The sequence below is a fragment of the Amaranthus tricolor genome, chromosome 7 (assembly GCF_026212465.1).
Source record: "Amaranthus tricolor cultivar Red isolate AtriRed21 chromosome 7, ASM2621246v1, whole genome shotgun sequence".
In the NCBI taxonomy this organism is placed as follows: domain Eukaryota; kingdom Viridiplantae; phylum Streptophyta; class Magnoliopsida; order Caryophyllales; family Amaranthaceae; genus Amaranthus; species Amaranthus tricolor.
The window spans coordinates 25,467,059-25,539,147 of record NC_080053.1 but is presented as its reverse complement, the minus strand read 5'-3'; the positions used below and the strand labels follow the sequence as shown (position 1 = coordinate 25,539,147).

At 32.6% G+C, this 72,089-nt stretch overlaps 5 protein-coding genes and 1 pseudogene across 6 annotated transcripts; 1 reads left to right on the top strand and 5 right to left on the bottom strand.

Annotated features, from left to right (window-relative positions):
* Window positions 1–1,177: 1,177 nt before the first annotated feature.
* On the bottom strand, window positions 1,178–4,452 carry LOC130817417 (ADP,ATP carrier protein, mitochondrial-like). The gene is made up of 4 exons (XM_057683108.1): window positions 4,297–4,452; window positions 2,738–3,249; window positions 2,282–2,656; window positions 1,178–1,808 (listed from the first exon to the last, which is right to left on the bottom strand). The coding sequence occupies exons 2-4, from the start codon at window positions 3,230–3,232 to the stop codon at window positions 1,512–1,514; spliced, it is 1,167 nt and encodes a 388-aa protein (XP_057539091.1). The 5' UTR covers window positions 3,233–3,249; window positions 4,297–4,452; the 3' UTR covers window positions 1,178–1,511.
* Window positions 4,453–7,399: 2,947 nt separating this feature from the next.
* LOC130817416 (copper-transporting ATPase HMA4-like) lies at window positions 7,400–17,562 on the bottom strand. Its single transcript, XM_057683107.1, has 9 exons — window positions 17,363–17,562; window positions 13,516–13,803; window positions 12,543–13,288; window positions 11,963–12,434; window positions 11,697–11,864; window positions 10,809–11,063; window positions 9,500–9,622; window positions 8,859–9,344; window positions 7,400–7,980 (listed from the first exon to the last, which is right to left on the bottom strand). Exons 2-9 carry the CDS (start codon window positions 13,771–13,773, stop codon window positions 7,588–7,590), a joined length of 2,901 nt encoding a protein of 966 aa, XP_057539090.1. The 5' UTR covers window positions 13,774–13,803; window positions 17,363–17,562; the 3' UTR covers window positions 7,400–7,587.
* A 2,174-nt stretch (window positions 17,563–19,736) lies between these two features.
* On the bottom strand, window positions 19,737–28,579 carry LOC130817415 (mechanosensitive ion channel protein 10-like). Its single transcript, XM_057683106.1, has 7 exons — window positions 27,651–28,579; window positions 26,113–26,732; window positions 24,842–25,088; window positions 24,092–24,385; window positions 22,263–22,465; window positions 21,236–21,480; window positions 19,737–20,086 (listed from the first exon to the last, which is right to left on the bottom strand). Exons 1-7 carry the CDS (start codon window positions 28,329–28,331, stop codon window positions 19,953–19,955), a joined length of 2,424 nt encoding a protein of 807 aa, XP_057539089.1. The 5' UTR covers window positions 28,332–28,579; the 3' UTR covers window positions 19,737–19,952.
* Window positions 28,580–36,168: 7,589 nt separating this feature from the next.
* LOC130817414 (uncharacterized) lies at window positions 36,169–41,898 on the bottom strand. Of its 2 annotated transcripts, XM_057683105.1 has the most exons (3): window positions 41,710–41,898; window positions 39,887–40,737; window positions 36,169–37,139 (listed from the first exon to the last, which is right to left on the bottom strand). In XM_057683105.1, the coding sequence occupies exon 3, from the start codon at window positions 37,130–37,132 to the stop codon at window positions 36,575–36,577; it is 558 nt and encodes a 185-aa protein (XP_057539088.1). In that variant the 5' UTR covers window positions 37,133–37,139; window positions 39,887–40,737; window positions 41,710–41,898; the 3' UTR covers window positions 36,169–36,574. The 2 variants fall into 2 exon arrangements, with proteins under 2 accessions (XP_057539088.1, XP_057539087.1); XM_057683104.1 differs by lacking the exon at window positions 39,887–40,737.
* Window positions 41,899–56,695: 14,797 nt separating this feature from the next.
* Window positions 56,696–58,220, top strand: LOC130817413 (zinc finger A20 and AN1 domain-containing stress-associated protein 5-like). The gene has a single exon (XM_057683103.1). It carries the CDS (start codon window positions 56,969–56,971, stop codon window positions 57,425–57,427), a length of 459 nt encoding a protein of 152 aa, XP_057539086.1. The 5' UTR covers window positions 56,696–56,968; the 3' UTR covers window positions 57,428–58,220.
* Window positions 58,221–64,467: 6,247 nt separating this feature from the next.
* Window positions 64,468–72,089, bottom strand: part of LOC130818647 (CLP protease regulatory subunit CLPX1, mitochondrial-like) — a 12,869-nt pseudogene continuing 5,247 nt past the window's right edge.

Below are 72,089 nucleotides of genomic sequence, written 5' to 3'. Positions count from 1 at the left end.
TTACCTGATGAAACATTCAATATATATCGATGTACCACTTAATGTATATTCCAACTTCAATTGCTCCCAACAAACTGATGATAAGCAACCAAGGCATAAAATTACATCGAAATAGAACTCGACTCTCTTAATTACGTCATTCCAAGTGACCACATCTTTATCAAGCATTGTATCACAAAGCTTCCTCGCCCCTTCAGCTAATCCCAACCATCATGCTGCCGCCTTAGTTTTTTCAAATTTAACATACATTACAAAGTGAAGTCGTTAACAATGTTATAAGATAATAACATACATTACTCCTCGACTCAAATCCTCTTATTTTGCGTATAATGAAAGCATCTCAAATATTGTTACCTCATTCGACTTGACACTTTCCTTTCTCATCTCCTCTGAAGACTTGACGGTTCCCAACCCAGCCCACAATGTATGATGTTTCATTGGTCAAGAAATTCCATATAACCAAATCTCTCACAACTTTTATCGAACACCTTCTGCGCACCATCTTATTTAAAACAAACCCAATAATGTCATAACCAAAACTGTATTTCAACCTCAAACAAGCACTAACTTTAAAATCATAAAAAAGTAAACTTCATTGAAAAATATGTCCATTTTTAAACGTTGCTTTATACTCACGGGATTACAGCTTTGATGAGATCTAAACTCTCTCTACATACCCTCAGATCGGTAAATTCCAAGTAAACACTTGAGCAGTGAAAAGAAAAGGGAAGGGGGGACGAACGGAAAGGAAGAGGAAGAGGGAATTTCCTTTTATGTTTAGCCAAGGACAGAAAAGGAAACAAATACTATTCGGAAGTTAGGGTGATCGACATTTTGAATTATTGATGAGAAAAGTAGGGGTAGGAGTCAAACTGTTGTGTGCTGAATAAACTGAAGTCCAAGGGCACCAAGCATTCAAAATTGGCATGGGCCCAATTCAGACCATATACAGGAAAATAGCAATCTGCATGAAGTCCAAAACATTACCAAATAAAGGATTTAAGTGAACCAAAGTTCAAAAATCAAAACCATATCAATCTCAGGCAGCGCAGCATACCTGCGATAGTAATGCAAATACAAAACTGTGCAGCCAAGATATTCAAAGCAGGTAGGCGAGCTAATTGAATAAAACTTTTGGAAAACAGAAGGGAAGTTGCAAATGAATGAGTAAGACAGATTATTAACAAGACTGAGCTCTTTCCTTTCCATCAAATGAAAGGCAACAATTGTTTTTGAATTTTGATAACAAAAACTGACCTTATGTAACTAAATTATAAATAAAACTTTAAAGAGCACCAAAATTGCAACCAGTGCTCTACAGAACAAATCATGAATCCGAGCAAAAATTCTCAGGAAAAATTGCGGGGTTAGTCCCTCTAAAAGTCTTTAAACCCTACCTTATTCAAACTTTAGTATAGAAAATTGTCTGCCACAAAATCCAGACCAATCCTTTTCCACCCAAAAAATTAATTTTCATCAACATCTACCCACCGAAGTTGAGGCTTCTGAATTTAAGCACCACCTGAACCGTACTTCTTTCCAAAGACGAGGACCTGGAGCTTGTCGTAACCAGCCAACACACCAGCACCAGCAACAGCACGGAGGATGTTGGCACCAGCTCCCTTGAAAAGGGACTTAGCACCCTCGTTCTTGAGGATCTGAGCAAAGCAGTCAAATGATCCCTTGTACTTGACGGCCTCACCGGAGGTCATCATCATTCTTCTACGGACAGTATCGATTGGGTAGGAAGCAAGACCAGCACCATTGGTGATAAGCCAACCGAGTGCAAAGCTAGCGAAGAAACTGTCCTGCAATCATCAAACCATAACATTCCTATGTTAAAGCCAAATTTCAACTATTCATGGATCTACAGATCCTTGTCTATGGATATGGATCTAACAATGCTTGTCTATGGGTATGGATCGACTGATCCGTGTGACCGTGTCTATGGATATGGATCTAAAGGTCTGAACAGGCCTATAGATCAAGGTCTACGGATATGGGATCTACAGATCAAGGTCTACGGATATGGGATCTACAGATCAAGGTCTACGGATATGGGATCTACAGATCAAGGTCTACGGATATGGATCTACAGATCAAGGTCTATGGATATCAGATCTACAGATCCAAGTTTTATGGATCCGTGCCTTTGTATAGGGATCTACAGATCCAAGACCTGTGGATTTGATCCGGATCAGTGGACAGACGCAGGTCAAATAAACAACTGACAAAATAAGCAAAAGCAGTAGTTATAGAAGTTCAATACAGTATATTTTACCTGCAAACTTCCCGTCAAAACAACAGGTTTCACTGAATCGTAAAGACCAAAGTACAGTCCACGGTATACAATGATACCAACACAAGAGATGTTAAATCCACGGTAGAGACCAGCAAGACCATCAGAAGCCCATGTCTTGCGGTAAACATCAACAAGACCGTTGAATTGCCTCTCTCCTCCACCTTTCTTGGCAGCCTTGGAGTCATTAGCAAGACGGGTACGGGCATAATCCAAGGAGTACACAAAGAACAAGGAGGAGGCACCAGCAGCACCACCAGACGCCAAGTTACCAGCAAACCACTTCCAGTAACCATCCCTGTCCTTCTTGAAGTTGAACATTCTCTTGAAGTAATCCTTGAAAGCAAAGTTTAAGGCCTGCCAAAAGAGTACACTAATACTGTTAGATTAGTGAAAACAGGCAAAAGCTCACCAAGGTATAAAAGCAAAAATAAGCACCTGAGTAGGGAAATAACGAATCACATTAGCGGTGTTCCCTCTCCACAAGGACATAATACCCTCATCTTTAATTGTTCTCTTGAAACAGTCACCAATACCCTTGTAGGGTTCCGAAAGACGACCAGCTTTAATCATTTCATCTTGGTTCTGGATCAAAAGCTTAACACGCTCAATTGGAGCAGCAGCAGTCTTAGAGACAGCAGCTGAAACTCCTCCCATGAGAAAATCAATGGCAAAAGCAGCAGGTCCTTTCTCAGCAGGAGCGTATGCAACAACAGGGGAAGCCATGTTGGAGGTAAAAGATAAGTCTTGGGTAGTACGGCACTGCAATGCAGCATTCGTGTAGTTTCCATAGGCAAAACGTCTCTGAACCAAGGCAGGGTTTTGCATGCCACCATAACGAGGTTGAGTGATCTGTGAAAGACTGCTGGTGAGGTGGAGTTGGCCAGCTCCAATCTTCTGCATAACTGAAGGTTGTTGCTTCATCTCAGCCATCTCGTCTGTTAGATTTTCTAAAAATGCCAATTTACCATATTAGCACATACTACAGAGTAATAGTTACCCAATTCACATTACAAATTCACAATTCACCTAATTAAGACCTAATTTTCACTTGTTTCAATTAGCAATTTGCAAGAGAATCGAAAAATTTTACACTGTTGCTGTGGAGTAAGACAGCATTAAATAAACAAATAACCAATAACAACAAAATCAAAAAAAAAAAAATGAAACACAGAACACTTGGACATACTACTCAAAATCGTCAAGTTCGAATATTAACTAGCGTGGCTGTATGCAAGAGCAAGGAGCTAGGATTTGTTGATTGCAATTCTTCAAAAGACATTATAGCAAAATCAAGAGTTGGGACGAAAAGTATAGCAACGTCGTAATATTCATGGACCAGGGTTAACCAATTGTATTTTTCAGCGCAAGAATAATAAAAAAAAATCAAATCATAGTAAAACAATCTCCAGTATCAATAAAATCCATCAAATAGGATCATCAAATCGATCACTTTATAAAAGTCAGAGGCGTCCATTTCTTAAAAGACACTAATAATGAAAATTATACAACAAAATAACTAAAAAAAACTTATTTTACACAATCAGAATATCAACTAGACTATACTACTGTATATCAAGTACATATCAGTCGTATAAGAAAATCCACATAAATAATTTACCGTCAATTTGATAAAGAAAAGTAGGTAAAATACACAGATAATCGAAATGCAAATCGATCTTAGCAAAACCGTAGTGAAATTAAACATCAACAACCTAAAGTTCAAAAAACATCAAAATCAAAACAGATCCACAACATGAAAATCACCAAAAACGTGACCAGATCTACAGATCTACAAATGACATGAACAGATCCACAAATTTAACAAACACGCAACACTTTTATAAATCAAAAATCAAAACAGCATCTGTAAACCTAGAAACAAAACCAAAAAAAACTCACAAAGAGAAATCGGACTAAAGCTCAAAATAATCAATCAAAAGAAAATTTCAACAGATCGTCAATAGAAGAACTAGATTAAGAGAGAAAAGCAAAACCTGCTAATGGATTGTCGAGACTTCCGCTCTGCGACGGAAGAGAGAGAAGTTGTCTCGAGGGTTTGTAGCGAATAACAAAATACGAGGGTTTCAAACGTACGGGAGACTGCTATTTAAAGTTCTCTCTTACCGTGAATTTAATTGGTGGGCCATAAAAGGAAATCCCTGTGATAGGCCCTATTTGACCAAATTGTGTTTTTCGCGTTTCCTAACCGTTCGATCGTTCTCAACGGTGACGATTAGGAAATTACCTATGTGTTTATGTCCTTAATTTATTAATGGGAAATTTCACATGATACTATCGAACTTTTATGAAATATTAGTGGTAGCATTTTTGTAAGATTTTTTCACATAGTAGCATTCAATTTATGCCTTAACTAACTGTCGTAGTATTTTCCGTTAATTTTTTGTCAATTTCCGTTTAATTTACCATTTTGACGTTTCTACCCTTATTAAGTGTTGGTTGTTGTCTTTATAGTTTACTCTAAACCATTCTTATGCTCTCAAATGTTTATTTCACCATTTTGACGTCTAATTCATCGACGCTATCAAATATACAGGGCAAATTATTAAAACAACAACCAACACTTAATAAGCGTATAAAGGTCAAAATGGTGAATTAAACGGAAATCGACAAGAATTTAACGGAAAATGTTACGGCAGATAGATAAGGCATAAACTGGATACTACCATGTGGAAAAATCTTACAAAAGTGCTACTATTAACGTTTGATGAAAGTTCGATGCTACTATGTAGAATTTCCCTATATTTATTTTTATGTTGATGTTGATGAAAATAGTAGAAATAATAATTATTAAAAATTTGTATCATGATTTTGAAATTTTTTTGATTTGGTAATGTTGTCTCATTTAGTTTTTAATACTATAAATGGATCAATTTTAATTTGTTAATTATTTCGTTAGATTCGTGTTACTGTAAACTATATTTATATCAATTATATAAAATTTTTAATTATGCACAATTAGAGATAAATTAAATATGTGCATTGACACATATGTAAAACAAAATGAGACAACGATAATGAATAAGAAGGAATATTAAATATAAAGCAACTAAAGAATATAGATTTCGTCTTTTTGCATCGTTTTAAAAAAAATTATATGACTGCCTTGCAACCAAAATGGAATATGAATAGCTCCAAGTAATTCGATAATAACAATAATAATAATGTTAGAGTGTTAATTTTAAATGATTAAAATAGGCTAAATTGGATTTAATTATAATACATAAACTACTAAAATCTGAATGCACTTTGATGGTAGGTGGTAACTTCAACTTGTAAATCAAAAAACTAATGGATCCAAAGATCTAAAGTTTCTAGTTGGTTTTAGTTTGAACTGAACTTTGCTTTTTGGGTTATAGCTTAAGCCACACCATAATTATAAACCTCAAATTTCTTGTCTTATCTATATTCATTAGTTAATCTCAAACTGAATAATATTAGAAGCCAACAAATATTAGAATAAGAATATTCGAAAGGGGACAGAGAGCTAGAGAAAAGTATGATATAGAATAATAGAATGAGATATCTTATTAGAATAGGAAAAGTATGATGAGCAATACTCCATTTAGTTTATTCTAAAAGTTTGAAAAAAAAAGAAAACAAAAAACAACTTGTATTGTCAATTCTTAGCATACTAGAGTACTCCAATACAAAAAGATAATATATTGGTAAAAGATGAAAAGATATAATAAATTTTCAAAAAAAGAAATCTTTGTCAAGTACCAATTGTGTGGAAGATTATTATGATTACTTCATTACTCACACAATGGCATGGACATTAGAGGACAATGGTGCATATGCATTGGGGTACGAGTACAGAAGATATGGTTTATGGAATAAAGTAAGCATAGGGGGTGTATATGGGTGCCACGAACCAGTAGTAATAGAAGGCTGAGAGCACATTCACTGATGTGCTCAGTCGATCGAGCACACCATCATGGCTCGTTCGAGCATATCGGTCCATGGCAAAATTGAGATTTTTGTTTGTGTTGTATGCTTGTTGGGCACGTTTAGTGTTTTGGGTTAGGGTTATTGCAAATGTTTTGGAGCTATATTTGAAAATTTAAAGTAAATAAGCAAAATAAAATTAAAAAATCTCAAAATAAGCAATGAGGAAATTTATTTTCCAAAATAAGCACTTTTAGTCTAATGCTGAAATTTGGTACTTGTTCGCACTTACTAAGAGCGACCATTAGTAAGCTGAGACAAAGAAAGTCAACTCAACAATCGGCCGCTCTTACTAACAGTGGCCGATTGCTGAGCTGACTTTATTCGACTCAGCTTATTAATGGGCCACTGTTAATAAGAGCGGCCCATTAATAAGCTGAGTCAAAATATGTCAACTCATCAATGGCCCGCTCTTACTAATAGCGGCCGCTCAACTTAGTAATGGGCCGCTGTTAGTAAGTGCTAACAAATACCAGACCCCAACGTTGGGTTAAAAGTGTTTATTTTGAGAAATAAGTTTCTCTATTGCTTATTTTGAGATTTTTTAATATTATTTTACTTATTTACATCAAATTTTCGCAATATATAGACCATGAATCAGATTTAGAATCATCAAACTGGAGGCTAATACAAAATAAAGGAGGTTTGGGAAACCTGTGGTGCTTTTTATTTGAATTATGTTTAATCTCCATTAAAGGTGAGATTTTTGATCTTGAGAGGTCTTAAGCTTTGTAAAGATTGTGTTATTATTGTGTTGTTGAATCATTAATGATATACAATCTAGTTTGAGAGAAAGGTGTCTAAAACACCTTATTAAAATTCTTGAGTTCTTGCTTTCGTGTTTGTTTGCTCTTTGGAGTGTTTTCCGTTTTTCTCTTCGTTTTTCTTGTTCTTTTTCATCGAAAAGAGGTCATTAACCTTCCATTTCAAAAATAAAGCAAAATAAAAGAGACAAACCAAAAAATAAATTAAGACAAATTGAAAGAAACAAAAAGAGTATATGATAAAGAATACTACTCATTTATGTTTTTTATTTCCTGACTTTAGAAAGTGTGTTTTTAAACATAATGTTCAATGGATATCCTCAAAAACAAATTTTGTGACGCTAATAAACTTGATATCCAACATATATAAGAATTAAGATTGTATTAACTTAAAAAATCAAATCTTATTTCATCACCAATCACCATGTATACAATTTGTTCATTGATAGCTAGTCAACTAGGAAGGAAAAATATTGAAATCATGTGAATGGGTAATAATTTTGTACACTTCCTTTATTACCTCTATTCAGAATGCAAAATCTTTTGGGTCAGCTTTCAGATACTTCCAACATTCAAAGGCTTCTTATAAGACTGCAACAAGAGAGAAGAACAGACCACGCTGACGGATGAGGCAGCCATGCAAGCCCCAGCAACCCATGGCGGTAGTCGAATCCCAGTGAAAGGGAATAAGATTCCTGCAGCAATGGGCATTGCTAGGACATTGTATCCGAGTGCCCATACGTAGTTAAGTCGAATTCTAGACATTGTTTTCCGAGAGAGATCTATGGCCGTCACAACATCTTCTAGATTGCTCTTGATGAGTATTATATCAGCTGCCTCAATAGCAACATTAGTGCCAGCGCCAATTGCCATTCCAACATCAGCAGCAACTAGGGCCGGTGAGTCGTTTATTCCGTCTCCTACCATTGCTACTGTCAGACCTTTCATCTGAATTGTCAAAAACAACACATTCAAATCACACCCACCTTACATACAAAATAACCCAAGTTAGATCTAAAGAATCTCAAATTTCTGTTGGTGTGTTACATGATACTTTGCCAGTTTTATTCCAAGAAATCATTCAAGCTTTTGGAGCTTATAACTTGATCCCTTATATTGATTTATTTTGAGTTTAATGTAGTATATGCGAAATGGTGCAAGAACCAAGGACAAAGCAAAAACAGAATGAAAGACATAATCCTATACTGAAAGATACTCCCTCTGTCCCATAGAACTTGCAACAATTTTCTTTTTAGTTTGTTCGTAGAATTTGATATAATTCTAATTTTGGTTATTGCACACAATAGGAGGTGTTTGACAAATAGGTGATAGCAAATTACAGTGACTGATTTGACTAGATGATTTTATTAACTGGTTTGACTGGCTGATTTTGAACTCGCTACTACAAACAACTTGTTTCAAAATAGCTTATTCATAACAATAACCTATTTCAACCAGCTAATTCACCAAATATTAACATTGGATGATTTGACATCCAACCCTCTATTTGTATCAAAATAAATTAAATTATTCGATAAGATATTTTGCCAAACACCCATTCCCCTTATATGATTCTCATCCACTCATTTAACTTATATTTTAATCTCATTCACGCATTTCTCCCACTTTCCCATAAAATAAACCTTTTTGACCCACCCCTTAAAAAACACAAATGTACATGTTGCAATTCCTATGGGACAGAAGGATTATATAACAAAAATTCATGCTAACCATGGCAAAGGTCTGGAATGTCTTGACACATCAAGCAGACAATAGAAATGGAAAAAAAAGTAGAAAATCATGCATACTGGAATCAGAAATCACACCTGAATTTCCTTTATCTTATCAGCTTTTCCAATTGGTTCAGTTTCAGCAAAAACTTGATTGATGCCAACTTCTTTTGCTATTGCTGTTGCAGTACCCCAATTATCACCCGTTACCATGATACTTGAGATACCCATCGAATGTAGATGTTTAACGACATGCCTTGCTTCGGGCTTAACTGGATCAGTTACAGAAAATGCCCCTGCAACCTTGCCGTCAATGGCAACTAACACACAAGTTCTAGCTAAAATTTCTGTTCTTGTGATGTATTCCTCAACCTCAGCGCTCATCGACACATTGTAAATCTGTAAGAGCCTCTTGTTTCCCACCAAAACTATCTTCTCACCAACCTTTCCACTCACTCCAGCTCCAGGGTGGACCTCAAAATCCTTTGCATCTTCGACATGGTCAACCAATGATTCATGTTTCCTACGAAGAATTTTGGCATGTTCAGCCACAGCTTTAGCTAGAGGGTGTTCACTGTTTGCCTACAATGTATATGTAGGAGCAAAAATATGATTTTATATCGGCCATATTGATGGACAATAAAACTGAACAATTGACAGCCAAAATATTACAGATTTTTAGTGAATAAAATAATTATGTTGTCGTACATGTAAAGCAACCAAATCGATGCACTTACCTCTGCAGCAATAGCCAAATCACAAAATTCCTCCATTGTAACCCCAGAAAAGAGAACAGCACTAACAACAACAGGTTTTCCTACTGTCAACGTTCCGGTCTTGTCAAAGACCACTGCTTTAACCTACAGGATACATTAAATCATAGCTTAGGGGGATTCTACAACGGTTGGATTTTGGAATCAACCATCACAACTGTTTAATCCAAGACATTGATATAATTTCTATGAAACCTCAACATAAAATTTTTATTACTAAAACAAAAAAATTTAATGCAAATCGAATTTTGAAATAGCAAATGACTAATAAAAAACATAAAATTTTTGATAGAAACTAAGTTATTGTAAAAAAGTAACCACTTTTGGAAAAATGACCCACATGTGATCCCACATCAAACAATTAGAGGAAGGTCGACTAAAATATAGGCCTAATGGGTTACTCCTCCTATTACCAATTGATTTTAGGATGGAACCTCATCAGTTTATATACAGCCAACTCTCCTCTTATGCGGGTCTTAATGTGTACAAGCTCATTAACGAACTTATCATCAATAATACCAACTTTGATATCAAATGCAATTTAGTTATATTATAGTGCATGGATTTTACGGCCACCTTTTGTAAAGATTCCCAACACTCCTCTTATGCGGATCTTATTGTGCTTTAGAATAATAACTGAGTAACCGGGGTAGACTTCCACAAGGTGACACAAAACAAATGGCATAACGTAATACAAAACTCATCTTGATGGAAGCTTTATTTATTGTATTTATGAATATATCAAATGTTGACATTGATCAAAGGCAACGATATTACTGTACAGAAGTGTCTGCTTCTTTAGGCAGAAGGTGAACAGGGGAGAGGCAGATTTGCATAGTATTAGAGTAACGTTCTCAAAATAATCTAGGAAAATTTGTTAAAAATGATTCCAAATATAATACATCCGCTCAAAATAATTTACGGTATGGTCTAATTCTAAATTATTCAAAGTATTAGAGTAACCTTTTCAAAATAATACCAAGTATATGTTTTTCACTTTGAGAAGATAAATAAAACTTCATACTTTTATAAGAAAGTTACTCCAAGTATAAATTATTTTGATAGAACCAATACTAGGAATTATTTTAAGTGAATGAATCATAGTTGAGATTATTTTTAACAAATTTTCCTTAAATTTATCATTATAAACTAATATTTCATTTACTCAAAAACAACTCTTCAATTTCTTAGAGCTTTATGAACTCATTCATCTACAGCAAACAAGACAGACTATTTAGAAAATGACATAACCAAGCCAACAAAACGGGCAAACCTTGTGGGCCTTCTGAAGTGCTGATCCCCCCTTGATAAGCACACCTAATGAAGCACCCTTGCCAGTAGCAACCATGACAGCAGTAGGAGTTGCGAGTCCCAAAGCACATGGGCAAGCTACCACAACAACAGATATCCCAAACTGCAAAGCCAGTTCAAATTTGTCCATAGCTTTTGGGATCCAATGTTTTGGATATACACCAGCTACTCCGGTAACAAACCATGCTAACCATGTTATAAATGCTACAGTGACAACCTGGTATTTGATCGAGGTAAATGCAAAATTTTCATAATTTCGGAATTTTCAATAAATAAAACTAGTAGAAAGATTACGAAAGAGCTGTAAATCTAAAATTCAAAAGATTGTATATCGTTATCATCATCATAACCAATACACCTCACTCATAGAAGCTATGATAAGGATCTAGGGAGGGTTGGATGATGGCAAACCATAGCCTTATCAAAAGAGATAAAGAGATTGCAGCCAATACCACTCAAAAAGGTTGTATTAAATAAAATCTAATCCTCACTAGCCGTAAACACCCTTTATCAAGAGCAGAACTACGCGTAGGGACTCTTATCATTCACCAAACAAAGAATTAGAAGATCAACTAAAAAACTATTTATGGGACTTTATTCATGTGTCAGCTACAGTGTCACATGATTTGCAAATCGCCTCGCAAATAGCCTCACAAATCGCAATTGAAAAAAGCGAATTATGATCAGTTTTAGGCTATTTTTAAACTAATTTGAGCGAATCGTGAATTCATATGCGAACTAATGAGCGAATTATGTTTCAATGGTCAGCTACTTTCCTGATTAAATATAATGTTCTCCTTAAGAATATGACATAATGACCATACAGGTAATAAAGTGCAGATGAACTTACAGTTGGAACAAAAAACCTAGAGATCTGGTCAGCCAACTTCTGGACAGGAGCTCTGGCCAACTGAGCAGCTTCTACAAGTTGAACAATCTGAGAAAGGGCAGTCTCTGATCCAATATGTGTGGCCTTTACTATGATGCATCCATTCTCATTTACAGTCCCGCCAATGACCTGTTTACAAAATCATACAGAAAAATGGAAGTTTCATCACAGGGGAAAACAAAAATACAAAAACTGATAGAACAGCAAATCTAACATACTCAATTAACCTTATCACCAGGTCTTTTCGTAACTGGCTTTGCTTCTCCTGTGATCATACTCTCATTTACATAGCTGTGACCATAAATAACAATCCCATCGACAGGAACCTTTGCCCCAGGAACAATTTTAAACAAGTCATTTCGTTGTATAAGTTGAGTGCTTATTTCAATTTCTGATGTGATATTTACATTGCTGTCAACTGTTACCAGCCATGCTGTATCTGGAGCAAGCTCTGACAACTTTGCTAAAGCATCTGAAGTTTTCCCTTTCGCTACAATCTCCAAATACTTGCCCAGAAGTATAAAAGATATTAGCATCGCACTAGTCTCAAAGAAATCTTGCCCTTCAAAGTCATTGAAAGTCAAGGCTTTAATCAGTATGTACAGAGAGTAGAAGAAAGCAACATTAGTTCCCACAGCCACAAGAACATCCATATTAGCAGATTTTCGCCTCAATGCATAGTATGCTCCAATATAAAACCTGATAAGAGTGTTTGACAAGACACCATAATCCAATACATCTTATATAAAGCAAGAAAGGAACACGTCATAGGATGAGGCATCTCTTGGACAGCAAGAAGGTAAGTACCTCTGTCCGATGATGAACTGCACTGGTGCACAAAGGAGACATCTCAGCAACATTCCAACAGTAAGCATGTTCTGAATCTTGTAATCTAACCAGTCCCCATAAGGTGGAAGCATCGGCAATATCATGGAGAAAACAAACACTGGCACAGAAAATATACAACTCCATAAGAAAAGGTTTCTGTACATTTGGATCTCAACCCGATGATCCAAATCCCTTTGTCTTGGAGGAACATACAAGTTTGCATCATAAGAACAGAGGTCAGTAGAAGCTTCTCTAATGCAGTTTATCAGAGACCTCGGGCCAGTTACATCAGGATCGTAGCTTACAGTTACCCTTTTTTCTTCAATGTCCATGTCAACATTATTAACACCAGTAGCTAACTCAAGAGCAGTTCTAATAGTATTATAATCTTCAAGCGTATGAACTCCATCAAGCTTTAGGTAGACTTTGTTGATATCATCTCCAGAGCTTATAAGATCAGCGTCAAAGCCAGCATCTTCCACTGCTTCTATAATTCTCTCAGGGTTTGTAACACGTGAATCAAAGTGAACCTTGGCTTCCTCAAGAGTAAGGCCAACCACCGCCTTTTTAACTCCGTCAGCCACTGAAAGGGCACGTTCAACAGACTCCGAGCAGCTTGTGCATGCCATTCCTTTAATTTTCAGTCGACATACTGCAATTTCTTGCTCGGGAAACCCCTCAACTTGGAACCCTGCATTTTCTACAGCCTCTCTAATTTTTTTTAACTACAATAAAATAAAGGAAAAGAGATGGATCAATAACACAACAATTGATAACATGGCAATATTTGACATTGCCGGTATAAAAAACAATTGGCATTGTAGTTGTTAGCTTCCTGTATGTAAAAGATGCTTGAATAACTCATTGCTAAAGCAGACATCAATATTCACTTTTAAACAAGAAATCTTATATCCGTAGACTAATATAAAACAGGTCAAAATATTTTCCTTACATCAACAACTTTTGGCATGTATTTGACCACAGTATTCCCATCCATTGCTGATACAACAACAGTTTCGATTCCATCAAGCTCCCCAAGCGCGGATTCTATGGAAGTCGCACATGATGTACATTCAATACCTTTTGTCTTGAACGTCACCGTTCCAATCTTCTTATCACCATACGCACTCGCTCGAGTAACGTTAACAGTCACACTGTTCTGATTTTCTAAAAGAGGTTCTTTTAAGTCAACCTTTCCATTGAAATCCATTTTCACCCCACCAAGCTACCAATCTCCAACCTGATTAAAATTAATGATAAGTTCAGCATAAAGTTTCCTCTTGATTTAACACCCTGAATTTCCGAACCATTAAACAAAACCCAAATTGCAAATGACGGGAGGAAATTCGAGAGTTGCTAAAAAACAGAATAAAAGATTGCTAATCTAGATTGCTTGAGGGATAATATATGAGGATAAAAAAGGTGCAATTCGATATTATTTGCCTTGAAAACTGAGGCATTAAATTACAATAAGCATGATAAAACAAAAATTTTAAATCAAAGGCACTATCAGCCTCACAAAAGCCACAGCGGAATGATCATCGCATGTTCATCTGTTGACATGTTAAGCATAGATCGTGGTTCTAATATAAACGCTTGTGTATGAAGAAAGAAAAGAACTAAAACTACTTAAATCATACAATCCACAAAAACAACGCAGTGGAAATAACTAATACTAAAGGAGGTGAAAATCCCTCACCAAAAAAAACCTATACAACCAACAAACTATGTTGCACAAAGAATTGAAATCTTCTATGATTGTTGTAAAATATAATGAACGCGCTCACACCCCAATATGCAATGCAAAAAGGAATACAATACCAGTTATGCCTATCTATAATTTTCCTACTTCTCAACATAATATGTACACATCAGTAACTAACAACATATAATAATAATGTCAATAAACCAAGCAATAACTTAATGCACCACGATAAAGAGATGATCCTATAGCACTCTCTAGGTACTACTATTAAACTTTTATCATTGTTCTCTACTTCTCACAATCATACGGTTAGAAGTTTCAACATTTCTCTTTTTCTCAATTCATAACACCTTTCTGAGGCACATATGATACCACCTTGATCAAAAGCATTATTGGACAACCCAAAGCTAATGCCAAAGTGTGAACTCGTGGAGCTTATCAACTTTAAAATCTATATATGACTAGAGGCCACCATATTAGGGTTTGCAAGGCCCACATGGTAACTGTTAGTGTTAAATGGTAACTTGAATTTTCACCAAATCAATTCTATGCATTAGTGAGTGCATAAAGAGGGAATCCCTTGTATGGATTAAATGGGTGAGTTAAGTATGTAACTTAATGTGTGATTGTTTAAGTGCTAGAATTAATTCATGAAGTTATGGAGGAATTAAGGAGCGACTTAAACATAAGTATTATGACATGATGAATGATAGTTAATAAGAAGACTAAGGGCAAAGATTCTTATACGAGGCATCCAAGTAATGAAGCATTGCCTTGATCGAGCGTTGGATTCGGTTTTTGACTCTTGATGTTCCTTGAAGTTGTTTATTGCGCATTAATCCTTAGCCTTAATTATGTAATACTCATCAATGTACAAACCTCTATAAATAGAGATCTCATATGCCATTGTAACATCATCCACTAAAATACCCCAAACCTAAACACATAGCTTATAGCTCTTCTCTATTGTAATTATCCACTTGAGAGTTCTTTGAACTCCTTTGTGATAATATAAGTGAGATACTACACACCGGAGGACGTAGACTTAATTAGGTGAACCTCGTTAAATCTTTGTGTCGTTTTTATTATCTCCTACAAACATTGTTTTCATTGAAAGTGTAATTTGTTTGTCACAAGACTTCATACACTCGATCTTGGTAATATTGGAGTTTGAAACACGTCGTTTGAACTCTAATAGCATCGTTTTCAGTAACATCTTAGTTAAGGACAATGACGACCATGCTAGCGCCCAATACTAAAATACAATCATACTCCCGTACAACTACAATATATAGATGATCCATGTCTCCGGAAACTAAACCAATTGAGGAACCAATCCAATTTAGTAAAAACCAAGACTGAGGGTTGTGACGGCCATGCCAGCGCCCAATGGTAAAGTATGATCATACCCTATACAACGACCATATATAGACCATCCATGCTTCCAGGAACTGAACCAACTGGGGTACCCATCCAGTAGAGTCACGCTAATTAATATTATTTCAACACCTCCTCAACAAGGGGAACTTTCCATTTTAACTCAACACAATCCAATACTTCCTCAATAAAGTAACCAATCTCATTTTAGCTAAACATACTCATCACTAAGAGAATTCTTCCCAACCTCTGCCAATACATTAACAAGGTTGTTGTTTCGTGAATTCTATAATGGTTTATGTTCAAGGTAGCATCAACATAATCAACAACTCTTACAAATTTCACGCAATAGGCATCCATAATTCAAGAACAAAACATATATTCACAATTATTAATAATATATGGAAAAACAAGATGCATTTACAAGCTACTGCGTGTGTGTACCTGAAATTGCTAGCACTCGACAAAAGTCAAAAGAGTCACCAACACGGAGTTTTATAACCTCTTAAGAAGTGAGCACCATTCAAGTCTACAGTAGGGCTTATAAGTCTATTAATCGCATTAAGAGCTACTTAGTACTATGAAAAGTACCATTTAAACCATCCGCAAGTTTTAACACATTAACACATCCAAGCACTCATCAACGCATACTTAAGTTTCACTCATAAAACAGTGTGCTACTCTAGTTCATTACTTAAAAGGCCTATTTAGACCAACTAATTCCAAATAAATTCAATGATGAAGTGTATTATAAGCACTAAGGAGAATTATATTGTGAATAAATAAAAGATGTAATAACCGAAATTGAAATATGGATACGATTTACATTACTTGAGTGTTACTATAATTATAGTAAGGATATAAAGTGAACTAAGAAACACTATTCTAAAAATCATAATAATACTCGTAATATCAATAACGACAACAAGCCAATGAAATATTGCCCATAAAAACTTAAATCAACTTCAATATAAAACTAGAATCAACTTCAACATCCATGAATTCTCATGATTTACTACTAATAATGCTTATAAACCATTATATGGTCAAACAAAGTGAATTTAGTCGTTATCCATCCACCATACAATTTAAAAACTCATTTAACAAAGTAAGACTACATTTCAACATAAGTATAACGAAAATAAAAAGAATGGCTCACAAAGCTTTCCTAACCATAAAACACTAAAAATAGTACATACTAGTATTATTTTTGTCCCTAATATAAATTCTAGTCCATCCATGTTCAATTCACCCTTAGTACTCTTACCCATAACAAATTTTAATAAATTCATGTACAATTTACCATTACTACTTTTACCCGTAACAAATTTTAATTAAACCATGTTCAATTCACCATTATATCCACTCCAAAGTCAAACCAAATTCAAATCGTATATTAAAACATGCTTGAATCCCTACTTTAATTCTCACCCACAATAAAATCAATATTTTTTATTCAAAATCCAGAGCAGGAAATATTCGTTTAAAATGCTGAAAAGGAAAATCGAGTCAATAGTCGCTATTTTCCAGCTAAAAGAAGCAAATTTGTGAAAAAATCTTGAAGAAACATTAGGGGTGTAAGTATATTTGTAGCAAAAGAAAAAAAAGAAGCAATCAACAAGCTGATCAAACTGATCCAAACTAACAACCAAATCTAATCAAATTCCTCATAAAATGAAATTGAGTGAATAATTGTACAAGTGAGCATAAAGATTACCTCTGAAAGTCGTTAATTTTTTAGTATAGTTGATCACGGAAAGATCCAACAACCAAAATTAGGGTTTAAAATAATTAAGGGTTTCGAAATTGAACGGTCAGCGATTAAAATTGAGGATGAGAATTGCGGGAGCTTAAGTTTTGCATTGCACCGCTTTTTTGCATTCAGCGGGACCTACTTTTCAAATATTCGAATTTGCTAGAAATGAATATTTTTTTCTTTTTGAAATGTGCTAGAAATGAATATAGTCTAGTATTTTGTTTTTTTGAAAAATAATTTTTTTTTATTAAAAATTACTAAACAATTTTTTTCGAGGGAATTCCCACAATATTGCAAAATAAAAAAATAATTCCCACTTTCCTTAAAAAAATAAAAAGTAATTCCCACTTTACCGTCCACGTAGGATTAATTTGAAATTTTTTTTTTTTTTAATTTTTAATATAACCGCTACTTAAGGTAGCGATTTTGTTTAGGGAATTGAAGAAAATCGCCAGATGAAATGGCGGTTTGGTAATTTTTTTAAAAAAAAAAAAAAAAAAAAAAAAATTGGGTAAACCGCCACTTGAAGTGGCGGTTTTGTAGCAGTACAAAACATCAGCTTCGAGTTGTTCACTGCATTTCTTGTTCCTCTTTGCATCTTCGTGGCTGCTGCTTTTGTTTTTGCTTAAAAAAAAAAATTTATTCACTCTCATTTACTTCGAATATACAATTCCTCTCATTCAACTAAACTAATCAACTACATTCCCATCATTTCCTTGTGTAGTAGATCATTTTCAACCTCATTTAAGGTATGAATAACAACCCTAATAAGAAAACATGCCCTCGAAGGTCAACAAAGTATGTTTTTTTTAAAATTTTGTAACAACGTGTTGAATCTGATAATATTTAAATGATTTTTATAACACTTATGTATGTTTCAGCGATCATGGCGATGCCGGACCTAGTAGCGGAGGTTGACGAGTTCACACCATCTCATCGACCGGTGTGCAAAACAAAAGGGGTCGGGGGTTGTAGTTTAACAAGCTTTGTATATTCTTATACGACTTGAACTTCTTGTATGAGTTTCCATAATTGTAATATATCTTTGCATAAGTTTCATAATTATTTTTTTCAAAACAAGCCGGTTCGTAATTGATTATTATGGAATAGATGGTATTGAACTAGTTTAATGCATGTTGCGTTCACTATTTTAAAATGAAAGAAAAAAAGATTAAGGCAAAGAAAAAAAAAATCAAGTCACAAGCAAACCGCCACATGAAGTGGCGGTTTACCTGGACCAAACCGCCACTTCAGATGGCGTTTTTGTGGTTAAGGCAAACCGCCACTTGAGATGGCGGTTTTATCTGAAAAAAAAAATTAAATTTTTCACGTGGACGGTATTGTGGGAAATACTTTTCCAAATAATGCAAAGTGGGAATTATTTTTTTTTAAGCCATATTTTGGGAATAGACTCTTTTTTTTCAAAAGCTGTATAATTATTTTTTTACCAAAAACAACCTAACGAAAAGTTTTACTGATAACATCTTTCATCTGTTAAATTTTTTTTGTCAAAAACTATAATTAAAAAAGCTTTTTAAAAATATTATCTAATGTAAAAATTTGATTAATAAATACTAAATTTAAAGGTACTTTTGACGATACGATAATAGCAGGGAGCTAAAACAGAAATCGACGCTATCCATTTCCTATATAATTTTGAATCCACATAAAAAATATTTTTGAGTGTAACTACACAATAAAAATAAGCTAACAATCTTCAATGGAGGTCTTCTTCAATGGTGGATTTGGCAGGAGGGAGTGAGTGAATGTCATGAAGAAAAAGTGAAAAGGTGTTGGTAGTTGAAAACTTGAAGTAAATGTTAATCAGTGACAATTGAAGTAATAAGGTAAGGAAAAAAAAGAAAATTATATTATAGCTAAAACAAACCCGTAGTAGGTGATCCAACAACATTTCGGGTTAAATGAAATAATAGACGGGATTATTCATGGTTAATCGATAGTTGGAATTATTGTAGAAAAATCGTAAATAGGTTAAATTATTTTAGATAAATTTTTCTAATTTTATCTACACGTCTACATTTTAATTCTTAGGCAATACATTAATCAAAGTAAAAGTTTTAATTTTAGTTAAAATACGCAAATTGTTTTTAAGTAGCCTAAACTATGAGTACATACTTGTATTTAGCTAATCAAATTACTATTTCGTTCAATTATATCATACAAAATCACAAAAAATTGCTATAGAAAAAATGATTAAATATTGATTGACTAAACAAAATTTATCCAAAGTATGTATAAGAAATGTTTATTTTAAAGGGGATTTTATTTTTAGTTGGACGTGAATGGATGGTAAGAGAGAATCATCTAAAAATTGATAGAACTCAATTTTTATTGAGAGAAACTTATCATTAATACAAATTTATTTATGGATACAATATATGATTTTGCTACAAAAACACTTGTCTTTTATTTATTTTATTTTACAATTTCTTTTGCTTTTTGTCATATAGAAGTACACACATTATACATATATATATATATAGATAGGTATTAGTTGTTGCGAGTTGAAAGATAGTCAACAAAATGTTCCTCAATATTTTTCCTCTATAATCATGTCCTCTCGCGAATTACCATTCTCATTTTCTGACTCATTCTTTTCCTCCATACTTTTATATTCTTCGTCATCACTAGACTTTTGCTTAATTCCATTCGCAGGGGTTTTAACTGTCATCACAAATGTAAAATTGTCATAATACTTTCTAATAATTTATTTTTCAAAAAAATACTTATAAAATTTGTCGAAAAAAATAAATTAATGCAAAAACATCAGCTAATCAATTAGTGTTTAGGCACTCAGACTATCTTAGCTACCAAATGTAGTGCAATAAAAATCAAACAACTAAAAATATTGTCTGATTTTCTGTAATGTAATTATTCCTTTAAAATAAAAATTTATAAACACTTTAATGATAGAAAATACAATATAAATAGCCCCATATAACCATTTCAATTATTTGCTCATACCATTTCTCTTTTCTAAACCTTTAGTGTTGTTTAATAATATTTTCTAGAATCACCATGAATTTAAATTACATTTAAGAAATTAGAGTGATAGGGGAATATGGAAAATTAATGACTATTAATAAAAGTCAAGGACAAATAGTATCCCATGTTGGTATGTTCCTACCTAAGCTTGTTTTTAGTCATGAACATTTTACGTCGTCATTTCTAGAATGACTAGCAGGAAAGGACTAAGAATTCTCATATACGACAAGGATGGTGTAATATGTCATTGTACTTAGAATGCAGTGGTGTTTCAAAACCTACGAACTCTTTATTAACAACCTATTTTGGGTTTCTTTATATTTAATTCTTTTTCAATTACAATATACACATATAAATACTTATTACCCACCTTATTTAGTAATTTTATTAGACTAAAATTTTATTAAAATATTAATGTATTAAAAAATCTCTGCATTACACGGATTTTCATGCTTGTACAAAATATTTTTTATGAAACTTTATCCCTAAACTTTCATATGATAACTTTGACAATAAATAAAAATTCTTAGATACTTTTGTACAAATTCTTAGATAGTATTATTTATTTATTTATATGTATATTATTTATTTATATGCTTTTCACTATTAAGGATTTTTCTGAAGATTTATTTGTGGATCTTTATGAGAATTGAGAGACTTTTTGAACACACTCTTCTTTATGGGTATGAGTTGCCGCATTTCTTCTCTTTTTCATACCCGATAATAAGTTTCTATAAACGAGATAGCCAAGAGGTATGATAATAAGTATTTTCAAAAAAATTTCTAAAAAAAAAATAAAATTAAATAACTATAAAAATGCATTCAAACCTGAAGGTTTAGACCCTTTGTCTTTGTTGTTAAAAAGAATAATCCCCAAGCTTTGTACATAAAGAACAAACTCAGAGCGTAACCTGCGTTTTTCCTTAAAACATTCATCGTATGTTTTCTTTTTAATGTTCTCATCATTATGCCTGAACTCAATACCAATCTTAATACTATCTCCTGATGTATTTGTCTTCACTTCCACAAAATTATGTTCTTCAACAAATAACTTGGTATTATCTTTCAAATACCTACATATTTATATAATTGTTAGATCTCCGATATTGTAATAATCAATGTTTAAGATTACAAAATTACGCTGATTAGCTTTAAAAGTCAACCGCCATAAAAATACTAAAAAAATATATGCTAATGAATTATGCAGTAATATTCTTAAATATATACCATGTGTACTCTAGGAAATACATATTATGTATTATCTTAATCATTTTTCATTAATATATTGTATATATAGATTGTTCTGAGTGGGTTTCCGACATTTAATTAAGGCAAAAATTCTTTTTTCTTCGTTATTGGTGGAGCTTTTTTTTCTAATCACAAATTCTCAAATGTAGCAATCTAGGGTTAGAATGAGACCATCTCTATCGAGTTGATCAATTTATATGTACTTAAAATTTTAACATGATTAATTATAGTCTTAAAGTGATCACTTATAATTAAAGTGACCAATTTATAATATTGAATTGATTATTTATAATCTTAAAGTGATTGCTTATAATATTAAAGTAATCACTTATAATCTTATTAAATTGACCAATTACAACTTTTAATTAATCAGTTGATTACTTACAGTTTTAAAGTAATTACTTATAATTCAGAACGTTAAGTGATCACTTATAATCTCTTAAAACATTGAATTTTTATCGTTTATTTTCAGGACGTCAGTTGTTTTACCAATTAAAAAGTCAAAAATCGAAAGTCAAAAGCTAAGCAAAACTAATTACGAAAGATTCCATTATAATAATAAAGAAATGTATTTCAACGAAAATATGAAAAGAAGAATGATTCTTACTTCTCAATTGTAGTTGTCAATTCGTGGATTTTCTCTTTGGATAAATCGTCAACAAGGAACTCGACACGTTCACTCCAATCAAAATCAGTCTTGTAGTTAATGAAGGCTTTCTCAGACAATGCCGAATTTGGATAAATAAATTCTTTTCCTTCTCCAATGATTGAGAATGTTGTGTTCCAAACATTAGGCATTTTGACTTCCAACTACACATAAATTTAAATGATTTTTCACAAACTTGCTTTAATTGAATTAATTATGATAAGAAAAATATATTTTGTTTAATCAAACTCGATAAATACATTGAACATAACATTAAAGGTAATCTAGCTTAGTATAACACAAGCAAATGTATTATAGTTTAAATAATGAATTAGTTCAGATCATAACAATCTATAATTATTAAACTAAAATTGATTTACATATTTGCAAAGTCATTATAATTATATTTACTAATCGGTGGTTATTGGCTGATTTTACCAACAGGAAATATTAGTTGACATAAACCAATCATTCAATTTAACTATCATAAAGGTATTTGATAAAAGATAATTGTTGGATGGATGGGCGAAGCTACATACATAGGGGGTCGTTGCCGAAAATGCGATTATTTGTAATTTTGGATTTGATCCCCTTACTAATATGATATGTAGATTAAAAAGTGCAAAAATATAACAAAAGTTACTATAACTCAATGGTTGGAGTAACACATTTATAATCTAAGGTGATGGGATCAAACCCTAATTTAAACTTATTTTTTATAGACTAATAAATTTATATTATGATGTCATTACTCTTTATCTTTTATAACTTCACATTTATCCTTTTTAGTGTGTGTGTTTATAGTTTTGGTATCTTAATTATAAGTTTTTTTTTGGAGATTTACTATGCAAATATGTGGAGTTAAAAACACTTTAACTTTTTCAAAATGGATAACTATAGAGAAGCTTCAACTCCATTTATTAAACATAATTTTTGCTATGAATCAAGGTCATTTCAATCTATGTGATTTTAAATTTTTCATAATCTAACTAGTTTTATATTTTAGCTTCGCCCTTGATTGTTGGTTTTTTATTAGAGAAAACATGGATAAAAAAACCAATGAAAAAACTGCTCATAGTAAGTAACTTTTTGTTTTTGACTTAAAAGTCAGTTAATAAAAAACCTTTTATCACTGTTTGACCAGTACCATTTCTGATAATTTATGAGTTGTAAACAAAATAAAAGAAATTGGCCTTCTCTATATAGAAGTTCAATTCTGATCTTAAATGGTGTTCTACAAAATAACAAAGAGAGAACCCGATATATGTAATTCCACTATAAATGTAAATGTGTTATATACTTCTTTATTGATAAAAGAGCCAACCATAAATTGCATATTTTTTAAGTGTATATTCCATTAACAAAATTTTCAGAAATTATCAAAATAAACAAAATATATTATGTAAATGTAGAATATGTCCCTTTAAAATAATATTTCTACTTTATGCAACAAAATATTTTTACTTAAAGTAAGTTTTTAATTTTAAAATTGGTAAATTGACTAATAATTTTTTATCATAATACTAGTGACGGACTCATAAGAAGGGTGACCTTAAAAGTTGAGTTAACTATGTTTGTTTTCACTCATTTAGATCCCAATCGATTAAATAAGTTTTGAATAAAGTTAAAGTTTACACCTAATAAAAATTTAAATTGAGTTGAGATATTAGAATAAAGTAAAAATATAATTTTATAAACAATGTTTTACGTCCTAAGCGAAAAAAAGATATTTACCAAACAAAGTGAAAGCAAATTAAAATGAAAGTGTGGTTGTTGATGAAGTAAATTACCAATTTATCATCAATGAGACATAAATCACCAACAGCAAAAGGACAGGCGAGAAATATAAACACCATATCTTTAAACAAGATCTTGCAAGTTTCTCCAAAAATAAAAGCCGCAGATACCAATGGCGTAAAAAACAAGATTATCACTTTTATAGTTGCTAACTTTGTAAAAAGCAGCCACAATATGAAACTTATACTTATAATAAACGCTATTAAAACGTTGTTCAAACAACTTGTCACTTCCTCGGCACTAATTAATGTATTTGCAAGGTTTTTACAACGATTATGTGCCGTTTCCTGCACAAATACAACCATATTAGATTTCTAGAAAATTAGACATTAAAATAATAGTAATACCATGAATACACTATTTACCAAACAGGTAATTTTTAGCAATTGACCGTTGGCTTGTTTGACCACGGGAAATATTGACTGTTTTTGTTGACTTTTAAACTAGCTGAAAAAACCAGTTCTTTATAGAGATGTTCGTAAATTTAAATATTGGTTGTCGGCCGTTTATTAGAAAAAAGTGGGTCAATAAGCCAAAAATCTACCAAAAAAGCTAACTGGAGTAGCTTTTTTTATTTTGACTTAAAAGCGAGTTGAAAGCTGGCTTAAAAGCCATTTACCAAACATTTTTATTAACTTTTTAACCAATTAATAGGCCAAAAATAAAAAATCAACCAAAAAACTAAGCAAAAAGTCATTTACCAAAAACCCTACGAGTCGTTAAAAAAAAAAACAAATACATACCACCCATGCCATAAGTTTTGCTTCATCGACTTCTTGATTTTTTACACTTGAATCTTTAATCAATTCCATGAACTTGCTCCCATCATTATCTTCTCCATCATCAGAATTTTTTTCATTGTTTTTTGTATTTTGTTTACGTAAGCAGCACAAAGCGTTGACAAGTTGATGATAACAGGAATAGATTTTTCCTTTATCCTTATTTGAACCAAGCATAAATTGCTTCAAGTTTTCTCCAAAGCTAAGAGACCTAAAAGACAAGTGAGACCACTAGATTAATTTTGCAATTTAATGGAGCAATAATTTAATGATTAAGCAAAATATTTCAACATGATGATGTTTACTCGTAGGGATGATAGCTAAGTCCAACTCCAACTCGATTCGAGAAAAATAAATTCAACTTTGACTCTAACAGTAAGTTTGAGTTAGAATTCAGAAAAAAATCTGACAATCCCACCGATTCGGATAAAACATCAGATTTTGACTTGTATAAATATTTGTTTTCCAAATTTATTTAGACAAATTTTCTTTTTTGTTTTAATTAAATATATACATATGCCTATTTCAACTATTATTTATATGTTTTCTTTGGTGGTAGAGCTATATTAGACCCAATCGTAGGAAATTTTTCCTCGAGTCAACACTTTAAGGTTGTTTAAACTTAAATTGTGGCAATTAAAAAGACATCATTGTCATAAGTTTATTTTTTGTTATCAAGAAAATTTTTTGGCGAATCCTAGAACATTTGAGTTACTAATTTGAATTAATCGAAATATATTTATTATTTGTTAAGTATAATTTGGGCAAATCGTAGCCTATTCCGAAGCCATTACTTTTACTAAAAATTTAATTTTTAAAAAGAAAGTTATGATAATCAGACTCCATCGATGTCATAAAATCCAAGTCGTAGCAAAGTCAGAAAACGTAAAATTTGAGTCCAACTTGGAGGTAAAGGAGTCAAAAGTTTGACTTTTATTCGGATAAAAAAAAAGTAGCATAATCCTATTCACGTCAAATCAATTTCCACCCCTACAAAACTAGAGATCGACTACATAATTATCCAATCTTGAATATCCAGTTCAAAAAATAGAAAATGTGAAGATGGATATACGGGAGTCATTTAGTGTAATAGATAGTAATGAGTGGTGATGAACTTTATTTGTGTTTAATTTGCTTTTACGATTTTACTTTCATATAAAGAGATAAAGATATTATATATATAAATATTAAACTGAAATAAAATAAATAAAATAAATAAAAAAATAAAATGTTACCTTTTGTGTTGGGGAGCACACACAATATGATAATGAATGGTATTTTTGATGTCCACGAGAAAATTGTATTGATGCAAATAAACGTTATTGGCTAAAATGTTGATAGCCACACGTTGCACGTCCACCACGTTGACGAGTATAGGACTTTTGATATGTGGTAGAAGTTCAGGATTCTTTTGAAGTTTGGCTAAATAGAGAAGGAAGTACAAATTCTCACCAGTGTCTAAAATTTTAGAACTTAATCTATCATAACAAGAATCAGCCCTCCATCTTAACAATAAAATAGTTTTTATAAGCCAAAGAAAGGCACATATTAAAATACTCACAAAAGTCCATATTCCAAATTGGAGGGTAGTATGGTCCAGATATTTCCCAAAATAGAACCTCCATGTAAGTAAAATCATTAAAATTGTTAACACAAAGGTGATGCTTTTTCTGAGTCCTTTGAGGTAATACCTTAGACGATATTTATCCGCTAGTTTTCCTAGAAATAGTTCAAGCGCCTCTTTTGCGTATTTCCACTTGGTAAGTTGTGTAAATAGAATGGTTGTTGGTATATTTGCTAACATATATACAAACAAGATGATGATGTTGTTCCCAATCAATAGAAAAAGCAATACCTATTCACACCAAAAATGGTTTATTAGATAACATTTTTTATTTTCTTAAATGTTTAATTAAGTGTTAATTCTCCAAAAGTAAGCAAAACAATATAAAAATAAACATAAATTACATTACTTAATTACTTTTTTTTTTACTTGCACTCAAACATGTTTTTCTGCAATCTAATACATTTATCTGATTGTTGTTTATATCTAGAATTATATACAGCTGAAAAATTATAAAAATTTCATATTATAAAAATAAGCAATAAGATGAATAAAACAAAATCTCATGTGTTGATAATTTTTCTCAGATAATAAACACAATATATAAAATACCTTAATAATGTAAAAGTTGATTTGGATACAAGTACAAAAATAAAGGTAGTATTACACATGCATACTTCTATGGTGGTTGGTTAATTTTTGAACTATTCATAAAATAATTTGGACAATATTTTTTAGAAGAATGGGAAGGAAGAGGAGAAGAGGAAGGGAGAAAGGAAAAATCATTGGTGTATTTTTATCAAAGAACCAATTCAATTAATGCTTAAGCTGATGATTGAGGCTCCAAGATATTTTTATAAACCCACATGAGAGCCCTTTGGGCTAGAACTGTAAAAGTAGCACATAACGTAGTGACCTTTTGTCATGTTATTGGCTTCTAATACTATGTTAAAAAACCAACTCAACCAAATGATTAAGTTGATAGTTGAGGCCCAAAATTTTTTATATACTCACACAAGAGCCCTTTGGGCTAGAAGTGTGGATGTAGCACATATTCTATTTGAGATTTGAACTTATGACCTTTTGTCATGTTGGTCTCTGATACCACGTCAGTAAACCAACTCAACCAAATGCTTAAGCTGATGGTTGAGGCCTTAAAATATTTTATATACTCTAAAAATTTTCTTACAAAATCTTCAATCTTACTACCTGAATGAATTCGTAAGTGGGAATTTGGAAGAATGTTTGATCAACCTTCAACGCAGGAATACGGTTCAGAATTTCATACTCAGCCCACCATAAAACAAGACAATCAATAATCTCAGTGATGGCTTCAGGAACAGCATACAGATTGGGGTGGAATTGGCGTTCGTCTTTCTTATTAAACAAAACCATAACAATTATATAAATGATTGTGCTAAAAAGGTAAAATCCGCAAAGTATAACGATACAAGTAACCCAATCAGAAATGGGTACTTTCATATAATGAACGTATTTATACCGAGTGTTGATTACGGGAATCACAATAACTGCCATTCCAAACATCAAGATAAACATAAGAAAAGCAAGCATAGTGCGGATTAAACGTTTGACATCTGACACATATTTGAGGTTGTAATGAAAGAATTGGAGCAAACGGGTGATTATAAAACTGAATAGTAGAAATGGTGTTACTGAAATGGCTATACATAAGTATAAAGGGTAGGGAATAATCCATAGAATTATACCACATACAACACCATATAATATTCCATGAAATTTTATATTTGGTGATACTGTTGATGATGATGGTAATGGTAGTGATGGTTTAGGTGATGTAGTATCCATATTAATGGTAAGATCATGGGTATCATTTGAATTAGATTTTGTTATTTCAAATGAGGCAGCCATGATCTGGTTTTTTTTTTGAAATGAAAGTTCGTTGTCAAAGTATTAATTAAGGGAATGATCGAGTATTTATGGTAAGATGCGGATTCAAGCTTTACTCATCATCATTGCAGGAATCTCACTAAACTTAAGAGACAGCGGTAAAGGAGAAGTACAGCATTTATTTTATCTGATTGCTCAAGTTTGGAATTAATTTTTAATAACTTCTTGCTTTATACGACCTTTTTCTGGGCTATTTGCTGGTTACTTTATTCAAGTTCTTTAGTTCTTTGCTTCTTTATAGTAAGTAAATTTGTTCGTTATTCTGTTTCCATGTTTTTCTCGTAGGATGAGTGGATGACAATTACATCCGATTCTACTTATAAGGCATGTTTCCATTCAAGATAAATATTTTAAGGAAAAAATTAAGTCAAATTAATGAAATGAAAGTAAATATAAATGTATTTGAAGTAGTAAAAATAGTTGTAAAGACGGTAAAATGAATATAGAATAAAAATAATAAAGGAAAAAAAAAGATAATTTTCCCTATTGTGGAGGTATACATTCCCCACCGTCCCATAGGGTAAATATTTATCCCATAAAATTAAAGGCTTTTTTCATTTTTCATTACTTTGCAACCATTCTCCCACCTCTACAACAATTAAATTTCTTTAATTTCTCATTTATCAACTTTGTTTTCACTTTAGCTTTTTTTTACTTTCTTAAATATTTATACCCAATCCAAGCATGTAATCTAACCAGATTCGTGGAAAAGAAAATGCAATAATCTGACCTCAAAAATCGTAGTCGGACCAAAGGTGGTCTAAGAAAAAATACAAGAAAAAAAATAACTAAATCCAATAGTAATCCGACTCTGAATTGGAGTTGGATCAGAGGTGGTCTCAGAAAAAAAAAATTGATATTCCGACTCCGACTCGACTTGGCACTAGACTCCGAATCGATTTGACATCTGACTCTGGCTTCGACTTTGTCCCAATATTAAAGAGTATAGTGTATTTTATAAAAATTTTGCATTTTTAAGATTGATAGAGACATAATAATGTGTTTATGTAATGCAAATTTTAATATTTTAAGATTTTACCGATTCAGACCAATTAAATTGAGAGTGAATCATAGAGTTGTAGTTGATCTAGTTTGACCCATCAAGTATTACAAAAATCGATCATAAACAAGTTAGATTAATCAAGAAAAACATTTTTCAATTAATGGTTAAAAGGATTGATGGTCCAATAACAACGTAAGCCAAAAATAGTCCATAAAAAAGTTTTGATCGATGACTATTTAAACGTCTTTTAGTGTGTATAATCAGATTGACGAGATATTTAAGTAACAAGTACGAACAAGACTCACAATTGACCTAATCCAAATATTTAACTCAAAACCAATTCCAACATTCAAAATTTCAAATGTACAAATCTATTTAGAATAAGTTATAATAATTAGTTTTACAAAAGCTCTATAAATACTTTTGTTTCAGGTAGAATTTACAAATAGCTATGAAAGTCGTTGTTCTTACCAATTTACATATTGTTAAAAATAATTTCTTAAATATTACTTCATTCCTTAAAGTGGTTCTCATTTATCAATTTGAGTTGTTCCGTTTGTTATTCCCATAAAGAATCTCTCAATTTATATCATAAATTTTAGACAAAATTAACTTTTTCATCCTCATTTCAATATTTTAATTATGATTATGGTCTACACATATTTTCAGTTTCACAAAAGAGTTCGTATTCTTGTTGGTTGGATTCTTGATTTGGTGAAGGTGCAGGTTGCTGTTGTCCATTTGCAGTTGATCCATTGTAGGGTTACGATTAGGAGTACTAATGTTTGTTTCTGGTTCACTATTGTTTATGGCCTGAATTAGCTGGGGGATAGGAAGTGTTAATGGCATGCTTTGGTGGATATTAGTGCTGGTATGACGGATCCGAGGTGTATTATGGGGGATTCTAATGCAGTGTTTGACGTTACTCATAGATCGAATGGTCGATTGGTGTCTGAGTATGAGATGAGAGATTTTGCTTAATGTATTGAGGATGCAAGTCTCATTAGTCCCTCTGTGTGGGTCATTGCTTCTCATCGCACAATAAAGGTCAGGGACATGATAGAATTGGTTCTCGTATTCATCATTTTTTTGTTAATTCTTTTAATTTGTTAACAATTTGTGGATGGAAGGGGATTTTTCTTCTCACATTCTTTATTTGAATCAATCCTTATCTGATCATTCCCCCCTCTTATCTACCTTTGCTAAACGAGATAGAGTTAGGGGTAGGCCTTTTCGGTGACTCAATTATCTTGCGGATCATAAGGATTTTGAGAGTATTGTTGTAGCAGCTTGGAGTTCTAAGTGCTCTAGGAACCCAATGGCTAGAGTGTGGCACAAGCTAAAATGTGTGAAACAGGCGCTCAAAAAGGTTGTAAAAGATTTCTTTTGGAGTTAATATATTTCTCTTTTTAGCTGTCAAAAAAAAATTCTATTTTTTTAAAATTCTCGTGAATATATAGGAACTTTTATAAGAAATAAAGAGGAAACTTTTTTTAGAAAAAGATTTCAATATAATTTAACTATGTCGGAGGTCTGAAGATGTAAGTCCAAGCAATTGGATCACTACATGAAATTTAATTTGAGTTTGAGTCGGAGCTGTGGAGGTTTAAAAAAGTCTAACTATTATTCAGAGAAAAGTTAGAGCATACATAATCCAATTCAACTCCGACTCATTTGCATCCCTAGTTTTACGTTTTTACATAATTTATAAAAGGGATATGGTAATGAGTCGGACTCGGATCAAATTTTACACGTACTGTCTTTACTCCAAATAAAAGTTAGATGTTAATCACCTCTGACTAGGACCAAATTTTGCATGCTTTCACTTTGCTTCAATTAAAGGAAAACTTTTTTTAACTTCGATTTGAACTCAAATTCATGAGCTACGTTTTTGCTCCAACTCAAACTCCCGGACATCCGGAGGAGTTGGATTATAATATATATATATATATATATATATATATATATATATATATATATATATATATATATATATATATATTTTGAATATTTATATGATTCACTCCATCCTAAAAATAAACTAATTTAAAAAATTAAATAGAAAAACAAATATTTTGAATATTGTATCTATGTTCGCGTCAAGTCGAATTATCATATTGAGATCCAATTTGTGTTAGTTTGTGGGGCCAGTTTACAGTCTCCATGAGTAGTCACCGGCTTTTGTTCAACGGTCATATCTAAACAAAAAGCTGAGTTGGCTTTTGCTCCATTCCCAAGAAAGTTGACTTGGTTTTCCTGTTGACAAAATCAATTTTCCAAAACCTAAAGCTGAGTCGGCTTTAGGCCCAAATCTAAGAAAGTCGAGTTGCCTTTTCTTGCTGATTTGGTTTTTCAATTTTTCTTTTGTTCTATCCTTTGAAACCCCTTTTAGACTTTGTATTTAATACATATTGTCCTAATACTATTTATAGCACTTGGTGATTATATACTTAGGATTATTATACACTAAATATTTAACAAGATTATGCGATGAATTATCACGGCCTAATAACTATAAGAACAACATAACTTAGACAATCATCACTTAATTCTGAAATGGTACGTTGAATATCATTAGTATATGTCTCCTTACACAAATGACTTCTAGCAAGAAGAAAACATTGAACAATTCTTTTCACATCATCCACACTTGGATCCTTCCTCAACAATATCTTGTCAAATTCCTCCCATTTTTTCTTCTTCTCAACTAAAAGCATCAAAACAGTCAACACAGAGTCAACGCTCCAATTCAAATCATTAGCATAATACATTAAATATTTGTTGTCCATACGTTCAAAATAACACCTCAGATTTCGAGTTTTTCTTTTTCTCTCGTGAAATTATTGATATTGTTAACACGATTAAGTGCGTAAACAACGTAATAATGTTGTGAGTAAAATAATTAATGCCCTAATCCAATCGTAACCATTAAATCCCAACATAAATTCATCCTTTAATCCGAATTTATCTTATCGATTATCTTGTTCAACCTCGTACATGGCCCACAAAAATACTCCACAATCGATTATCTCGGTTATAGCTTCGACTATAGCGTGATCCTAAATTTTTATTAACACTGTATGAACCGATTTGAGTAACAGAAAGCCAAGAAGGTAAAGTGCACGAACTATATAAATGACATAAGAATTTTGAGAATAATCTTGGGATAAATTTTTATTATTATTTTTACTAATAATTAAATACAATCTTGAGATGTTTGGTTGATAAAATTGATGGATTTTTGAAGCTCTGAAGTGTCGATACAAGTATCCGCCATGTGATTAAGGGTTTGATTAAGAAGGAATTAAGATATGATTAAGAGCGAGGGTTCTTAATTTTATTGGGGTAATTTAACATGAAGGGGATTTACTAAAATAAAAGGCAGTAAGTTTTGACAGAGAAATGAGCATTGAGGAAGGAATTTGTTGTAGGGCTTGTGATTGAGCTTGATAGTATGAATTTATACTCCGTAATGATGTCTATCCTCTTTAAGAGAAAAAATCTACCAAAGAAAAAAAAATCTAAAATAACTTCATACCATACAAAAATATACTCCTTTCAATTTTGAGCAATTGTTTGATTTAATGTCTTGACATTAAATATAGTCGAGTATAAATTTGATTAATATCAATTTTTATAATTTTTTATCATGCACAATTTGAATTATTTATGATTGATCAGCTATCGTAGATACTTCCCACCAAAAAGAAGTAAAAGTAGACCAACAAAGAAGCATAAGAAGAAAAAAGATGTAACTATAATGGTAGATACCACTGTGGCCAATTAAAATGTGACAAGAGGTGGTATCAACAAAAAATAAACAAAAGTCGGATTATTTAGAAATAATCAATATTAGAGATTATTTAAAGTAGATAGGCAATATGTTAAATTATTGAGAACAACTTTTTGTTTGGTTGCCTCACATAATTTCTATATCCTATGAATTGCTTATTTTTATAGTTATTTAGTTGATATATTTTGTACAAACTACAACCCAAACGAAAATTTTATTTAAGTGAAAATTGTAATAAAGTGTTGGAATTTCTTAAGAAATAGTATTGATAGGCTGATAGATGAAGTTTCTTGTGTCAATTTAAATTTCATATATGCAACTGAATAACAAAATTTTCTTATGAATTAAACTAAGAAGCGATAACTTCTAAAAAGTAAAAAATTTCCCATTTAAAATTACTTCATAACTTACCAAAAATTGGACCCAAACCTGAAAAATGAGGATGGGTTTGGAGCCGGTATAATAAGATCATAGACCCATAATTATTCCTACCCGAACACTTGAGTGGACAAATATTATTCTTTTCAATTAATTATCAAATTTATTCTTTAGAAAAAAAACGGGATAATAATGATGATGAGGCAGAATACATTAAACAAAGACTTGCTTTTTTAATCATGCAATTCCCATTGACAGAAAATTATTTGATATATTTTTATTTTTATTTAGTGTCATTTATTTTTAGTCTATAATCACCACTTTTTAAAATCTCATTGATATATTTTTATTTTTATTAAATTTTATTGATATAATTTAATGTATACTTTTATTTATTACAAAATATTAACATTTAATTTCTTTTTGATGTTAATTCAAAGGTGACTGATTTTGTAGATGTTGCATTAAGATCATTGTCATTCCAATACCACTATTTGAAGTCTAATAATTGTGGTAAAACCAACTGACCTAGCCGCAGCCCACAACAGGCCTTCGATTAGTAAAGACAGAAAACATAATTTCAAATTTTTAGGGTCTAAAACATTTTTATACAACATTTGATATTAACATGAATTTAATTTTGATATAATTTATATTATATTCTATATAATATAAGTTATCAGGACTTTTTATAAAATATTAAAATATAAATGATAAAAAAAATATTATATTATTTATTATGTTTTAAATTTTGAGAAAGTCTTAATAAATAATGATTATTTATGAGATTAACAAATCACTCTTATATGGAATTTAATAGGGTGAGAATTTTGTAGTTTTAATTTATTTTTATTATTATTTTTATCTTTTTGTGGTCTTCTACAAATCACAATGATTCATTAGAAATTTTATGTTTGTATCTTTTTGCTATGAAATCGAAATATGAATGAGACGGCGTTGGGCCACAGTCAAATCTTTTGAAAATTTGTGGGTCTGAATAAACCTCACAAGCCAATACTTTAATTGTTATACTTTGTTTCCATTAATGTGTTTTTGAGAGATACAGATAAAAATGAAATGGGAATACACTACAAGTCTAGAACAGAACCAATTATTCTTACCAAAAGCTGCGTAGTATAGAGTAGTAATTTTCAGATGAACCATCGTTTTCATATTATTATTAATCATCCACTTTTTTACATTTTTACTTAATTTACTACATTTTTTTTTTTGTTATCGCTCATATTTTAACTTTTGTTGTTTTTACACTTATAATTTATCGTTTCATTTTATTTATATATTTTTTTTATATTTTCTTGCGTTATTGTGTAAGAGCTTTTTAAGAAAAATATTACAATTTGATATTATTAATTAAAAAAATTAAATTATATAGATGATATAAAAAAATAATTGAACTATATTGTGCAGATTATATTAGAAAAAGTGATATATATGATTTCTAAATCAAAAAATAAGATGAAAGAATTGAAATAATACTGAACATAAAAGAAGCAAATTGAGAGAGATGAGGAGCTAGGAAGTAATATGCTTGCAAAGGATATGTGCTTGAGGATGTATAAAACAATATTGGTTGATTGATTGCTATTTGTGCGTTATATAGTTCAAATTAACAAAATAAGTTTGCAGTCAACCAGGTTCACCCTTAATTAATTATTTACTTTTTTTTTAATTTGAGATTAGACCAAAAAATTTTAAAAGAGCGAAAATTAATCCTTTTAATAGGTGGTAAGAATCAAACCCTTATCATAAGGATGAAAAAGAAAAACTCTCTAACCCATAATTTTAAACAGGGCTAATAGTAATAAATTGCTCACTCTATAGCTGACTTTTGTGCATCATTCACTATCTTGGAGGTGGGCAATTTATTAAGGCACTTTGATAATTAGGTGAATACATTTCATTAATAAAAATCTATAATTATCTAAAAAAATAGGATAAAATCTAAAAGAATTATTACTTAATAGAATTTTGTGTTTTGATATATGAGTCATTTATAAACATCCATATTGTGGAAATTTCTTCAAGTAATAATGTTGGTTCCACAAGTGATAATTGCACTTATCAATGTTGAATACATTTCTTGTGAATTAATTCAGTTTAAAATTAAAACTCATTAATTGTTTGCATAAAAAGTTTTAAAGTTATGTTTATTACATTAGATAATAAAAATCAGTTACAAAAATGACATTTTAATATAGTTGAAACAAATTGAAAACCTTTTGAACAAATAGATTTCAAATTGGTTGACAAGCCAAATTTTAAACAGAAAATGAAAATGCAATTTGAAGGCTTGGCTAGGTATTGATTTGCAAGTCTATGTTTTGCTTAATACACATTTCGTTCCAAATTTTACCATACATCATAACAAATAGCTCATTGAATAAATTAATACATCAACTTAAAAAATCTATTACAACCAATTAGCTCCATCAATTAGTTTAACAAATCAAATGTATCGATCAAGAATCTATTCTCAACCATCTCCGATAAATAGAGAATATAAGCACTTACGAGTGTTTATTTTTGTTGGTTTTTTCTTTTATCTTGTGTAGTTGTGTATAAAAGTTCAACTTTCACTACGTACAGAAAGAAATTTGAACTTATACAACGTAAAACTTTTGTCAAATATTTGTCATTTCCTTTCTTTTCAGCTTCAGAAGGACTCAATGGATATTGATACCCTAACTTACAAAACAAGAGTACTGGCTTGTGTATAATAGACATAGAGCTAACAAGGACTCTGACTCAAGTTAAATTAAATAGGAAAGTATATTTCTTTCAAAATTGCTGCAAGTCAAACAAGACTTTAGGTTTCTAAGATCAAGCTTTTACACTATTGGTACATGCTATCACTATTTACTCTTAAAGTTGACCCTGTAGTATTCAGGACCTTGTTAGAATGGAGGGGTTACGGGTATGGATTGCCCGTTATGTCCAGACCCTTTATTGGGCGGGATATTGCGTTGATGATGATGATGTGCTATTACAGCTTAGACAAGAACAGCAGAATCAGATAGAGATTCCACAAGATTCAGCTTCAAGATATTTGCACATTCTCTCCATAACTTCTCTTCCCTTGGCACTGTTCTGTAGGAACTTCTCAACGCAACGTTGTTCCACCTTCTCAGCCATAGAAGAAAGAGCTGAAAGTGGCTTAATCTTGATGCATGTCTCTTGTCTGCAAAGCGTCCACGCAGAAGGATTCTCAGGGTGTGGATCATACCGTATTTTCTCTTCAACCTCAACAAACTTCTGCATGCTAATATTCCGAGTGGTCAGTTGCATTGATCGTGTTTGAGCATCAACAACTGTAGATTCAACACAGTGGCAGATATCCTGCCCAACCATCTTGCGTATAAACCATGGTCCCGGAGCATGAATAGTGATTGCTCTAGTAGTGTATAGCTTTCCGGTTTCAGGTTCAAGCTTCCTATTCAATGTGTCAACTTCAAGAATGTGAGAGAGGGTGCGTTTGTTCTCTGGGTCAGCAAACTTGCGCCAAGATGCAGATGTCACTCTTTCCCACGGGTGCTTGTAAACATGTTCTTGTTTGTAGGCCTTCACCATCACGCCACTGCAAGCATATTAAACTACATAAGAACAATTTGAAGTACGTTTTTGTGTGTTTCTTCTCACACAATCTAAATGATTGCGAAAAAGAAAACAATTGACCAAAATCATAAAGAGGCATAAGAAAAAGGGCAAACGAGCATATCGGCACTAAACAAAAACTTTATTATTCCATCATCTTTACAATTTGTTAAAACTAAGAAACAGGTTGAAAAAAAATCTCCTAATGGGATATGAGAAAATGAACTGTTGAGTTCTACAAATAACTGCAGAAGTGCAAGGAATCTTTCAGCCTGATTTATAACCTGAAGTATGTAATAGTAGCTAGTTTTATCATGTTTATCAGACAAATCTATAATAAGACGATATATATGCTCACTCCTCAAACATGTACTATACAATACTAAAGTATACCTGACAGCTAATGCCCTCTTCATACTTGTTATTTGCTCGTACATATTAAGTCCAAACTAGATATGGATTGCGGTGGGCCAACTAAAAACCTGAGGTGATTAGTGTTAACTGTTGAGTCGTTGATATTTTTTATTTGAATGTTTTAATTACTTTTTCTTGACAATTGACTGAACATAAACGCCTAGCAGTTGAAAATTACCATACAAAAATACCAATGTTCAAGATTGTACTACAAATCACAAGATTGTTCTTTCCACTACTAAGCATTCAGCCAAGATGTTTCAAGAAGCAAAAGTTTGGCATCTTAGACTGGGGCATATGCCTTTTCACAAGTTAAAATTGTTGTTTCCACAACTAGATGATAATATTGTTAAAAATTCATTCTTCTGTACTATCAGTCCTATAGCCAGACAAACAAGACTTCCTTTCCCTACAAGTTTTGTTAAAACCAATGTTCCTTTTCAGCTTCTTCATGCTGATATATGGGGTCCTCTAAGACACCAATCTAGAATAAAATGTAATATTTTCATATCGATTGTTGATGATTTCAGTAAATTTATATGGATTCATTTTGTTAAACATAAGAGTGATTATGTTTCTGTTTTACACAATTTCATCTCTTTTGTTGAAAGACAATTCAATCTCACTGTTAAGTGCATTCAATCTGATAATGCCCCTGAATTTATTGAAGGAGTTGCAAACAATTTTTTTTGCAAAAATGCATCACCTATCAATCTTCTTGTGTTAACACACCCCAACAAAATGGCGTGGTCGAACGAAAGCATAGGCATCTTTTAGAGACTGCCCGCGCTCTTTATCATCAGTCTAATGTTTCCATTTCCTTCTGGAATGATTGTATTCAATGTGTTTGCCATATAATCAATAGAATGCCTCTCATTGTTTTACAAAATGTTTCTCCTTATGAAATTATATCAAAAGAAGCCTTCATACACACACGTACGATCCTTTGGCTGTCTTTGTTTTGCTTCTACCTCAACAAGAAACAGACACAAATTCGAACCAAGAGCTGAAAAATGTATCTTTCTTGGTTACTCCATCAATCAAAAAGTATATAAAAGATGTAATCTCACTTCCAAAATTGTTTCTATTTCAAGGGATGTACAATTTTATGAACATTTCTATCCTTTCTAATATTCTCCACAACCTTCTTCTCTAAACAATTTTTTCTTCCCATATCCTCTAATCTCAATAGCTCTTATGATTTTCCTCCTTTTCCTCTTGATTTGAATCTTGATTGTTCACACAGCCTTTTCCATCATGACTCTAATTCTATATCTACATCTCCTCCTATCCCTGTTTCTTCTTACAACATTCAACAAACATCTAACCCTTCAACACAAACTCCTAATCTTCCTCTTCTTCCTCGACGATCTCAAAGACCAGATCATCCTCCTGCTTATTTGGCAGATTTTCATTGTAATTTTGTTGTTTCACATTGGTGCAATATTGTTACACATTCTACCTTAGCTACCATTCATACTCAAACCAGTGACATTCACAGCAAACACATTGAACCTTCCTCCTATAAAGATGTTGTTCAAAATCCTCTTTGGGTTGAGGCTATGAATAAGGAGTTACAAGCCTTAGCTCAGAACAACACATGGACCATCACCACTCTTCCTATTGTGCAAAAAACCCATAGGCTGTAAATGGATATTTAAAGTCAAATTGAAAGCTGATGGCAGTCTAGAGAGGTATAAAGCACGGTTGGTTGCTATAGGTTACAATCAAATGCATGGTGTTGATTTTGATGAAACTTTTTCTCCAATTGTGAAACTCACCACCGTACAGTGTCTTATTTCAATAGCAACTCATCACAAGTGGCCCATCTATCAAATAGATGTTAACAATGCTTTCTTACATGGAGCATTACATGAGGATGTCTATATGAAAGTGCCTGAAGGCATGACATGTTCCAAAGGACAAGTTTGTAAGCTACAGAGGTCTATATATGGTCTTAAACAAGCGTCTAGACAATGGTTCTCAAGGCTTGTAGAAGAACTCATCCGCAAAGGTTTCTCTCAATCGAAACATGACTAGTCCCTCTTCATCAAATAGGATTCTAATCACATCACTGTCATTGCTGTTTATGTCGATGACATTTTAGTCACTAGTAACGCTCCTTCTGAAATTACTGACATCAAATTACATCTTGATTCTATTTTTAGCATCAAAGATTTGGGATTTCTACATTATTTTTTGGGCATAGAAGTTATATACTCATCTATAGGCACCATTCTTACTCAGCATAAATTCACCAAAGAACTTCTTGCAAGCAGTGGTATTAAAAGTTTAAAAAAGTGGTTACACCTCTACCTCTGAATATTAAGCTATCAGCTTTTGAAGGTGACTTGCTTCCTGATGCTACTCTTTATCGCAGCTTAGTAGGAAAGCTCAATTATCTAACAAATATCAGGCCAGACTTGTCATATACCACTCAACATCTCAGACAATTCATGCAACATCCTAGAGACACTTACTGGGCTGCTCTACTTCATACTATAAACTATCTCCATTCTACTTGTGGCCAAGGAATATTAATTCAAGGCAATACTCAGCTTACTCTTCATGCATACAGTGACTCAGATTCGGGTGCTTGCCAAGACTCCAGAAGATCAGTCACTGGTTATATTCTCATGTTAGGTAAATCTCCTATCAGCTGGAAATCAAAGAAACAAAGTGTTGTTTCAAGATCTAGTTCTGAGGCCGAACATCGTGCCATGGCCAACACTGCATCTGAAGTAATCTGGGTTGTCAACCTGTTACAAGAGAAGAGAGTACATAATCTCAAGCCACTCAAGCTCCATTGTGATAACCAATCTGCTCTTCATATAGCCAAGAATCCCATTTTTCATGATCGCACAAAGGGCTTCTCCAATTATCGTATCTACCTACTACTCATCAGCTCGCAGACATAATTTCTAAAATTCTTCCTTCAGCACAGTTCAGAGAGTTACTTGGCAAACTTGGAGTTTCTGATATCACTCCTAGTTTGAGGGGGGATATTAATGTATATAATAGTAATCCTGGTTAGTTAGTTAGTTAGTTAAGTTTGTTTGTTAGCCTTTTGTACTATTGTGATAGCCTTTCTCTTTTTTCTGTTTTTCCTCTTCTTTGCTTTTCACTTCCTCCTTTTTCTTGCCTATATAAACACCCGTCTTCCTCTCCTGTATTTCAAGACTGGTGATTAATAAGAAAAGAAAAGATTAATGTCTTTCATGTATCTAGTTTGAAGGTTCTAACACAACAGGTAAAATAACAACCTCAATTGTCATCTATCTTCTCTCCTCCCTCAAGCCTCAAAAATCTTTCAGACAGAAAATATATTGTATGTGTAACCAAGCCTAGTTACTGAATCTGCTATGCCAAGAAAATTGTGAAGTAAAACACAATTTTGGGACAACTTGACAAACCAGAGGAGAAATTGCAAATTTTTTAGTGAGTTCGGTAACATAGAAGTCTACACCACCATGTCGAACCCTGACTTGAACTGAAATAAGTTCAAACTCAGCTTGGCTAGCTAGTAACCCCTCGCCCCAGCTTAACTTTCTTTCTTAAAATTAGTTCATCACACAAGAATGGCTCTCTGAACATTCATACGCTACAGAAACGTATGAATGCTAGCTCCAAAATCAAGCATTATAAGTCTAAGTGTTTAATCAACATAAAATTCATTATACAACCAAGTATTATGAATAATGCCAGCGAAGAAATACGCCATCGAAAACAAATAACCTTTCAAATACACATTAAACAATCTCAACACAACTTATTTTTTGTTATCAAAAAGCTGTAAAAATATCAAATAATTTACAAAGGAAAACTTAATTTAAAGTCAACTATCAAATCTAAACATAATCAAGATTACCCTAAGAAAAATCCCAATTTGAGATCCATCGCCTTATCAATAAAGAAAATCAAAACCCTGATCCTCAAATTCAGTCAATGGAAATACTATATCAAAAATCAAATCTCCCACAAATTGAGGAATGAAAACAACCCATCAAGCAGAAAATCATTGAATCATCAAATATAAAGATCAAATGTGCGAATGATTAAGCAAATCAGAGAAATAAGTCGGCAAAATGAGACGTTTAAAGTAATTGTTCGTTGAAAGAGGAAATTAAGAGAATACTGACCTTGTTAGATTCAGAGAAATCAAGAGAACCAGATAAATATCAAAGAGGTTGAGAATGTGTTTTCTGCACTATTGAAAATTGAAATACATTATGCGGCTCAAATACGAAATGCAAGAAATTAAGAAATCATCAATTAGTTTCTTCGGCAGTAGGTAAACGAGCAGGGCGGCATTTTCTAAAAACCTAAAAGTAACGACATACTTCGTGCGTTCGATATTACCTACAATATTACAAGATAATCTACTGGTCCCTCCGTTTTTTTTTATCTTCTACATTATCAAAAATTCTTCAACTTTAAAGTACTTTCTATTTTTAGAAAGTTTTTATTCCACTTTTACCCCTTAAAACCCCTTTTTTCTTTTGATGTACCCATTTTCTTTTATTTATAATTATTTTCTATCTCATACTTTCAATACAATCACTACTTCACACTACTATTTTATTAAAATAATACCCACTACAACCTCATACTTCTAATACAATCATTACTTCACACTACTCAACCCGAAGATTCTATCTTCCTTAATATGTGTAAAAAACCCAAAGTGGAATATCAAAAAGAACGGAGGGAGTATTTATTTATCATCTACTCCTATATTTTATGATAAGTTATTAATTTATAGGTTAAAATATAGTCAAGTTATATTTTGTTTATTCGTTTCAATGTAAAGATTATTAATATTAAATTTTTTATTATACATAATTAAAGATATTAAGGATTAAACTAGTACCTCGAAATGCTTGAAAAATCATATAGTTTTAAGTTTTTTTAAATGGAGGAAGTATTTACAATAAGTTTGCTAACAAAAAGTTCACCAACTATTCTTTTGAAAAATCGCCTCTTAATACCTTTTGACCCTTTTGAAATACTAATTTCGTTCGTCTTCTTAATTTACAACATAGTAATTTCTAAAAGTGAAACCACATTTTTTTTCAAATTTCTTCCACAATTTTTTTTCATGAACTTATTTATGTATCTACACTATTTCTTAAATAAGACGGTCTCACAGTGAGACCATCTCTATTGGGTTGGCCCAGTATATATTTTTTGTCTTAAAATGATCCCTTATAACATTAAAGTGATTACTTATAATTTTAATATAATCATTCTTTATAGTTAGAATGATTACTCATAACCTTAAAACAATTACTTATAATCTTAAAGTAATCAATTGAAGAAATGAGCTATTATATGGACTCATCTCATGGTGAGACGGTCTCATATATGAATTATTACAAAAGAAATAACAAAATTCTTTTGATAACTTGAGAAATTTATGATCAGTTATTATTGTGAAAGATCGTTTCTTAGTGAGATGATCCCAAAATAAGGAGTTTATAATCTTACAATTTGTATTCATTATTTTATTTAATTTATACTTCTTCCGTTCTTTTTTACTTGCAACATTTCACTTTTCACACAACTTAATGCATGAATTTAATCGTTAATATCTCTAATTATGCTTATCAAAAAATTATGAAAACTAGATTTTAATAAACTTTGAATCGAGACGATTCAAAACAAGATCTTATATGCCTATGTTTTAACTTATAGATTACTGACACTATGAAAATCTGCTTGATGAATAGTGCTGAAGTCACTGATGGTGCAAGTAAAAAAATGAAAAATGTATATGAAGAGCGTCTCATAATAATAGCTTGTCATAATATATATAGATAATAAAATAAAATCATATTAGTTAAATAGCCCAACAAGGCTTGTGAGTTTGGGTTCAGAACTTTCAAGCTTTTCTATGAATGGGTACTTCGTAAGCCCAAAACATATTGACATTTTTATTGCTCGTCTTTATTCAAACTTTCAAATTGTAAAATATATTCAAATTTTAAGGTTTGTTTGGTAGGTGTTCATAAATAGTTGTAATGAGAATGAAAATTAATGTAATTTTGGTTGAAAAATCTCTTGGCTGCCTTGATGGCTATGCTTGTTCAACTTCATTCATCTCATTTTTTCATGAATTTCATTCCAATGCATTATCATTGAGAGATGTGGTATTAGGTGGTAATGAAAATTTATAAACAAAAAACTTTTTTTGATTAAGTTTCATCACCGCAAGAATGGCATGAAACTTTTAATGAAATTTTACACTATAAAATATTCTCATTACCACTATTGAGTATCACTAACCAAACGGACCGTTAATGCCTAATATTTTCAATGTAAATTTAGTGTTTTTATTATTTATTCTCCTTTCAATAATGCTTATTTCTTTCGGTTAATCAATTTGCTATATTTGTTATAAAAAATCACACATTAAGGATTCAAGTATTTTGACTCAGTTGTTTACACAAAACGTGATTATGTTATATAAAATGAAATTTATCACACATGTAACCAGTAGGGATGACATATTAGGTAAACATTAGCAAATTTCACGTATGCATGATTTGGGGATAGTTAATGTATATTCCCTTTGTTTCGGTCAATTAGGAGAAAAGAAAAAAATTGTGATTTTTGAAAAAAAAAAGTAAATATTGATAATGAATGAAGAAAAAGAATAAATTTTATGGAAGAAATTAAAACAGAAATTTAAATGTATTGATGAGATTAGAAAAAGGTGATAAGCCATTGCCTAAAGATAAAAATGATGCAAAATAAATTTGACGGAAATAGGAGCTGATAAATATAGATATGAAATGTAGTGTTAGCTAGGAAAAGCATTAAAAAGGGATAACCTAGTATTGTCAAATATTTAAAATTTAAAATTTTATTTATATTAACTTTTTTTATTTTACAAATGAATTAATATCAACTTGATTTATTTATCTATTTATTTAGGATATGAATTACCATGTGTAAACCAAAACATACCATATAATGATACAAACATGAGTTCCTCCTAAATTAAAGAAATGAGGTTATGCAAGTTGCAATTGGCCAAAAATTTTATAGCATTTTATCCCCATATATATTTCATATTTATTTTTTACATCATTAAAAAATTACTCATTATAAAAATATGATAAATGATAATACAAGATTTTTGTGAAAAAATATTTAATTCATAACAGTATAAACATAAAAAGGAAAAACTCGCTAAATGAATGAACTTTTGTCTAAAAACTTTTTCTTTTATCTAATAATGTTACCTTTCGTTAAGTTAATACTCACCCACAAGGAGTTGAATGTATAAAATTGGCAAAACATAGGTGTACTCCCATGTTGGCAAATGTATCCAATTGAAAGAGTATATATAATGTTTTAATAATATAATTTTGACCACTCTTAAAGCTGAGCTCTTAGCAAATTGTCAAATGCATATTTTTTTTATTTTGAAATAGCACTATTTAATAAAAAATCTTTTTCCATATTTAATTTAATTTATGTAGGGCAATTTTATAGAGACAAGAGAATTAAAAAATCATTAATACTTGTACTTATTTGATTTAGCTCGCCCAATATACTCCAATATGGCTATGTTGATTGTTGACCAACAACATGACCACATGTAATGAGATTGACTGATTGAGCGCAAATAATGTAATTAATCTGTTCTAAATTACTTGCACCATTATAAGACGATGCACTATTTATTTATTACCTTTAATTTATGATTATTATTTTTTAATTTATAAATTAAAACATAAGTAAGTGGAATTTTATATAATTTGTCTCAATACAGATATTATTAATATCATATTTTTATAATTTTTTTTATTTTACATAATTAAAAATATTAAGAATTAAATTAACGTATTGAATTACGTGAAAAATTAAATCATGCAAGTATAGCAGGGAAATACTTTTACATGAAAAGGTAAATCTACTTTCATGGCAACTTGCCAGTGTCAACCAATGTTTTAGATTTGGGCATTTTTATTTACGATTGCATTTTTCATTGTATAGCTTTTTGAACATTTAATTTGATTTTATCTCTCTAACATTTTAAGTTTCTCTTTCTAAAATGCTCTTTCAAAATTCCTTTAAAAATTAAAATTTTCAATAAAATACACAAAATCAATTTTAATTGACGATAAATTCAATTTATGAAATCAAAGAGATACATTTGTTTTAATTTTTTGGCAACAGAATTTCTAAATTTGAAGTCGAAAATCATTACCTTTACCTTTCCTTTACAAAGTCGAAAACCATTTTCGATATATTATTGTTAATGATAATGTCGTTGTTGATGTTATTGTTATTGTTGATGTTGTTGTTATAGTTGTTGATGATGATGATGTTCATGTTGGGATGAGTTATCCCACATCGATAAATTAAAAATGGTGTGCACGCTTTATAAGCTATTAGAGACCTTCTTCCCATTGCCATATGGTTTTGGGATGATATATATCTCCTTGGCTTATGAAGTGTGTGCACTTGTGTCCCCCCGTTAATATGCTGGCATTCACAATAAGTTCAGCCTAATTTAACATGGTATCAGAGCTGATGGTTCGATCAATAATTTAAAAAAATGGTAGGTTCGAAAAAAATGGCGTTCCTACCCTAATTGATTACTCCCACATGCGAACTTGACGGGGGTTCGCATGTGAGGGGGGGTGTTGGGATGAGTTATCCCACATCGATAAATTAAAAATGGTGTGCACGCTTTATAAGCTATTAGAGACCTTCTTCCCATTGCCATATGGTTTTGGGATGGTATATATCTCCTTGGCTTATGAAGTGTGTGCACTTGTGTCCCCCCGTTAATATGCTGGCATTCACAATAAGTTCAGCCTAATTTAACAGTTCATGTTGTTGTTGTTTTGTTGTTGTTGTTGTTGTTGCTATTATTGTTGTTGTCCTTGTAGTTATTATTATTATTATTGTTAGATGTTGTTAATTTTTTATTGTCGTTGTTATACAATTTAGAAACCTTTTAGCGACAAAGGATTTTTGTCACTAAAGCCATTTTGCGACAAAAAAGACGACAAAATCCTTTGTCGCTAAATATTTTGTCACCAAAAAAATTGTCGCTAAACTGATTTCCTAGTTTTAAAAAATTGAATATTTGTCATTATTATTGAATAATTACAGTATTTATTGTTAGGAAAAATTACCTAGAATAATCCAACATTTTTATGATTTTTCTACGATAATCCAACCTATTGATTAACCATGAATAATCCCAACTCTAGGGGTATTTGCCTAGAGTAAACTTGGGTAACCCGATGACTTGCTATAATAGGTAATTCACTAAAAAAGTAAAGCGAAAATAAACTTAAAATTGGGGAAAAATTTTGAAAATTTATATAAAAAGTTCTATATAATAAAAAAAATCATAATTGTTTTGAACTTTTTTTTTTACATTTTCTTTTAGTATATTTTAAAAAAAAAAATTAAAACTTGCTTTAGCAAGTCATTCAGCTATCGGGTTTATTCTAGGAAAATACCCTTCAAAGTTGGAATTATTCATGATTAATTAAGAGGTGGAATTATATCAAGAGGTGGAATTATTCATGAAAAATCATGAATAAGTTGAATTATTCTAGATAATTTTTCCTTTTTTTTGGCAAATAAAAACTTTTTTCATTCACCAGAAAAAAACCAAATACATCAAGGCGAGGAAAACTCATCCTTCCTTATTTGCATCAGTGTGGAAACGAGACCCACCTTCTATGAAGGGTTTCCTCGTCCTACTCTTCATGTGCATACGAGCAAAGGAGAGGCCTAACAAAAAAGCCAACAATCAAAGTTAGCTAAAGAGACCAACCTATACAAGCAGCTATAAGATTAAACAAACAAAATAAACCAACAAAAAGAACAGGAAGCCATCAAAAATCAGCTGCACTAGATCACACAACACAAACTACAACAGGACTAGCCAAGAGAAGCAGCTACATGGGAAAGACAGCAGGCTCCTGGACCAAACACAGCATACAAGCAAGGAAAACAGTCAACAGCAACTGAGTTTGCGAAAGCAGTAGAGAGTCAGCTCATCAGGCTGCACAAAACACCAGAACGTGTAATCATCAAGCACAGTGCAACATAGTAGCATTCCAGCATACAGCACACCAGAACATCAGACAGCAACCAAAAGAAATCAGCAGAACAGTTCAACAGAGTAACACTCCACCTGCATCCATGAACTTCAATGTATGGCAACGTTGTCAAATGTCATGCTTAATCATGGTAAGAACATGCCTAGGGAAACGCACATAAGCATACCAAACCGCTATAATCCTGCACTTCCAAACATGGTAGAGAGTGCAAACAAATATGACATTTAACACATGCTGCTTGGTTTTGGGAATACTTCGCTTTCGAAAATCCATACAGACTATTGGCTTAAGAGTGATGCCAATCCATGATTTAACTGCCTCCACACATGAACGACTGAAAGGGTAGTTAAAGAAGATATGGTTATGCGTCTCAAGATACAAACCACATAAAGGACAAACATCATCAACCACCACTCCCAACTGATAAAGTTTCTCCTTGGTGTTTAGCCCATGTCTAGCTACTAACCAACAAAGAAACCTAGTTTTAGGTATCGAGATCCTGTTCTAAACGAGGTGTCTCCAATGAACCTTATGCTAAGTCGTCAAGGTATGCTCATAAACCTCGTTAATTGAATAGACGGTATTGCAAATCCATTGCTTAAAGGCTGTAGTTACTGCACACAGTTTCTTGATAATCCAACTATCTGTGGCAGTAGCATTGAAGATTTTCCATCGTCCTCCTTCAGTATATACACCATGGACCCACTTAACCCATAAGAATTCTTGCAAGATGTGTATATGCAAAGCTATTTTACCAACAGCTGCCTGGTTTCAAACATAGATATTCCTCACACCAAGGCCGCCTACCTTCTTAGGAGTGCATACCTCCTTCCAACTAATATTTCCCGGTTTATGAGAATAAGAGACCCCAAACCAAAGGAATGAACGACAAATGGAATTAACAATATTGATTGCCCTCTTAGGAAGAATGAAGATTTGACACCAGTAAGAAGAAATACCCATCAAGACTGAGTTGATTAATTGTAAGCGAGCTGCATATGAGAGGTGTTTAGCTTGCCAAGAACTAATACGCTTAGTCATCATATCTGTCAATTTTTCAAAGTCCGCAATACTAAGGCGCTTGGAAGATAAAGGGACCCCCAAGTATTTGAATGGAAGAGTCCGCAATGTAAATTGAGAAGTGCTTCTAATATCCTTCTTGATGGAGCTGTCAACCCCAGCCAAAAAAGATTGTCGATTTGCCTGAATTCACATGGAGCCCAGAGGTATTGGAGAAACCTTTAATACAATCAAAAATAATACGCACCGAGGATATATCTCCTTTGAAAAATATCATAAGGTCATCCGCAAAGCACAAGGGAGTGAGTTTAATGGTTTTACATCTAGGATGAAAGCCAAAAGTCCCTGCAAAACTCTTCAAACTCCTAGACAGATACTCCATCCCTATGACAAAGAGTAAGGGGGAAAGAGGATCTCCTTGCCTTAAGCCCCGCTTAGCTGCAAAAGAATTGGTAGGAGAGCCATTGATCATCAAGACATAGCTCGTGGAAGTAATACAGGTCATAATGATTTTGATGAACTTATGAGGAAAGTTAAGAGCCACCATCATCTCCTTAAGAAAGTGCCAGTTCATCGTATCATATGCTTTACATAAATCTATCTTCATCAAACAACTAGGGGCACAATGATATCTAGTATAATGCTTAACAAGATCTTAACAAAGCAAGATGTTATGCATAATGTTTCTACCCGCCACAAAAGCTCCTTGAGCTTGATCAATCAAAAAATCCAACACAAGCTTCAGCTTAGAGCAAATGAGTTTAGATATACATTTATAAAGTGCGTGGCAACAAGAGATTGGCCGGAAGTCACCTGGATGAACTGGATTAGGCACTTTAGGAATCAAGGTAATAGTTGTGTTATTCCAACTCTTGAGCATTTTTCCATTCTCGAAGAATTGAGTAACCGCCGTAATGATATCATCTCCTAACACCTCCTAAGAAGCCTTATGGGATCCACTACTATACCCATCTAACCCCGGTGCCTTGTTGTCAGGGATACTCCATAAAGCATGCTTGATCTCAGCAGGAGTGAACTTGAGATTGAGTAGCGTGTAATGATGGGAACATAAGATAGGGCCTAGATAAACTATATCAATATTGATAGGGACCCTATCACTATGTTCAAAACAAAACATCTCAGAATAAAAATCAAAAAATGCCTGATGAATTTGAGATGCATCAGAAATCTCCTTCCCTTTGAAACGAATAAACATGATTTTATTTTGGCGTATGCTGTGCTTAATGCTTTGATAGAAAAAAGCATTATTATCATCTCTAAAACGGACCCAATTCATCTTAGCTTTTTGTTGAAGAGAAAAATTTCACTCTTGCTGAAGTTGACGAAGCAAGACATTAGCATTCCTCTCTTGCAAAGCTAAATTCTGATCACCCGGATTATCATGAAGCAAATTTTGGAAATGAAGAAGCGCATATTTGGCTTGATCCACCTTCATTTGTATATGCTCCTTGCCATACAGAAGGTTCAGTCTAGATTTAAGTAATCTCAGCTTTTGAGTAATCTGAAAACTAACACATCCCTCAATGTCAATGCGCCAGTGATCCCGAATCAGATCAATAAAACCCTCTTTCTGAGCCCAGCAATTGAAGAAACGAAAAGGTTTTCGTTAATGTTGAGCAGGGGAGAAGGACACCAGCATGGGAGTGTGGTCATACTCACCCTCAGCAAGAAAATAAACCAATGCAGTAGGAAAATTATCCTCCCAGTGGTCTTTCCCCAGCACTCTATCAATTTTATTCAAAACCCGATTATTTCCTGCTTGCTTATTAGACCACGTAAAGAACCGTCCATGATATTTCAGATCATGTACTCCACAAATCGCCAAACAATCTCTAAGAGGTTGAACTTCAGCTAAACGCATAGGGGAGCCTATTCGTTCATCGAGATTTGCAACACAATTAAAATCGCCAAGAATAATCCAAGGAGACGATATAGTTTGGCTCTTGACCCTAAGATCATAAAACAATTGATGACGTTTACGCTTGTCATTAGAACCATACACAAAGATACACACAAACGAGGTACCATTGATAGGAGAAATAACAAGATGAATAAATTGACTCTAACAGCTCAAAATATCCACATGCACATCCGCACTCTTCCTACCTACTAGAATACAACCACCATCATGCCAAGCTAAATTAGTTGTAATATACAAATTGCGAAACATACGAAGATAAAGCGCCCCTAATCCTTTACACTTTACCTTAGTTTCAAGGAGACCAATAAGACTGAGATTATGATAAGAGATAAATCTGGTAACCTCTAATTGCTTCCTAGTCTTATTGATACCCCTTACATTCCACGCACCAAAATTAATCATCACATCCGATGGGATCAACTCCCAGTGCTATGACAACCGAATGATCACCAACCGCACTATTAGGATGCTCCATAGACAAAACATCAAAAGCATTATGAAGAGATAAAAAAGCTTGCCGCACCATAAAGAATTAGGGGGAAGTCTCAGGGATAAGGAACCAACATCGGGAGAAGGATCTAAAGGTAGAACAACCTCGAGTTGCATCTCAGTAACCTACTGATTTGAAGAGACAAAAACTGCTACCTTAGGCTGCTGGGCAGAACCAGGTAACTCAGCAAGTTGCACCATTTTAGAAGCTGTCATAGTTTGTTGGGGAGCTGACTCTTGCGTAACAGCAGGTAACTCACAGGTTGCACCTCTTCAGAAGCTGTCACAGTTTGCTGGGGAGCTAACTCTTGCATAACAGCAACCTTCCATTTATTACCACCCTGTTTATTGCCTCTAGATTGGAATGCTTTCCTCAATGGTCTAAAACCATTCTCATCCACTTGTAAACGAGAAGCTTTGGATCCCACCCTACAACTATCAACCACATGACCAAATTGTGCGCATTTGGTACACCACGTAGGAAGCCAATCATATTGCACACGTTGAGTAATAAGTTGCTCATGTTCATTAGAGAAAAAAAGCTCCTCAGGAAAACTGTCAGCCAAGGTCATATCTACTAAGACTCTAGCATACATCATTCGAGACTTCGTTAAAGTAACATTATCAACCTTTAAAACATTACCCAAATAACCTACAATTTGTTTCAATATATTTTCAGTCCAGTACATAACATCCAAATTAGGTATCTTAACCCATACCGGAATAGAAGCTAAGTTTGATTTCTCATAAGAGATATTTGGGTACCAAGGTTTGACTATGAAGGCCTTTTCATCGAACAGAATTCCATTCATATTACACACTTGATCCTGGTGCTCCTTCGAAGTAAACCGAACAAGGAAAACGCCTCTATTAACCATGCCTACCTTATCAATGTGAAGGTCCTTCCATATACGACGAACAAATCCATCAACAACTTGAAGAGGAGGGTTGGCACTAGTAACATAACAAATAACGGAAAGCTCCCAATACTTAATCTCAGGCTCAACATCAATCTTAGAGATTTTAGTAATTCTACGAACAGATGCTGAGCATGGGGAAATTGGCAACGGAATAGTATTAGGGTTCATAACAAGGCCACAGATGGTGAAGTAACAACCTGAGAAAGAGCCTTACCTGACTGCGAGCTGCTCTGCAAGACAGAGACCCAGCTGAGTCCAACCGTACCAGGTACCGCCTTGCAAGATGGCGAACTGGCCACAGAAACATCCTCATGAGGAAGAGAAGACTGAAATAAGTACCTATCAGGGGAAGAAGATGATTCTCTATCTGAACAACTCACTGAAGCTCTCCACAGAACCGCCTTGACCTTAGGAGGACGGCCTCTCCTGCCCATAGCCGGAGTTGAACAAAATCGCTAACCTAGAGAGGATTCCTAGAGTGATTTTTCCCTATTATTATTATTATTATTATTATTATTATTATTATTATTATTATTATTATTATTATTATTTAACAATAATAACAAATATTTATAAACAACAAAAGTAACTAATTTGAAATTTAATGAATAGATTAATCTTAAATAAAAATTAAATACTCATGAACAAAAAAAAATCGAAGAACAAACGAAAAACAAGAACAAATGAACCCAGATCTAGACATGAAGAACAAACGAATTCAAATATGGACATAAACAAACGAACCTAGATGAAACAAAAAAATAAACGAAAAAAAAATAAACGAAAAAAAAGAAACAAAAAAGAAGAACAAAAAGGTGAAAAAAAAATCAGAGAACAAAAAAAGACATGAACAAAAAACTCACAAAATCCACATCAAAAATCATGAACAAAAAACCCACAAAAAAATCATGAACAAAAAACCCACAAAATCCACATCAAAAATAATCTACATAAATCAGGAACAAAAAACGTACAAAAAAAAACAAAAAACCCACAAAATCCGCACCAAAATTCATGACATAAATCATGAACAAATAACCCACAAAAAAAATCATTAACAAAAACATACAAAAATCGAACCAGATCCGAAAAAAACAACCCATATTGAAGCATGCACATGAAGAACACAAAGAAAATGGAAGAAGAAGCGAGAAAAAAAAACGTACCCTAAGTAAATTTGAAAACGTGTGAAAAGATGTGAACAACATAACAAAATTCTACAAGAACAATTAAAAAGGTTTGAAAAAGTAGAGAGAAAGAGGAGAATAAATTAGTAAGATGTTAGAGAGAAGTTGAAGAAGAAGGTAAACGATTTTAAGAATGAAAGTTAAAAGGTTTGAAGAATATATTTGAAAAGATTTGAATTGGACTCCGAAATTTAAATGCCGTGTAAAAAACCTTAGCGACAAAATGTTTTGTCGCCTATTTTGTCACTAAAATTTAAAAGTGCTGCAGCCCTTAGTGACAAAAATGGTGACAACATTTTTCTTATTGAAAAATTAGATGACAAACTGTTTTCTAGCTAGTTGGTGACAAAGGTTTTTTATCATCATTTTTTGTTATTAGACATCTCTCCACATAATATCGTTTTGTCTCCAAATAGAATCGTTTTGTAGTGGTTGTTGATGATGTAGTTGTCATTATTGTCGTCGTTGGCATTGTAGTTGTTGCTGCTGCTAGTGTTGTTGTTGAAGAGATTTTGGGTGGATTTGCTTTACCTTATTTGAATGTGCATCAAACTTTAAAATTACCAATAACACCTTCTACCATAACTTAGTTATGTGATTTAATTTTGCCTCCAAAGGAAAAAAAGTCTTTGTGCTATTACTTTCTTTAGTTCTTCATTCTATTGTTTAATTGCTCCCTCTCCTCGCTTCTACTTATTTATTATTTTCACAATAATTTCTCTCTGCTCATTTTAAATCAAATTAAATAAAGATATTCATTTGAATTTAGGATAAAATGTTAGACCTAAACCTAACAACTGAAAAAGATCATATGAATGAAGGTAATTTTTGTATTTTCTTAGCTTTTCTTTAAATTTAATGTCAAAATTTCTTTGGTTTTGAAGAATTTTGTCTTATGAAGCACATTTCAAAGAAATTGAAGGACTTAAACTAATCAATTTTAAAATAGTTGATGATTTTCATACTCATTACCTATTTACTCCCTAAACTCCATATAAACCTAAAATTTTTATACATATCAATCCACTCTATAACAAGTAAATATTTCAAATTCACGCCTGCTATGAATATATATCAATCTCTTCCCCACTGCCATACCTACCCCATACCCACTGTAGTCTTCTACCTTCTTTATACTCTCTTGAGGTTTATAGAGAAAAACATACACTATTTATTATTCATAACTCAATATTCGACATAAAATTTTCATAAATAGTGATTTCAGCCATTTAAAATGAGACTTTATATTAAATTTATTGGATTTTTTATGAACACTAACCATCCTTTAGGAGTATTAAAATGAATTGCTACAGTAATAAAAACAATACCCCACTTTCATAAACAATAGAAATCATAGTTTTGAAATCAAAACTTCATGCTCTCAAAAGTTATACGATGGTTGAAGAGAATAAAATGCAACCATACTACATAATTTCTAAAGGAGAATATACATTCATATTATATACTTCTAAGACATTTCATATTCTATGCTAACCTCTAACAGAAAGAATGTATGAGTTGGAGTTCAACAAGCAAATCCAAGGTACATGCTACAACTTCCTAAACAAAGAGCTACTTTTGTTAGCCGTGATCCGACCTTAAAATAATAAATTTATATGCTAATAACTATTAAGTTGGACTATAAAATATAAACTCATGTACGGAAAACATTTCATAATGAGACCATCTCACGTAAGAATTTGTACTAAATTGTCAAAATATAATGTATCAAGTAATTTTTGGTGGGTGGGTTCCTCATATCTACCACCTACCTACTACATATGACGAATACGGTTTTTTATAAACATACACACCCATTATTCACAAAATTCATATTCATAACTGTTTTGGCGGATGCAGTGCAAAACCACAAAATTGTACCTCGTTTGCCATCCTTAGACGTGGTACTTCCTCTGTTCTGAAATACTAGCTCATAACAGTTTTATACACTATTCATCGTTCAAGACAATTTTATTTATTGCGGCTAATGTGTAAGAAAAAATATAGTTAAGGGGATCTTTTTTATACACTAGCTCATAAATGTATATAGTTTTATATATAAATAATCAAAATAATAAATTAAATTGTGTAAAAAGTCAAATGTAGTAAGTATACTGAAACAAAGCTATTTACTTAGATGGTGAATTATATGATAGTAAATACTAAAAATCATGAAAAAAATTAAAAATTAAATGCCAATTGCCAACCAAAAATTTCCAGTGAGCACAAGCAAGCCAACGAGCCCTTATTTAAAAGAGGCAAAATTTGGTAGTATTCTCTAATAAAATATGTCATCTACTTGTGGTCGTTATTATTGCCATCCATCCTTTTCACAAAAAGATAAAAAAATACTCTTCTTACTTCTTCCTTCCTACTCAACATTTAAATAAATTATAATATTAATTATAGAAAAATAAAAGTATAATATTAACAATTTAATATAAACCCATTAAAAAATAATCTAATTATTAAAACAAGACCCAATCAAGTTGGTACATTAAACAGTGTGTTGGAAAATCACAACATCAAATTAAACTTTACCAAAATACCCTTATTTGTTTATGTTTTCCAAAAAGGGAAACCCCCACATGAAGTAAAGGCTTTCTTTACAACTAGGATATATGAGTCATTACATTAAATTTAAAAGCAGTTAGTCATGTGTGAGATTCTGACTATATTTTAGAATTGCAAGTAATAAATTAATTACATTTAAATTATAATTGAGTATTTTAAAATTATAAATATTTATTTTAAATTCTTAGTGATCATGTTAAGACAATAAGTGATTAAGCATAAAAAATAATCACTTATAGTTGGTCTGTTAAAGTAAATAATCACTTATAATTGGTCTGTTAAAGTAAATAATCGCTTTAAATTTATAGTTGATAATTTTAAGACTGTAACGATACATTGATTAAGGGGGGTGTTTAGCAAATTAGTTTATTAAGCAATTTTAGCCTATTTTAATATAAATAGAAGGTTGGGTGGTCAAACCTGCTATAACTCTTTTTAATTTCATTAGATAATTCATTATCTCTTTTTATCTATTATCAAATATTCTATTTTTTTAAAAAATATCAATTAATATTGTAGTGAAGGGACACAATAATAGGTTTTTGAATTGTCATGGAAAATATTATAGGAAGTGTTTAGCAAATTAGCTTATTGAGCAATTTTAGCTTATTTTGATGTAAATAGAAGGTTGGGTGGTTAAACCAGCTAACGCTAGTGTTTGGTGAATTAGCTGGTTAAAACAGCTTATTGATACGAATAATTTGTTTTTGACAAGCTGCTTATAACAGCGGGTTCAAAATCAGCTGGTCAAACTAATTAATAAAATCAATTGATCAAATTAACTACTATAATCAGTTATCAGTTATGCTACCTGCTATTAGTTATTTGTCAAATATCCACACGGTCTTTCCACTCTCAAAATGAAATATTATTTTATAAAATAAATTAAATTATTGATAAGTTGTTCTAGCATTCTTTTTCCCTTTTTGTTTACAATTTGCCGACCTTTGATTATTTTATCCCTCAACCTTACACCTTAAAATTCCATTCTCATTTCTCCATCTTTCTTGCTTTTCAGAAAAAGAGAAAAAACACCCACCATTTCTCATCATTCTCTCTCCAAAACCCATATATTTTTTCTTCCATACAATCAAACCCATAAATTATTTTCTCCAAACAATCAAAACATATAATCTTTTTTCTTCAAACAATCAAACCCAAACAAAATTATGGCACAAAATAGAGAAATAGATGAAACCTTGGACCTAAAAGTTCCAGCTGAAACAACCCTTTCTCTTTCATGCCCAGATAATTGCAAAAACATCTCATCTTCTACAAGGCCCGATATGGGTCGAGTAGATCCGGGACCATCTGAGGTGGTCCGACCCAGATCAAAGAGACAAGCGGAGGATCAACCTATTCCCGAGGCAGCAACAACACAGAAAGATGGTCAGAATCCAACGGTTGAGATGTCGTCACTACCTGTAAAAAAATCGGTCAATAGGTGTTCTGGATGTGCAAAACGTGTCGGGCTAACCGGGTTTCGGTGTAGATGTGGAGATCTGTTTTGTGCAGAGCACAGGTATTCAGATCGACATGATTGCAGTTATGATTATAAATCAGCTGGTAGAGAAGCCATTGCAAGGGAGAATCCTGTTGTTAGAGCTGCTAAGATCTTGAAGGTGTAGAAATTAATTGAAATTTTAGTCAAAGGAGAGAGAAAATTTGAAATGGGTTTTTCCGGGTTCGGGCTTTGATGATGGGTTTGGTTTTTGATGGTGGGGGATAAGGTGAGATGATGGGTGGGTGGTGGAAAATAGGGGTATTATTGTCATTTCAAGATTGTTGTGACTTGTTTTGTACTCTTATTAATTATTTGTTTTTCTTTTTTTTACTTAAAGAAAAAAAGTAAAAATTTTAAAAATTTTTAATTTTAGTGATTTTTCTATAGTAGAGTAATTTAACCATTAAACTAATGGATTAAGTAGTATTGTTTGTTACTTGTAATCTGATAAAAAGAAAACTTATTGAGTGCCTAATTATGGTCATCATTCATTATTCAATTCAATTACAACCCTTTGCCTACCAAATCAATTGGCAAATTATAGGTGTTATTGGAGTTGGTTTTATTTTTTATAAATGTTGATGAGTATTGAAGTATCAAATATTTGTAAAAAAAATACCATCAAATTAATAATATTCTCAAAATTATTTAAATATTAATTTAAAAATTATACTCTATTTGTCTTTTTGTTTAGAGTATTTTAATTTAGAGAGAGAAATTTAATAGATTTTTAAGATATATATTATAGAGGGTAAAATATATTTCTTGATGCGTATTTAGAGATATTAAGATTTAAAATTTAATTTAAAAATTGTGTAAAAGGTAATTAAAAATAAAAATATAAGAGAGTAATTCAACTCTATTTCATCAAGTTAGGTGCAAGTGTGTGACATATGTATTGTGAGCCCATCCAAGGATAGAGGTTTTCCCACTATTCTCGATTCAATGAATGGTCTTCAATTTATTTGATGAAAAATTATTTTGAATAATATAATTTTTTATTAATGTTTTTATAATTAATTTAGGAGTATTTTTCTAGAATAATATTAATTTTGATTTATTAACTAATTTATTAATTTTTTTTGTTTTATAATTACCTATAGTTTGATTTTTAATAAGTTAAGGATTTTTTAAGAAAACGCCTCTCTAAGTTGGTATTATTTATGGTTAATTAATAGTTGATATTATTATAGGAAAATTAACAAAAAATTGTATTATTCACAGTAATTTTTCCTTCATTTAATCCTATAGGGAAATAATTTTTTCTATAGATCGTGACAATTTAACCTGCAAGTTTAACATATGAGTATAAAGGTAATTTCAAATAAAGAGCTTGTATTTTTATTATATGTAAGATGAGTTAATTAATCGATATATGTTATGTATTTCTTGATAAGACCATGTTGGACAATATTGTGTAGCATAGAATTGGGTTGCTTTATATTTTTATGTGCGTTGAATAGACTCGTTTACTACTCATAATCTAGGTTGCACTAAAACGAACACGGACACGGACACGGACACGACACGGGTACGGGAAACCGCCAACTTAAAAGTGGCGGACACGGGGACACGTAAATGGTAATATAATAAATATATCAAATTAAAGATAATTTTACAATCTTTCATTTGATATTTGTAAATAAACACTTTAAAAATATAAAACTCACATAACATTCAAATAAGTACCAAATAAACAACAGGATTATTTAAAAATAGTCATACAAACCAAATCAGAGAAAACCAAATAAATAGGTAAATATAAGTATAATTACCCCCACCTCCACTCATTTTTTCCCCTTTCACAACATATTTCCACAAAGGATAATAACAGAAATCACCCTCTTCATTTGTAGCATCACCACTTACATTGCACGAATCAGAGCCACTAGCCCCGCTACTAGACATGATTGAACTCTTCAAATTCAAACAACCACAATTAAAGATTTATAAATCAAGATTAACAAATAATCAAATTGACCAATACAATACAATAAATGTTCTTAGGATTTAGGATTAACACTTAATTTCTTAATTTCTTGAACTCTTACAGTGCAACCAACGAGTCATCTAATTTGCTTCCAAATATTGGAAACTGCTTACGGCTGGAGTAAAAATACAAATTCCAAAAATTTGCAATCAACAACATGATTTCCATCCTTTTTGCCTCCTAATTGAGAAGTTACTTGAACTAGAAAAAAACATGAAATTGCAGAACAAAGAAACGGAAGCATGAAAGAACACACTAATTTTAGAGGCAACAAAATCATATGAACAATCTGTATTGTATTGAACTCTTAATTTCTTGAATACATTTAGGGATTATTCGAACAACCCAGCCGTGTCCGTGTTTCGCAGACCCACAGCACTCAGTGAAGCACCACAGCAGCCGTCGAGTGTTTGAGGAGCAGACCACAGCACCACTCAGTGAAGCCGTCGGTGGCGGTGGCGTGGTGGAGGAGCAGCCGTAGAATTTTTAGGGTTAGAGGAGTGAGAATGTGAGATGAGAGCAAGAGAGGGAATTGAGATTTGAGAGGGAGGAGCAGCAGCAGAATGCGACAATGCGTGACCTTTGGGCTTTGAGTAAGTCAGGAGTTTATTTCTTTTCAGCTTTTTCCATTTTTTTTTTAATTTTAAATAAGACACGTGTCCCTTGCCGTGTCCGTCGCGTGTCCTTGCCGTGTCCACGTGTCCGAAAAAATATTAAAAAATTGGACACTCCATTTGGCGTGTCGGATACGGATTTTTGCGTGTCCGTCGCGTGTCTGTGTCGGACACGTGTCGGACACGCGACACGTCAGTCGCCAGCCGTGTCGTGTTTCGCAGCTCATAATTCTACTACTAATCTATATTAAAATTTTAGTAAAATGACTCAAATTATAACTTAAACGTTAATTTCTGGTGAGCCAAGTTTGACGTGTAAGATGTGATAGCAAAATAGAGGATGGATATTGGATAGGAAGAGAGACCCGCGTTGACGTTGTCAATTAACGATTGGTCTCAAGTTGGCCAGTATTTGAAAATGATGGAAAGAAGGCACTAAGCCAGCGTCGAGATCCCTTAGTACTTCCTCTGCTATGTAGTTTGAATGAAAATCGCGTTTTTTAAGAAAAAAGTATATAATATTAATAAATGAAAAGAGAGAATAAATTGTGTGGGTAAAATTAAATTAGAGTTAAAATGTATAAATGGGATTAAAAAATATAGTGGACCATTATTCAAAAATAGTTTTGATATAAACTAAGCGAAACAAATCAAAATAATAAATGTTGCAAATTCAATGTGATTGAGGGATTAATAAGCATGGAGCATGGTCCATTTACACAATTTGATTCATGATTCTATTGCTTTGGCTGCTCCACTGTCCAATGTCCAATGTTGTGCATAAACAAACATTTTATTTAAAAATATTAATGTTGTGGTCTCAAACTACCCATCAATTATCTCTTGCATGTGATTCAGATTTCCTCTAAGATTTGCAAAACCTGATTTGTAAATGACCTCCTTCACATTTCATTTTACCTATGCATCCTTTCAAAGTTGGATGGCCTATAGCCCTATATACCCTCTTTTTTGTAATATTTAGTATAAGGATAAAATTTAAGAAATTTGTACATAATTTTTTAAAGATATTTACATATGTTAAAATATATTCATGCAGATCATGTTAGATTCTTCTCGACGTAAAGTTTTATTATATATTTTCAATAATTGTTTATGAAACGCGTTGATAGATATCGAGTTTAGAAACATGCTTTGAAAACTTTGAAATAAAAAGAGAACATCAAATAAGATCAAAGAAAGTATATATCATTAATAATATTTTGCTTAATATTAATAGAAATAAGTATGTACATATTTTTAGTTGAAAATTTTTTGAATTTTGGCGAAAAAAGTTCTAATGTGGCTATGACATGTGTTATTGAGAGCAACACATTCAAGGAGAATCGTGTTTGTCTCAGTTTGAGTAAATATTGCTTTTTCTTGGCAAAATATCTCACCTAATGATTCTCTTTCCTTCAATCTACCATGTAATCAACAACAAAAAGAGAAAGAATAATGCATTTGGTATAGGCCAAATCTCGAATGCGGCCCTGCATTCATTCAACCTCCCCCATCACAACCCAATCACCTAATTCCAACCCATATAAAAAAATTAAGAAACAAATTAAATTTTTGGAGTTGCCATCTTAAAACTTAGAATGAACATTTAAAATCTTAAAATATCTTTTTAAGTTTTGTAATTGACAACTCTAAATTCGTAGAGTAGTTATTTTTACCCTTAATAAAGGAAAGTTAAAGATTTGAGTAGGGACTTAAAGCCTTGGCATAATGATTTGAAGGCTAGGAATGGGCCTACTAGCACTTGAAGTAGTTATTTAAAAATAATCGTATACAAGCGGGTTGGCTTAAGTGGCGAGCAGCAATCGGGGTGCTTTGTGATAAAAAGTTCCCGAGGAGATTAAAAGGTAAATTTTACCGCGCTGCAATTAGGTTGATATTGTTATATGGGACAGAATGTTGGCCCGTAAAGAAGGTTTTCGAATAAAGGATGGATGTAACAGAAATGCGTATGCTAAGGTGGATGTGTGGTAATACTATGATGGATAGGATAAGAAACCAGAAGTTTAGGGAGAAGTTAAGGGTTGCATCTCTCTCCGCAAAGATGCGGGAGAACAGGTTGAGATGGTTTAGGCATGTCCAGAGAAAGACACATGACGCCCCAGTAAGAAAGATCGAATGCATCAGTGGAGGGCAAAAGAAGTCGAGGAAGACCTAGGAGAACGTGGGAGGAAAAAATTAAAAGTGACATGCATGAACTTCACCTCTCCAAGGACCTAATCAGGGATAGGGGCAGTTGGCGGTGCTTTATCCATGTCTTAGATTACTAAACTCGTCCCTTTTACTCATTGTTTGTTATTGTTCATTGCCTTAATTATTACTCTTTACCTCTTTCATTACTTTTATATTTATTTTTAGTTATTTGTACGTATTCTATTTATTCTATTTGTAAGTTGTAGGTTTCTCTCTCTTTGAAGACCTTTCTCTTGTCGAGGGACTCTTTGATTGCACTCTCCTCCATGGGCATGAGCTGCCGTCGTTCTTCCCTCCCCATACCCTGATCATAGTTTTCTATGAGCGGGATACACTAGGTATGATGATGATGATGATGAAAGGTAAGCCTTAAGAGATGGAAGCTTAACGCTTGCATAGGAGTTTCAAATCTTGGAATAAGTGTTTTAAGGTTAGAAGTTGGTACTTTAAAAAATGAATTAGACCACAACCACATCTATGCGGCGGTATCATAAGAAATCTATTGTTTAGTGTATTAGTATAATATATATTGGAAATTTCACTTGCTGATCCTGCTTTTTTGGCTTTTCCACAAATGTTTTTTTTAATTCGCGTGATGACCTTGAATTTTCAACTTTTCCATATAGTAGACAAAATGTTAAGTTTTTGGTTAAACCAAGTGCTTATTTCGACTGAATTTCGAAATATGTTGTCAATTAAGGAGATCATGACACTTGTTTTTTGAAAAAATGTCATTACGTTGGGTAAAAATAATATAAAGTTAGCAAAAAAACTTCTTTGTTGTCTACCACATAGAAAAATTTGAAGCTTAGGGTCCACCACGTTGATTAAAAGAAATATTTGTCTACCATCTATAAAAGCAAAAAATTCAGGATAACCACATAAAATTTCTCTTTGTATGCCCAACTACTTTATATCCCAGTTGGGCATACGTAAAATAATCTTTCAAAGAAATTGAAAGCTTGGAACCGCTCCAAAAAAAAGATTGTACCAGTCTTAAAAGTAAATGAAACCCCAACATCGTAGTGGGGTTGTTGGATGTCTAACGTAGCCAGAAAGATGAAGAGTAAAGGAATTAAAAGAAATTAAAGATATATAAAAATTGAAAGGATAAAGAAAAAAATAAGAGAGGTAATGAATACTGCATAAGCAAATAAAGGCAAAAACTATTGTCACAAAAGCCTCACATTCTCTCTATACAGTCTCTTAAAAGAAATGTAATGATAGATTGTTTTAGGTTAGTGTAGTAGTCAAGGTTTTTATCTTTTTTTTCACATGGGTTTAAATTAATATTGGCTCTTACACTAAAGATTTTTTCTAAAGAATAATTTTGACTCTGTTTTAACTGTACGAAATCACCAGTCTATTTCTAAATAAAAAAGCAATATACTCTTATTATATTAATCAATTCTTTCTATTTCCTCTCATTTCCGACAAATTTTATCTTTGTAAGTTAAAAAAAAAAGTTTACAAATTTTCGTGTTGCAACCAACTAATTAAAGACAATTTTAGATGTAACAAACTATCTTTTTGTACTATGAATTGTTGATTTATGAAGAATTATACACCATCTATGGGTTTTAAATAATTTGATAAACTTTTTCGTAAGAAGTTAAGATATTCTCTCACTATCGATCTAGAATAGTAGAATTTATAATAATAATAATGCTCAACATTATATTGGACTAGTCGATTAAATGATTTTTAATTTTCAAAAAACATGAATGAATTAAAGTTTAAAATTTAATAGCTTTATTATTCTATTATATACACATTGTATTGGACTAGTCGATTACATTGTATTATCGAAACCTAGATACTCCATACAAGGAGATGATAACGTATTAATTCGAGCTAGATTACGTACAATATATCTGAAGTATACAAGTAGACAAACTCACAAATTGGTATCAAGATACAACTGGTTATACTATACAATGAATCGAAATTCAGAAAATAACTAATATAGTAATTTATCATTAAAAATATTAGTATTAAATCGGTCACATAGGCTTAGAGCTTGAAAGTAAGTTTGAACCCGGTCCTTGAATGCATGTGATTGCCAGCATAAGTTAACATCCATCGCCAATCTTATAATCAAAATAGTGGAAGAGTAACAGATGACTTTAACCCATCATTTAACCTTCTAGTTGGTAATGTTGGGTAGTCCAGACATGCAACCTTATCTTTGTAAGCGAAATTAGTTGAAAGGCCGCTAACAAGAATGAAAAAGAATACGACGACAGTATCACATAGTATAGATTACCTCTTCTACAAACTTGATCAACGTCCTACATCATAACTAATATCTTTAAACGATCTGTCTTTCAACCCTTTGCAACTCTTTGATTACAGATCAGAGCTTTCCTGTAACATAAAAACAAGATAAGTCAATCGATAGGTGAGCAAGGAATGACTCAGTCCATCAGTAACACTAATTCCCAAAATAAATAAACTTATTAAGGAACCAATTTGACAAAAACTAATTAAGGAACCAGTAATCCTTATTCATTAGTGTGATTTATATTAAAATCTACTATTTGAGTGATAAAAATTGGAATTAAAACCATGAAAGTTGCATTAACATACTCCAACTTCAGCAATGCCAAGATAATTCTTCGATGCATCATCTCCATGAAGAACTTTGGCCCCACAACCAAGAGAACTAATAGAGCCCACAGATTCTTCATCAACTAACACAGCATTTACACCCATCATTTCCCACTTTCATATCTGGGATCTGAATATGAGCACAAAGGTAAACTTGTGTGAGTATGCATACACCAAATTGTTACGCTTTTGCTGAGTTGAGAGCCAAATCATCCATGGATGATGACGTGTTTCAGCACTTAGTGGGGTAAGCTATGGCTTGCATTGACGAGGGCAATGATGAGCAAAGAACTCATGCCAACAGCTCGAAGCAAAGAAGACAAAAAAAGTGAAGAAGCAAGGTCTATTCAATCGAGCAATGGGCTCCTTGATCAAGCAGAATAGCAGAGAAGCCGGCAGACGGTTTCTGATGGCCTGCTCGATCGAGTGAATGGGTTGCTCAATCAAGTACACTGTACGCACCTAAAATATTGTGTGTTCATGCATGAATTCTTTTGGAGATTGCTAGGTCGGACTTCTTTGACCCCTTGGGCATATAAAAAAAGGGGCTTAAGGGTCAGAAGTATATGCAGAGTGCAAGGAACATTTTTTTTGATAGTTGAATCTTGTGAGAGAAATTGTGCTTGTATGTGTGTGGGAACTTCATAGGAGTGTAAACAAACTCTAGAGAGTGAGTTTTGGTGTTTGAATCTTAATGTAACTGTTAAATTATCATCATGAAATACAAATCATTTGATGTTGGAGAGGGTACTTAAACAATTGTGTTCTTGCTGTCTTACTCTCTTGCTTTATTTGTATTGTGTATCTTGTTGGCTCTGGTTTTCTCTATTTTCTCATGTTTTTTTTCACATTTGAGTGTTTGAATTCACAACAGCTTTTAGAGCCACATTGTTTACACTGAACCACATACCTCATACATTGCCTCTGTTAGTACAGTCTCCAGTTGGGCACGCAAACCCCCTTGCGCCAGTATTCTTGAACATCGATTTTTTGGCAATTAATCTCAGAGCCTTTTCTGTAAAGTGAAGTCTCACCTAAGTATTGCAATAGCAGATAAAACACATCATCACCTAATGAGAGTACAATTAAAAGCCATTATATAGCGTATGGAACGGAAGTAGCACTGTAGCAGAACACACGGCTTTCAAGTAAGAGCAAGTTCCTTGTGAAAATGATATACGCAAAACAGCTTATCAATGCATCATCACTGATGAATAAAGCGGGGGATGGAAGAAGAGAGTGGCAAGTGCCTAAAACCTTACATTGCTCATACTAAACAGTTTCTTGTACTGTTTCTCGAGAGCATTCCTTGGCTCAGTAAGGACCTACAAGAAATTTAGATGATATAAGCTGCTGATGAAAATATGATGTATTCATAGACACCTACATGCACAAAGGACGACACAGTCAGAAAGATAGACAAGAAATGCTGCTCAATCAGTAGCAGATCTCGTGAAAAGTTTTAGTGGGATCAAAATGCAATTACAAAAGTCAAGTGGGGTCAAATTCAAATTTATATAAAAAGTTTTTTTAACAAATCTTAATTTTACCAAAGGAATTTTCCAAAATTTTGAGTTTTAAGCAGCGTCAAATAACCCTAAATTTATAAGGTGGCTTCGTCACTGCTGGCTATGTATTGAGGTCTCTTGCAGTACATGCATCACAGTGTAGAGGATCTACGATAATACAATTAAAACAAAATTTTCAAATCCAAATTAAGAGATTTATAATTTCTATGCAAGCCAAAATGAGGACTCACGAGCCATATGCACAATTCAGAATGCCAAAGATATGTGCAGAACTGGAGAAGGTACCCTGGACAGCATGCACCCCCGGGGCTTGGAAGAATGCTACTGTAGGCCTTGCATGACCATGTAAGTTTCTACACACGTGTGCAGGCCAGCAAAACTACGCAACTCTTAAATAATTCAATGCACTATGGAGTTTCTTCAGTTGTTTTTTAGTGACTTAATTACCTTATGTAGTATTTTGTGGCATGTCTCTTTTAAGTCTCTTGCATGAACAATTTTAAGCTTGAGAGTTTATGAAAAACATTTGAACTTTAAGCATGCTTCTGGTTGATTAAAGTGAACAGCCTAAATCAACTCTGTTCTTTCCACCCCCATGATTAAATGTGTTGTAAAGATGCCTTGAGTCGTGGTTCGATTGCGAGAAAAGGCATAGGCTTAAGGAGATGCATTGAAGGCTTGGTGAAGGACTGCTTGAGTGAGCATGATGATCAAAAGTTGGTACGCTCAGGATAGCATCGAGCAGGTATATTGTTTGAGCAAGCATTTTGTTACTAGAACGAGCGTGGCGTGTTGGCAAGGTTTTGGATTGCTTGGGTAGCTTTGCTTGAACAGACAAAGAAAGTGCTCGAACGAACATGTGTGCATGATAGCAGGATTATTATAACCAACATAAATTGAGGTTTTCTCCTATAAATACTAACTTCCCAAAATCATGTATTCACTTTAATTAACACTAGTCTAAACACATAACACTTGGAGAGATCTCCAACTCAATTATAAATCTCTAGTTCTCAATTTAATTCTTAAACTCCGTTGTTGTTTCATCAATAAATAAAATCATCTAGGATCCAAGAAGGACGTAGCCCACATTAAGTGAACCTTGGAAGATCTTGGTGTGATTGTTTTATGCTTGAAATTCATGTTCTTGCACTGAATTTCCAGTTTTGTTCACTAATTACAATTCACAAACAAAGTGCTCTACCGTTGTTCTTGGGCGTCCAAGAAAGTTGTCCGCATTGTTAGTTCCCTCAATAATTCAACACAAATCGAATTTATTTTGAAACCAAGTTAGCTTCTAACATAGCATGTATCCATAATGAAATGGATTTGAGGCCATTACAAGATTATGTGACTCTGTCCAACATCGGTTGTATGGGAAACTAATGTGGGTTTATAAAGCAAATGAGCAACTAGCATAGCCTTTTGGGTGAATTCTCTTGTTTGTTCTATTATAGTATCAAGTGCCTACAAGTTTATATCATAGTGCAAAAATACATTTTAACGGTTGGAAAGGTTGATGGTTTCAGAATCCATTTTGGGCACTATTACAAAAATATGGTTTCAAAAATGGTTACAAAATGGATATTGGGGTTAACTTGGATTATTTTGCAGTTTTCTTAGCCTATAATTTGGTAACACCAAGCTCAAAAACCTATACAATAGGGTCACGATACGGTGATGGGACCTTGTTTTTGCACTATGGTACTTGTCTAGTTCCTTTGTGCTACTACATTTTGCATTTTCCTTTGTGCTACTACATTTTGCATAGAGCCATTTACACATGAAGAATCACCATCCACCCAAAAGAAACAATATAGGCAAAAGCTTACCCAGCTAACATGCTATAGAAATTGCAAATGCTGATCCCATAGGCAAAAAAGAGTGTAACAAGAAATTGATAAAAATCTTTGGTTCATTCCATCAACTATTAGTTCATAGTAATTTTAAAGTCTCAACTATCAAGAGTTATTTTGTTAGGCATATGTGTATCAAGTAAGAATTACATCACCAAAGGTCATCAGAACTCATAGAGGACATTACCTGAACAAGCAGGTCCTCTGTCAATGATGATAGACTGACCAAAATAGGGAAACGACCAATAAATTCTGGAATGAGGCCATAAGCAATAAGATCACTACTTTCTACCTGCAAAATAGGACGATACTTTTTCAACTCTTCATACAGTCATTAATACTAATCAAAGGTAAATCTAGACCACAAGAAAGTAAGAAATGTTAAAGGAAGATTACTCATAAGTTAAATTAGCATGTTTTTTGCATTGTGGAAAAAATATTTCTCTCTACAATGAAATATTGTTGGGATTAAGGTTTGGGCATAATTCTTTTTTATAATGTTAAAGGGAGTACACTCTCACAGTCTCAAGTAATGCTGAAGTCACCACAGCACTAGACACTCCAGCATTTCTCAAGTTCTCTCGGACGGGTGCACCGAAACCAATTGAAGAATCATGTCGAATGCAAAAAATCAAATTGAAAAGAAACAACTCAAGCACTTTCTTTTCTACAGTATCCTTTTCAGTAACACCACCAGAGCACATACCACTCAGATATTGTTTTTGTCTAGATCAACGAAGGCACCACCACATATGAAAAGGATATCTTTAGTATCTATCTGTAAAACCATAGCCAAAATGCTGAAGGTTAATAGAAATCAAACATATGAGAGTTGAGACTCAAGGCTTGGAGAGGGTCAATAGAAACAGAAATTGGTTTGATCATTCACAATAAAAAAAATGCAACAAGCATGATGCATCAACAAAATATAACATACGCCATTATTGTACGGATCAAAGTAATTTTTGGTTCGATTTCTCTACCTAGCAAGTAAAGTATCCTAATCTTCAATCTTCTGTTTCCTCTCTGCTCCTTTTGCACAGCTTCTAAGAAAGGCTACTACAGCATTTTCAAAGATCACAAATAATTGATCTTACAGCTTTTCGTGACAAGATAAAGTATATGCCTAAGACACAAATACATGTCCCAACTCCCAAGACTATGGTTTAATATTGCTTTAACCAGGTATCTGTTTTCCTTTCACAAAAATATTAACATTAGGAGTTTTGATGCATGCTAGTATAATGGACAATTTTGTTTATCTTTAAACTATTTACTAGTAATGGAAATTTCTCTTACATGCTGCCGCCAACCTATACTCCCCCTTTCCCAAGTTCAAAATTTTCAAATATTACAAGCTTCAACTGAAACATCTAATGAAGAAAGTCTGGTTCTATGTACCTGAATGGTATCTCCACAAGAAGACTTCCGACCTCCCTTTTCAGAAGTATTTACAATCTGACAAATTAAGTGAAGCAAACATCAACGCACAATTAAAAATACCAAAAGAATATTAAAAAAAGAGCACATGTTTAACAAACAATTAAAAAAACAAACAAGATGTATGCTAGCCCATATGTCAACAAGACCAGATTTAACATGCAAAGATATCTTCACAGGCTAGTTTATCAAATTATCGTTTATTAACATGAAGAATCGGAATTTACAAATAGGAACAAAATTGAATGAGGAAGAGGAAAATATGTGGATGATCATGGAGTTAATTTTCTTAGTTATACATGAGTATCAAATTGGACCAAATAAAGTATGATACTATAATCTTCATCATCGTGTGATTGATGAAGATGCAATGCAACAACTTCGAGTTGGATGAATTAAATGAAGAGTAGACACTGGGGTGTCATGTGATAGGAGTTATCCAACTAGATTAGAAAAGAAATTCTACTGAGTTGCAGTCTAACCTGTCATGTTTTATGGGACATGAAGCATAGTGTTGTCATTTAAAAGGATATATGAGCATAAGATGAAAGTAGATCAAATGTGAATGTTAAGGTAGATGTGTGAACAAAACATAATGGATAAGATAAGAAACCAAATTCTAAGAGAAAAAGGCTCAATGTTGCACCCATGTCTGCAAAGATGTGTAAGGTCGATTGACATGGTTTGGACATTAGCAAAGGAAAACCATTGACGCACCTAAAAGGGCGGAAAACATTATAGTTGATGGAAAGAAAAGTCGTGATAGGCCTAAGAAAACGAGAGGGAGCAAATTAGAAATGATAAGAGGCTAGGAATAAAACTACATAGAGATGTCGAATTCGTGACCAAGACAATCTGTAGTTATTTTTTCCTTGGTTATTATTTGTACCGTTATGATTGTTACATACGTTTCTTTGGTTTTGTTAGTAGTCTTAATACTTTTCTTACATTGTCTTATCTTGTTACTTATCTTTCCTTGCTATTGTTTTCATTAGCTAGTCTTTTTTGAGTTGAGAGTGAGTGGTTGCAACCCCTTTATCTCCTATCCTGATTAGTATGCCGTTGTTCAACCCTCCCATTATCCTGATCATTGCTTGTTTAAGCTGAATATGTTGGATATGATGATGACGGCACCGTCCTGAAATAAAGCACGAAGCCAGGCACGCAGGCTTTTGTGGAGATCAAACAGGTGACCTAAATGTTCTATAGGCAACAACTCACAAATGATGGTTAACTAATACATTGGTTGCTCCAAAACAACCTATATTTTAATCCCTAAAGAGAAGGAACAAGCAACAATACAACATGGTGCTAGGCTTTTCCAAAATATTCTAAGGCCAGACTCTTCCAAAAGCATCGTGAAATTCCTAAATATAGCTAAAAGAATTCCGTCATTGTCCTCTTCAAGCGAGGAATAAGAAAGAAATAATGACAATGACAATAAATGTAATACAAAATCCTTATCTATACCCACTAAATTTTCTTGATACCCAAAAATATTCTTGCCCATAAATTGTAGATTCAAATACCTTCAACAAGAAGCAAAGAAATATTGAACTTCCTAGCTACGTAGTAACTACCCTATACCAAAACCACCAAATCCCATGCCACCTTCAACCTTCAAAATGGTAAATGCACATAGATGAGTTTGATTCTCAATCCAATCCCAACAAACTTCATATTGCAGCAAAGAACTTCTAGAATCCACCGAACAAATAATATATCTTTTTATCTCACCTCAACATCATCCACGCCCTCACGAAATACAATAGTACCTCATTCTTTCTACACTCCACATGGAGCAATTGCAACAAAAAGATCGCATAAAATATGTATACTACTAATTTTAAAATGTAATATGATTTAATGTAACGCTCCCTCTATCTCTTAAAATTACAACAATGAGATTTGACAAAAAGATTAAAAAGAGGTAAGGACACTTGAATTGTGTGGATGGTTTTACAAGAGAGAGGAAATGTCTAGAGGAGTGTAATATTTCAAAATTTATAGTATATATAAATAAATAAATAAATAACTTATTCCAAACCACCTACTTTAACCCTCTAAACTTTTATACACTAATTTTAAAAACACCCCTTACACCTCAACTTCCCTCAACCATTCCTTTCTTGCAATGTAGGAGTGAGAAGAACATTGCAAGAAAGGAGAAAGCTAAAACGAAAAAAAAGGTGATATATGAGGCAAAATTAGTTGTGTACGAAGAGATCAACAATAGCTCAAAGGAGTATTTTCAAGAGTTGTTTAATGAATGTCAAATGAGGCGACATGAGGCATCTTGATGGAAGCACGAGAAAAGAACATGGAATATATGAGACGAATAAACAAAGTATAGGTGGAAGAAGCTTAGTCGGAAATAAAGCAAAAGAAAACATTGGGCCTTGATGGTACTATGGAAGCTTGGAAATGTTAATCAAAGATAGAGTTGCATTGGTTAACTGATCTCTTTAACAAGATATGAAAAACAACCAAAATGTCGAAGGAGATATGCGAGATTGTTTTAACTACCAAAAAATTG

Bases quoted from the DNA above. Each gene is read 5' to 3' on its own strand.
- LOC130817417 (XM_057683108.1), bottom strand. From the start codon at position 3,232: ATGGCTGAGATGAAGCAACAACCTTCAGTTATGCAGAAGATTGGAGCT. The intron at 2,657-2,737 runs GTGCTTATTTTT...CTCTTTTGGCAG, and splicing joins TTCGTTATTTCCCTACTCAG to GCCTTAAACTTTGCTTTCAA. The intron at 1,809-2,281 runs GTAAAATATACT...TGATGATTGCAG, and splicing joins TTTTGACGGGAAGTTTGCAG to GACAGTTTCTTCGCTAGCTT.
- LOC130817416 (XM_057683107.1), bottom strand. From the start codon at position 13,773: ATGGATTTCAATGGAAAGGTTGACTTAAAAGAACCTCTTTTAGAAAAT. The intron at 9,623-10,808 runs GTTTGCCCGTTT...TGTATCCTGTAG, and splicing joins CACTTCAGAAGGCCCACAAG to GTTAAAGCAGTGGTCTTTGA. The intron at 9,345-9,499 runs GTAAGTGCATCG...TATACATTGTAG, and splicing joins ATTTGGCTATTGCTGCAGAG to GCAAACAGTGAACACCCTCT.
- LOC130817415 (XM_057683106.1), bottom strand. From the start codon at position 28,331: ATGGCTGCCTCATTTGAAATAACAAAATCTAATTCAAATGATACCCAT. The intron at 25,089-26,112 runs GTAACATTTTAT...CTTGTCTTTTAG, and splicing joins TGTGCTCCCCAACACAAAAG to GTCTCTTAGCTTTGGAGAAA. The intron at 21,481-22,262 runs GTAAGAATCATT...ATAAATATGTAG, and splicing joins TTGACAACTACAATTGAGAA to GTATTTGAAAGATAATACCA.
- LOC130817414 (XM_057683105.1), bottom strand. From the start codon at position 37,132: ATGGTGAAGGCCTACAAACAAGAACATGTTTACAAGCACCCGTGGGAA.
- LOC130817413 (XM_057683103.1), top strand. From the start codon at position 56,969: ATGGCACAAAATAGAGAAATAGATGAAACCTTGGACCTAAAAGTTCCA.